Genomic DNA, 71416 nt, shown 5'->3' with positions numbered 1-71416 from the left:
GTTTGATCCCAGGAGGCGGAGGTTGCAGTGAGCCGAGATCGTGCCACTGTACTCCAGCTTGGACAATAAGAGTTAAATTCCATCTCAAAAAAAAAAAAAAAAAAAAAAGAAGAAGAAAGAAATCATGATCTAACATTTTCTTTGGGCTGCAGATACAGCATTGCCTTCAAAGAAAGTCATTTGGGTGTGTGTCACTTATCCCTCTGGGAAAGTCTCAGCACACCCTGACCCGATACTGAATTTCTTCTCTGGGGAATAGTGTGTTATCCTTCTGGAATCTTACAATGAGAAAGCTAGACAATCTCTGGAAGGTGGTGTGATTTAGAGGAAAGGAGCTGGATCTCAGAGTGAGTGCTGGGTTCATGGGCCAGGCCAGAGGCACACCAGATGTATGCGGCTTGCTATGATAGAGCACGTGGGCAAGCCGGTCTCCACGCGTTCATGACTGCAAACATCCTACACTGAGCTCAGCACAGGGGAGGGGCCTAGAAAAGATTTTCTTTCTTTTCCTTTATGTGGGGGTCTTAAAAACATGACCCTAAAATTCTTTGTTTCTTCTCCCATCGAAAGGCGGAGTCTGTGTCTCCTCCCTTGGATTCCAGGCTCTGTGACCACTTCATCGATAGAAAAGGTGGAAATGACACCACGCTCATTTCTGGGACAAGGCCTTCAGAAACGAGAAAATTGACCTACTTGCCTCTCGAAGGAGTGCTCTTAGAACCCGCCATATTGTGAGGAAGCCAACAGCACATGAAGAGGCCAGGGTAGGGTTCTGGCTGATGACCCCAGCTGAGGTCACAGGTGACAGCTAGTAACAACCACCAGAGAGCAATGATGGCTTTGGGATGACTTCAGCCCCCACCGTTGGGTTGCCCCCGCCTTTGAGCTGCCCCAGCCTGTGTCATGTGAGCAGAGATGAGCTGTCTTCCCTGGCTCTGCCCAAATTGCAGATTCAGGAGCCAAGTACATGACTGCTGCTGTTTTAAGCATCCCAGTTAAGGCGGATAGGTATGAAGTGGGAGATAACTGAAATATCTTTCTTCATGTTCCCTTCTGATGATTCAACAAATATTTTTTTAGCATCCAGAATGAGCCGGCCACAATTCTAGATGCTGTGAATAGAGTAGTGGAAAAACAGACAGGAATCCTCAGGGAGCTTACATTCTATGGGGGAAACAGACAGATAAGAGAAATAAATAAAATAGATGCCTTGGAGGTGGCAAAACATCCTAAGAAGAAAAAAAAGGCAGAGAAAGGAAGTTTATAAATAGGGTGGCCAGGGAAGGCCTTCCAAGCAGGGGGCACAGCAAAAAGACTTGAAGGCAATGAGGAGCCAGCCAAGGGCATGCCTGGAGGAACAGCTTTCTAGACAAAGGGAACAGTGAGTGCAAAGGCTCAGAGGCAGGAGAGTGCCAGGAGTATCCAGGGTGGCCCAATGCGGGGTGCAGGGCAGTCATAGGATTCGAGATTAGGATGGTGGTGGTGGGGTCAGGCAGTGAAGGGCCCCATAAGGACTTTTTGCCCTCATGGGAGGGCTTTGAGGAGAGGAGTAAATGCATTTTAACAGGATCACTATGACTGGGTGGTGGGGGTCGGCTCAAAGATGGAAGCAGGGAGACTGTTTGGGAGGCCATTGCAATAATCCAGGTGAGAGATCATAAGCCAGGTCCGTTACTTCAATCAGGATGGCAGCAATGGGGGTGCTCGAACGTGGTCAGAATCCCAATATATTTTAAAGGCAGAACTACCAGGATTTGCTGAAGGATTAGAGGGATATGGATGGAAGAAGAGTCGAGGATGTCTCCGAGGGTTTGGCCTGAGTAACTGGAAACACAGATTTACCATTTCTCACTGAGATGAGGAAGGCAGTGAAGCTGGCTTTGGCATGAAGGGAGAAGCTTCAGAAGTTCCATTTCGGGCATGTTTAGTTTAAGATCCTATGGTCACCAGCCTTCAAGATGACCCAATGACCACAGCTCTTTTTTTTTTTGAGATGGAGTCTTGCTCTGTCGCCCAGGCTGGAGTGCAGTGGCACCATCTCGGTTCACTGCAACCTTCCGCTTCCTGGGTTCAAGCGATTCTCCTGCTTCAGCTTCCTGAGTAGCTGGGATTACAGGCGTGCGCCACCAAACCCGGTGAATTTTTTTTATTTTTAGTAGAGACGGGGTTTCACCATGTTGGTCAGGCTGGTCTTGAACTCCTGACCTTGTGATCCACCCACCTCACCCTCCCAAAGTGCTGGGATTACAGGTGTGAGCCACTGTGCCTGGCCTGGACTTTTTTTTTTTTTCTTTACGAGACAGAGTCTCACTTTATCACTCAGGCTCGAGTGCAGTGGTGTGATCATGGCTCACTGCTGGGCTTAAGTGATCCTCCTACCTTAGCCTCCTGAGTAGCTGGGACTATAGGCGTGCACCACCACATCCAGAGAAATTTTTAAAAATATTTTTTGCAGGCCGGGTGTGGTGGCTCAAGCCTGTAATCCCAGCACTTTGGGAAGCCGAGGCGGGTGGATCATGAGGTCGAGAGATCAAGACCATCCTGGTCAACGTGGTGAAACCCCGTCTCTACTAAAAATACAAAACATTAGCTGGGCACAGTGGCGTGTGCCTGTAATCCCAGCTACTCAGGAGGCTGAGGCAGAAGAATTGCCTGAACCCAGGAGGCGGAGGTTGTGGTGAGCCGAGATTGCGCCATTGCACTCCAGCCTGGGTAACAAGAGTGAAACTCCGTCTCAAAACAAAAACAAAAACAAAAACAAAACAAAAAATATTTTTTGTAGAGGTGAGGTCTCACCACATTTCCCAGGCTGGCCTCCAGCTCCTGGGCTCAAGTGATCTGTCCATCTCAGCTTCCCAAAGTGCTGGGGTTACAGGCGTGAGACACTGCAACTGGCCAGACCCCACCTCTTGGTATTTACACCTGTGTGTAGTCCCCTCCCATGCTATACCTGGGTTGGTCGGTGTAACTGATCAAATATGCCAGTGTTGAGATTGGGTTGTAAAAGACTGTACCCCCTGCCTGCCTCATTCTCTGTCTCTCATTCTTTCTTGGGTTATTTGCTCTGGGGAAAGCCAGCTGTCATATGATGAGCAGCCCCATGGAGAGGGTGTGTGGGAAGAACCCAGAGTCTCCAGCCAGCAGCCATGTGAATGCATCATCTTGAAAGCAGATTGCCCAACCCCAGTCCAGCCTTCAGATGACTGCAGCCCTGGCCAACATCTCAACTGCCGTCTCATGAGAGACCCCAGACTAGAACCACCCAGCTGAGCCTCTCCTGGATTCCTGACCGTCAGAAACCATGTGAGATCATAAATGCCAGTTGTTTTAAGCTGCTAAGTTTTAGGATTGTTAGCTAGCAAAAGATACCAAATGCAGATCCGCATGAAACATGCAAGTAGAAAGAAGTAGGCAGTCACATCTACAAGTCTGAAATTCAGGGAAGCAGTTCAGGCTGGAATATAAATTTGAGAGTTATTAACATATAGGTGATATTAAAAGCCACTAGGAGCAAAGGTTTCTCTTTTCATGGAAGCTTTCTCAGCTTCCCCACTCCCTCTTCGAAGCTCTGATGTTGGCTTGCCTGTGCTGTGAGGTTGCATGGTGATGGCTTTTCTGTATCTGACTATTCGTTTTTTTTTTTTGAGATGAAGTCTTGCTCTGTCACCAGGCTGGACTGCAGTGGCATGATCTTGGCTCACTGCAACCTTCGCCTCCTGGGTTTGAGCGATTCTCCTCAGCCTCCTGAGTAGCTGGGATTACAGGTGCATGCCACCATGCCCAGCTAATTTTTGTTTTCTTCTTAGTAGAGATGGGGTTTCACCATGTTGGCCTGGCTGGTCTTGAACTCCTGACTGCGTGATTCACTCCCCTCAGCCTCCCAAAGTGCTGGGATTACAGGCGTGAGCCACTGCACCCGGCTTGACCATTAGGTTCTGAGATAACTGAGTCTTCTTTGGATCTTCTTCTAAACTTGGTACAAACTGGAGGCGCTTAATAAATGCTTCTGGGATGCGTGAATGCACATTGGAGCTCAGAGGGTGAAGCAGACACCATATCTGACTGTGTCCCTTTTTGCATGATTGGATGAACTTCCAACTGCCGGCTTTGGCCTCTCAGAGCCTTGGGAGGCCCCTCTGCCTTTATGTGCAGCAAGCCAGAAAAGCCTGGAATGAGCATCACCTAGAAGCAGCCTCAGCTGAAGATGATCATGAGTTGACATGTAAACATCTCAGCTCACCCCTTATGTAGGTTTGGGAGTGGATGGTTCCAGATCCTGCATTTTGCGTAGTTTTTCGGTTTCCCCACAGGACGCAGCCCTAGTGCCTGCTTTGGCAGTGGGCTTATGACAACCCTTCCCTGGCTGCCTTCCCTTCTCTGGGTCACTTCCTTGTTCTCCTGCTGGGGCTCCCCCCATAACCAGTACTTCTCAAATAAACGACTTGTGCGCAGATCCACTCAGGGTCTGCTTCTTAGGGAACCAAACCACGATTACGGAGAGGCAGAGCTAGGGTATGTGGAGAAGTGCCCCAGCCCAGGCCTCCGTATGGCACAGAGGACATCTGGGGAGCTGAGCCCCTGGTGATGTGACCTTGCCTGACCAGCAGGGGGGACACTGGGCCTTCCAAAGCTGGACCCAATTTTAGACCGTTGCTGAGCCACATCTCTGATCCGGGAGGGCTGTGCTTGGTTTGACACTTTCACTTTGGCAGGGCCTCTGTCTACCTTGGAAGGGGAGAGCAGGTCCAAGGGTGATGCCAGCTGCCTCAGCATACAGCCTGCAGCTGGCACCACTGGGAGGCATGGCAAGCTTTCTGCATAGAAGGCTGTTCCCAGGCAGATGGCACTTTGCTAACATGCTGGCAGTGTGACTGCATGGTTTCCAATGCTTAGGGTTTGTACCCCTCACAGGGGCTTCCCCTGAGGGGTTACAGGAGGGAGTCAGTCCGCATCTGGCTTCCAGAAAACCCCAATTTTTACCAGCCCCATCTTCTACCTGGAGCCCCTTCAGCTCTGCCTTTTGTTTTCCCGCTTCGATCCTCATCCCTTTCTTCACCTCTCCCGGTCCGGCTGCTGTATCCTGCGGGGCGTGGCTTCCACCTGACCAGTGAGAACTGGAGCCTGCTCGGTGTCTCCCTCCTTGTCCCTGTTCACCAGGGACTGCACCTTCCAGGGCAGCACCACATTTACTGTGAAAGAGCCTGAGCCCGTGGCTCCCACTCACAACCAGATTCATTCGTGACTTCCATTACCCAGGCACTGGCTGTGCTCTCAGCCGGGAGAGGCCACAGGGGGTGTAAAGACCCAGTGGGTCCACCCTCAAGAGAGGAGGCAAGATAGAACAAGAACAGAGCGGGGGAAGCCTTCAGTGCTCCAGGAAGAAGCCGGATAACTCTCGTAGGGGCCGCCTTGTGCTGGATGCCTTCATGTACAAACATTCCTGAGGTCCTTCCAGCGGGGTGGAGAGCTGCTCCTCCCCATGGCCACCCTCAGCCTTTCCCCACCGCTGCTCTGTGCTGGGAGGCAGAGCTCCGTGGACTGCTCACTAAGCTATCAACTCAGGTCACAGAGAGAGGGTGGGGATTTCCCCAGACTCTGACCCCCCCATCACAGCCCTGTTCCCATTCTGCGGCCTTCCACAGCGAAGGGACAGCTGTGCTTTCTCCAGGCCACTCACTTGTTGCACAAAAAAATGGTTTCCCTAAAGCCTGCCCACATCTTGGAATAAAGCCCCTTCCAGGGCCAGCCGTGTGGGCTTGTGACCCACGACGTCATCCTGTGCCCGGCGATTAGAAGGGTCCACGTCTGCTCTAACGCTCGGCTGTTATCGTCTTAAAATTCTTAACAGTTTTTAACCAAGGGGCCGGCATTTTCCCTTTGCTGCAAATCTGCAGGTTATGTAGCTGTTCTTGGTCCCTTGCCTAAGGCGCCCTGGTCAGCCTGTTGGCAGGTGCCATCCGCTTGCTGCCAGCTTCATTTTTCATCAGCAAGTGGAGTTTGAAGGAAGCCCAATAACTTGCCCGACACCACAGAACTAATAGGCAGCAGAGCCGGGATCTGAACGTGCGACTTCCACCTTGGTAGCCCCTGTTTCTCCTGGTTTGAGTCCCCAGGTGAAACGCCTGTGATGTCAGCCTGCAGCACTTTGCATATACACTGATTGCTCCTCCCTGATGGGAAAGTCATGAGGCTTCCGGGGGCCTCTATTTCTCTCCTCCTGATTCTGGTGGTTTTCCTGATTGCCTTGGCCCAGCCAGGCTCAAAGCCTCCTGCTGGCCTGAATCACAGATGCAGCTGCCCTGACCTCCTGGTGATGGAGAGGCCAGGCCTCTGCCTGGTCGCCTGAGCTGGGTTCCTCCATCCCTGCCAGCCTCCCCTCCTGTCTGCCACTTGCTGCTCCCAGCAGAGAGACCCTCACTCCTCAGTGCAGCCTTGAAGCTCCGGCCCGGACATGATGGATGAGAAAGGGAAATTGAGGAAGGACTTAACGCTCTTACCGGCTGCCTCTAATTTTATTTTGAAGGGAAGAAGAAGGAGAGGGGCAGTGGCAGACAGGAGACGCTTCCCCAGATGGAGATGAGCTGGGAATCAAGATAAATGAAGGCTCCTTTTGGACACTTGTTCCAACCCTCAAACTCTGTTTTCCTGGCAGACAGGCACGTGATCGCACCCTGCCCGGGGGCGGGGGTGCGGGGGGCCCTGCGTGAAGCTGCTGCTCAGATGCCCATTGGATGCTGGGGGTTTGGAAGGGTTCCACCCCCTTCAGCCTTTGATCTTGGCCTTTCTGATCAGCCCAATCCCTTTGGAGACCACTGGACCTCCAGAAAAATGGGAAGGACTCTGACTCTGGATTCAGACAAATCTGGGCCCAGCTGTGAAAGAGTTTGGATGCTGTCTCTGCCACTTCCTAGCGAGGCGACCTTGAGCAAACTCCCACTCGGAAAAAAAGAAAAATGTCTCTCACTCGATGTAGTAGAAACACCAAAGCTGTTTCAGCAGGTGGCAGAAATTGGGCATCAAGCTGGGCACAGTGGCTCATGCCTGTAATCTCAGCACTTTGGGAGGCCGAGGTGAGTGGATCGTCTGAGGTCAGGAGTTCGAGACCAGCCTGGCCAACGTGATGAAACCCCCACCTCTACTAAAAATACGAAAGAGCCGGGCGTTGAGACAGGCGCCTGTAATCTCAGAGCTTTGTTTTCCTCCTCCAGGACACAGGGGAAGGCACGCTGACTCTCAGCATAAATGTGAGCATGGAGTTTTTGCATATAAGAGCTTTGTTAGATTTGACACACTACCGACGCCATTATACTAACCACTGGCATTATTTGGCAAACGACGGTAGGCAAGACACAGCTTGGAGGGCTGTGGTCTGAGGGGAATGGTGTCTGGTGTCCCAAGTTTGTGCCCTGTTTAAAAATGCCCAGAATCCAGCCCAGCACGGGGGAAACAATTGAAAAAGATTAAAAAAAAAAAAAAAAAAGAAACCCTCCAGTGGCAGCATCCTCTTCCAGCTGCAGGTTCGTAGCTCCAGGGGGGACCCAGCCCTCCTTCCTCCCTTGTTATTTAAAGTCGAAGGGGTGTGTAAATCAACCAAAATAATTCACGCGAATCATTAGTGACTCCAAGGCGGCATCTTTTTTACCAGCAGCGTTAGATGAAAAACAGCGCAAAACTGCGGCTTTTTAAAACACATCGGCTCCGTTTCCTCCCTCCTGCCTGCTGTAATCGAAAGCTGCTGGGATCTAATGAAATGGAATTAGCATCTCCAATCCCTCTCTGGCTACTGCTTACATAAAAACATCTCTCTGGATGGAGAGCTGAAAGGAGATGTCAGAATTGCAAGGGGGTTCCACCCTTCTCTGCCAGCGCCCTCGCTCTGTGGCGGCCACCTGTCCAGTGCAGTGACCGAGCTGCAGTGACCACGTTGCCGAGGGGCCCGAAAGGAGTGGCCGTTTTGTTTGGCCATCTCTCGTTTCTGCCTCTACAGAGACCCTGCCCAGCTCAGCAGCGCTCACACCAGCTCCTTCACAGTTTCCTGTGATAACCACGCATGAAGATGGTCTCCCCCTAACCCCATTTGGGTACCTCTCGTCTGGTGTCCTCTATCGCACCCCTAAACACTCAGCCAGCTGGGCATGCAGCCTGGACACTTTGTGGTCATCCTTCTCAGTTACCTGCCTTCCACTCCTCTTCCTGGCTGAATGAGAAGTCCTGTAACCCTGCTGATGAGAAAGTCACGAGGCTTCCGGGGCCCCCCTATTTCTCTCCTCCTGATTCTGGTGGTTTTCCTGATTGCCTTGGCCCAGCCGGGCTCAGAGCCTCCTCCTGGCCTGAATCACAGATGCAGCTGCCCTGACCTCCTGGTGATGGAGAGGCCAGGCCTCTCCCTGGTCGCCTGAGCTGGGTTCCTCCATCCCTGCCGGCCCCCTCGTCTGCCACTTACTGCTCCCAGCAGAGACCCTCACTCCTCAGTGCAGCCTTGAAGCTCAGGCCTGGACGTGACGGATGAGAAGGAAAATTTGGGAAAGACTTAATGCTCTTACCAGCTGCCTCTAATTTTATTTTGAAGGGAAGAAGAAGGAGAGCCATTCCCCTGGGCTGTTTCTGAGTGTTCTTTCAGGGGTGTTCAGTAGGGGAGCTGTGGCATTTGGGTCATGAGGATAGTGACAGAGGCCCCCAGAAACCTGGTGACTTTCGCAGGTGCCTTGTAAAGGGTTGGTAAATGATCCTTTCTCCTGTGGTTAGGGTCCCAATAGGCTGTGAGTTCTATGAGAGCACGAGTGGGTGTCTCCCTCCGCTTCCTCTCTGTTACCCTGAACGCTACCGACGGCAGCAAACCCTTGCTGAATTGTTGTTGAAAAAGGAATGAATGAACACCAAGGTTGAAGTCAGGGTCTGTCTTTCATTTACCACATGTGGGGCCAAGGGAGGTGCCCCTGCCCTGAGCGGCCACCGTTGCTGCTGGGGGACTGTAGTGTGCCTCGCGGGATGCTTCTCTTGTGCCTGCTTGATTCAGGAGTGCCCTCCCCAGTCACAGCACAAAGGAAAAATGCCCAACACCTTTCAAGTGCCCTGGGAGTTTGGTGCCACCCTAGCTGACAAACACTCCCTTCCCTTTTCCCAGACACGCTCTTGTTAATTCTCTGATTTTTCTAAAATAAGATCATTTCCATATTTTCCTTAGAAACCTTAGCTGACTCCCAGGGACTTAATTCCCGGTCTCATTGTCACGGCCAGCATAAGGGTGGGTCTGCACAGCAAGCGGCGGGTGGGTGGAGGGAGAGGAGGGGGCGGGCGTTACCTCTCCATGGTGGGGGTTCTCCCTGACCTGCATCCTGCCTCCCCCAAGCGACAGACTGTAAATCTCCTGAGTTTGCTCATAGGAGGATGTCCCCACGTCCTAACTCCTTAGCGTGGGGCCGGACAGTTGCAGCTCCTGGCTGAGCCATTTCTCCTTCTCCCAGGGCCTCGTGCCCTCTTAGCACATCCCTGCTGCCCTGGCTGTGATGCTCTGCCTGTGGCTTTGCATCGTCCCCTCTCTAGAGACAATGCTGAGGCTCACACAGAGGTTATCGCAGGCAGAGAAGAGGCTGCTTTTGCACTCTCAGGTCCACACTCTGAAACTGTCTTCAAGTTACTCTCTCACTCCGTTCACTCACCCACCCGGGCTCCGATTCTGCGTGCCTCAGCCACTTCTGATTTGTCTGTCGCTGTGGGGGGCAGTCCATGCATGCTAAAACCACTCTCCAATCTCAAGTGCACCCCGAATCTCTACCTGGGACTGTCCCCAAAGTGGGAGGGAATGTCCCTGCAGGAACAGTTGGAAAAGCGAGAGAATCGAACCTCAGCCGATGGGCCGGGAGCCCATGGGGGAAAAATGCCTTAGTCTGCGGTCTTCCAGAGGACCCACTGCAAGGCCCCCCATGCCTGGCTCTGCAGATGGGCCCTAGTGGGGTTGAGTCCTATCGTCCGCAGGAGTGACAAACCCAAGAACGCACCCCTCCTTGCCTTTCTCCCTTCCAAGTCTCACTCTCCCTGCCCCCTCACTGCTGCTTCCTGGGGTTGCCTCCCAACTAAACCACTTGCACCCAAGTCTGGTCTTCAGGCTCTGCTTTCAGGGGAATCTAACTGGGACCAGCTTAGAGTCTCCAGTTTGGGGTGTGGAGAGGACTTTATGTATGCTGCAGGATGAGAAGGCCAAGCACCGTCCCCTCCAGCAGCCATTCCCTCCTCACCTCCCCCCGAGAACCCCAAATAGACAGCTGGACCACACGCCCACCTGGGGTAGACCTGCTAGTGACAGCTCAGGGAGGACGTGCAGAAGACCAGCTCCACCGACTCCCCAGCCTCCCAGTTCGGAGCCAGCTTTGCTCTGCTGTCTTGCTTTGCAGAGAAGTGGTGGGTTGTGTGGGGAGCTGGCGGTGATGGTGGGGAAGGCTAGGAAGAGAGCCGGCTCCTACAGGGAGCAGGCCGTTTCATGGTGCAGCATGGGGTCTCCAGGAGCCTGGGGGCGCTGTGCAAACTCCAGGTTGGCCCAATGGGGGCTGAGCACCAGCCTGGAGACTCACCGCCCTGGCCAGGAGTAGCTGGCAGCAAGAGCACACCCTGATGGGCAGGAGGGGCAAATGATTCTGGAGACCCCAAGTCTGGGAGCTTGACTGAGGCGGAGGGCGTCTTCAGCACCTGTTGAACTGCCACGCCACCGGAAGTGGCTTATCCACCAGGGGATTCCCTCCTTAGCCTACTCAGTGCCTTTCAGGTGACAGGTACCGAAATCAGTGCAGATAGAAATGGGAGTACCCGCCCCAGCTACTGGGGAGGCTGAGGCAGGAGAATCGCTTGAACCTAGGAGGTAGAGGTTGTGGTGAGCCAAGATGGTGCCATTGCACTCCAGCCTGGGTGACAAAGCGGGACTCCATCTCAAGAAAAGAATGGGAGGACCCCCAAATCAAAACCAGGAAATATTCCTGCCACTCAGCAGCTCTCCTTCTTCCCCCTCTCTGGAGACAGGTGGGGGACTCCTTATTATTGTCTTTGTGGCAATTGAGCCTGGGGCAGAGGAGGGACAGAGATAAAGACAGCTTGACTTGGTGTGGTAGATCAGATTCTGTCCTGATTGTAAACATCCTGACTCCTGGCCTGCCCGCTCTCCATGAGGCCCCTTTTCCCAAACAACCATCTCTTGAATCTCCTGCATTCTCCTCCCTCCGCCTCCCAAATGCCCCTGCACTCACCCCCTCCCCACCCAGTTCAGTTCCAGGCCTGGAGGCCTGGATGGCGACCATATGTTTAAGATGCTCCATCGCTGCTGCTGAGAGCCAGAAGAGCTGTTTTGGAGAAGGCACTCCATCAAAGCTGTGTTGATATACACAGGGCCACATCTTTTTATTACGCATAATTACATGCTTCTTAATGTACAGCCATTGCGGGCCATTTTTCCTTCCTCTGTGAAGTCACAGCATAGGCGGGGTGAGTCTGGCTGGTTGGGGACCAGGAGATAGCTGCTCCTCTCTTCTTAACTCGGGGGGCACCGAGCCTGGAGCACGCCGGGTCCCTCTGACAGGTAAGTGTGTGAGCTTACTCTGACCCAGAGAATGAATTCTTGCAAGGGGAACAGGGGGGCCAGGACACAGTGGCACAACGTGGAAATGTATAGATCATGACGTGAAACCCGCTGTCTCCCTCTTTGTCTTTGAGTCAAAGCACTCCTGCTCTCATCCCGAAAGGAAATGTTCGTTCCGTCCTACAAAGCATTGTTTCACATCTGTGCTCAGCGGTTCTCTTCTTTCTAAATTTCACAAACTTAGACTCTGAAAACCTGACATGGTGATGTATGGGGACCCTATCCTTAGAGTAAAAGTTAAGCTTTAAATAATCATAATAAAAGCTTTTTGTTTATCCAGCGTAGCAGTGAGGGAGATCAAGACCTGGGTTCAAATCCAAGCTTCACAGTAACTGTGTGACCTGGGTTTATCATTTCACCAATCTGCATTTCGTTTTTTTTTTTTCTTTTCTTTTTGAGATGGAGTCTTGCTCTGTCACCAGGCTGGAGTGCAATGGTGTGATCTTGGCTCACTGCAACCTCTGCCTCCCGGGTTCAAGTGATTCTTCTGCCTCAGCCTCCTAAGTAGCTAGGATTACAGGCGCACGCCATCACACCCAGCTAATTTTTGTACTTTTAGTAGAGACAGGGTTTCCCCATGTTGGCCAGGCTGGTATTGAACCCCTGACCTCAGGTAATCCGCTCACCTCGGCCTCCCAAAGTGATAGGATCACAGGCATGAGCCAGTGCGTCCGGCCTGAACTTTGTTTTTTTTTTTTTTTTCATTGATAAAATGGGAATCACATTAGTTCCTATATCATGGAAAGCACTCGGCATAGTGCCTGGTGCTGTATAAATGCTTGGAAAATGATCCCTTCCCCTATGGTTATGGTTTCAATAGACTGTGAGTTCTCTGAGAACAAGAGTGGGTGTCTCCCATCCTCCACTTCCTCAGTGATACCCTGAACTCTACTGACTGCAGCAAACACTTGCTGAATCGTTGTTGAAAAAGGAATGAATGAACACCGAGTTTGGAATCAGGGTCTGTCTTTCATTTACCAGCTGTGGAGCCAGGCAGTATGAGAGAGCCAGGCACGTCTCTGAGCTTCACAGATGTGAAGTGGTGAAGTCATGCATTTACCCCACAGGCATGTGACGATGAGATTAACTGAGAGGCGCCGAGATACAGCACATAAAACGTTTAGCGTGGTGCTCGGTGTCAGGTCACGTCCAATTTTATTAGGAGCTTATATTCCAGTCCGTAGCAGCTTGCTATTTAAAAGCATTTTTATTTCCATTACCCCATGTGATCCTCAAAACATCCCGTGGGCTGGGCAGGCCCCTGACTAGTCTTCATCCCACAAATAAGAAAGACAGTTTCAAGCTGGCCACTGGAATCCCAGCACTTTGGGAGGACGAAGCAGGTGGATTGTTTGAGCCCAGGAGTTTGAGACCAGCCTGGGTAACATAACAAGATCCTGTAACCGTAAAAATAATAAAAGCCAATTTCAGAAACATGAAGTGACTTTCCAGCTATGGTGTCAAAGCCCACTGGCTCAACCTGCCCCTACCTATCCCACCTTCCTGTTTGTCACTTTTATTCTGATACAATTTATTTGATCCTTTGAGAGTGTCCCAGACTTCTAAATGTAGGAGAGGCTGGAGCTCTGTGGTATATGTAAATATCCTTTCTCTGACGCCTGCTTCTACCAGGAAGGCCCCCTGGGATGAAAAGAGTAAGAGTCTAAAAAGTTATCAGCCCACCTGTGAGAGCCCTTCTTTTCTGGGCCCCTACTGCAGTGGGGAGCACACGTACACTGCCAGGCTGACATCCACGCGGAGTTCACCCTGGGAGGCGCAGACAGATTACTGAGTGTGGGGCAGGACACTTCCCAAGCACTTGCTTGGGGTTTGGAGTGGGGAAGGTGGCCAGAGGCCCTGTGTATACACATGTTTTATTGTTTTGTTTTGTTTTTTGAGACAGGGTCTTGCTCTGTCTCCCAGGCTGGAATGCAGTGTTGTGATCACGGCTCACTGCACCCTTGATCTCAACAAGTAGTTCTGTCACCTCAGCCTCCCAAGAAGCTGGGACCACAGGTATGTGCCACCAGGCCCGGATAATTTTTTAAAAAATTATTTTGTAGAAACGGGGATATCCCTATGATATCCTGAACTGGGCTCAAGCGATTCTCCCACCTTTGCCTCCCAAAGTGTTGGGATTACAGGCATGACCCTCCGTGCCCAGTCAACACATGACATGCTATGTGCTGACTGAGTTCTTCTAAGCTAGCAGATGTTGTCCTTGATCCAACCGACCCTGTCGGACACTCTAAATGTTCTTATTTAGCTTTTTCTCACCAAAACATTTCAAAAGTTAGGCAGTTAGAGCTATTTTTTCAGATTTACCTGGCAGTCCTGTCTTTTCTTATTTTTTTATTTAAAAAAATGTTTTTTTAAATTTTTTTGAGATGGAGTCTTGCTCTGTGACCCAGGCTAGAGTGCAGTGGTGTGATATTGGCTTACTGCAACCTCTGCCTCCCGGGTTCAAATGATTCTCCTGTCTCAGCCTCTGGAGTAGCTGGGATTACAGGTATCCACCACCATAACCGGCTGATTTTTGTATTTTTAGTAAAGACAGTGTTTCGCCATGTTGTCCAGGCTGGTCTCGAACTCCTGACCTCAGGTGATCCACTTGCCTTGGCCTCCCAAAGTGCTGGGATTATAGGTGTGAGCCACCACACCTGGTCCGTTCTTTATTTTCATCTGCTAAACCTGGCAACCCTGATGATTGGAGACTTCCCAGGGTTGGGTCAGCTGCGGCTCCTCCCGGCTCCGCTCTGCAGCGCTGGGAACCAGCCTGCTTTCTGGTTTCATGGGGAGCGAGGGAGACCCCAAGCACCTTGGATGCTGCTCTGAGAAGCCTGTGCATCCACAATGAAGGAAGCGTCCTTGGTAATGGGGAGATTTACCATCTGAAGGGCACCCCTCCCACTCCTAGGTGTGATTAGTTCCTAAGCACTTTTCTGGCAAGTGCTCTGTGTTTGTTCAGGGACGTGGGAGGAGGCCTCCATCAATTCTCTCCTCTTCCCACCGCCCCTCGTCCCCCAGAGATTTAGAGTCAGGAGGTGATCTTCCCGCTCGCTTCCATTACTTTAGCGCCTGAGTTACTGAGCCATTATCCCTTTAAGAGTTCTTCATTCGACCTCAGGCAACAAAATCCAAGGAGCTACAGAAATGGCTTCCCTCTGCTCCCGGGCAGTACCTGCCCACTGGACTCTTCATTCATTTAGCTCCTTTATGGGCTGCCTTTGCTGCTCGTGGCTAAACAACTTTGGGTGAGACCTTAACCTCTCTGAGATTTATTTTCCTAATCTGTAAAATAAGGTGGTTGAAATAGATGCTCTCTAAGGTCCCTCATTTTCTGTGATTTCTTGCAGCCAGTCTGAAGACAAAGCCCCCCATCCCAACACAATGGAGTCAAAAGGCCATGGTCCAGCTCAAGGGGCCGTCAGCTCCCTCCAGCTCACCTCCCCAAACCTTGACCTGCTTCATCATGCAAAGCCAGCAACTCAGGAGGTGGGAAATTGACAAAGTTAATAGAAGACAGTAAAGGACAGAATTGGGTTGAGCTTCTCCCGTTCAATGAACAACATGCATGAGGAATTGATTTCCCCCATCCCTGTTTACTGTGGTCTGCCCCCTCTGCTGCAGGGAAGAAAGGCTTTGCCTGGAGATCAGCTGTTCCACGGTGAGACAGCAATTTGCCCAACGTGTTTATTATTTTGGGAGCCTGAGCACTGTTCACAATAACTCGATTCCCTCTACTTTGCTTTTCTTTGGCTCGTTTCTTTTTTTCCTATAGACAAACAGAGTCTCGGGGGAAGATCAATTCCTCCTCCTTTGTAGGTTCCCGGCTCTGTGGAGGTCTCAGGGAGGGGCCGCAGGTCTCAGCAGTCCTGCTCTGGTGGGAAAGAGGCAGGCGCCTCTGTCTCTCCAGAGGGGCACGTTTTTGGCTGAGGACATGATTCCCCCCAGCCAGAAGTCCAAATGGCTGAGGGGCCCTGAGGAGCCCCAGTGACACCTTCACAGGCTGGGGTAGCAGCCGTTCCTGCTCATGTCTTGGTCTCTGAGTAATCAGGATGGCCGGTGTTGGGGAAGGGAGAGCAGGTGGCTTTGTTAAGGATGAAACAAAATGAATGTGTTTTCAAAGTTTCCCCCCAGGCCCCAGCAGGATTCTGCAAAACTCTAATCCTATTTTGTAAATAGATGAAATTGCCTTCTCTTTTTTTAACCCATTGGAGATGCAAACCCAGCTGCTCTCTCTGTGTCTTAATGCCCTGGTAAGAGGGGGAGGCTAAGCTGTCCATTTGCCCCGGCTTGTGGGTGAGGTAAGGGAGGCAGAGCGAGGTGAAGGCCCCAGAGACCTGGGCTGTTTGCCTCTGAAGCTTGGACTAGTTGATATCCAAACCAGTGGTCGGTTCATCTGATTCAGAATTAGGCTTCGCAGACCCAAAAGTGACAAGGTGACCTCAGCCAAACACCTGGCAGCAGAACCTCAGCACAGGGACTGGGCATTGCCCCGGGGCAATGGAGCTGCTGAAAGATGTGAAGGCCGGATGCGATGGCTCACACCTGTAATCTCAGCCCTTTGGGAGGCCGAGACAGGTGGGTCACTTGAGTCCAGGAGTTTCAGACCAGCCTGGGCAATATGGCAAAACCCTGTCTCTCCAAAAAAAAATTTAGCTGGGCCTGGCTGCACCCACCTGTTGTCCCAGCTACTGGGGAGGCAGAGGTGGGAGGATCACTTGAGCCCAGGAGTTCAAGACCAGCCTGGCAACATGACGAAACCCTGTCTCTACAAAAAATACAAAAATTAGCCAGGTGTGGTGGTGCATGCCTGTGGTCCTAGCTACCTGGGAGGCTGAGGCCGAAAGATCACTGGAGCCCAGAAGGTCGAGGTTGCAGTGAGCTGTGATTGTACCACTGCACTCCAGCCTGGGAGACAGAGTGAGACTGTTTCCAAAAAAGAAAAAAAGTTCAGCAAGGCACAGCTTAATGGCATGTGTGTCTTAGATGCCTTTGTAGGATGGAAGACCAGGTGTCAGCTCTGTGGGAACCCAGCTCAGAGTGATGGTGGTGGCCTTGGCAGGTGTCGCCTGAGGGCTGGGCATGGGCTCTAGGCTTGTTAAGGATGGTGGGCCGTGGCTGGGTGGTGTCTGCTTGGGCACTGGGTGGTTGAAGGTGCCATCTGCTCTCATAGGGAGTGCAGAGGAGTTGTCAGTTTGATGGGTGGAATTTGTGACGTCCAACATTTGAGGTCCCTGGAACTCAGTGGCAAGGTCTGGACACCTGTGTCTTTGCTAACACAGAAGGCATGGCACGAAGACCAGCACTTGTCCAGAGGCAGAGAAAGAGGGTCGTCGAATTGGAGGGATTTTGATGACACATTCATTAAAACCTCTTGAATTGTTCACATAAAGTGGTGAATATTGTGATGTTTAAATTAGATGCGTTAAAGTTGCTTTCTTTTTTCTTTTAAAGAAAAGACCACGAGGACGGAGCAGCCGGAGGGGTGGAACCAGGAGCACTTGGTCTTGCAAGAAGCAGGGAGACTCTGCTCCCCTCCAGAGCAGGTGAGCGGGGTCAAAAGGCTGGATGGTTCTGTTTTACTCAGCAGCATGTAGCTGCCACGAGCCTCGGCTAAGCAGTCCCAGGGAGGAGGTGAGAGCAGGAACTTGATCACGGTGGACTTGAGGGGTGTGGTAGGGGGGTCAGATTGGGTCTTTGAGATTCTTAAGTCATTTCCTAGACCTTTGCCATCTCCTGCCCTCAACGACTGAGCTCAGGAAAGCAGAATGAATTGCTGGTGTTCAATAATTCACCAATAATTAGGGACATCTACTGGCTGGGGTTAGGGAACTCTCTGGACTAACTGTGAAGGGAAGTACCAGGTGTCAAAAGCTATTTATTTATTTTTAGTTTTAGCTGTGGGGTACATGTGCAGGATGTGCAGGTTTGTTACACAGGTAAACACGTGCCATGGTGTTTGCTGCACCTGTCAACCCACCTCCTAGATTTTAAGCCTAGCATGCATTAGCTATTTTTTTTTTTTTTTTTTAGCTATTTTTCCTAATGCACTCCCTTTCCTCATCCCAGCTCCCAACAGGGTCCCCACTGTGTCCACGTGTTCAGCTCCCACCTGAGAACATGCAGTGTTTGATTTTCTGTTCCTGCATTCGTTTGTTAAGGATAACGGCTTTCAGCTTCATCCATGTCCCTGCAAAGGACATGATCTCATTCCTTTTTATGGCTGCATATTATTCCATGGCGTATATCTACCGCATTTGTCAAAAGCTATTTAAAAAAAAACAAAACGTAATTCGTAGAACAAGGGTTGACATCATACAGAGAGAGGGATGACTTGCTAGTGGGCCAAGAGCACTCCCTGGCTTGTGTGCCTCACCTCCAAGCAGCGCCCTGACAGCCCTGTGTGATCAGGCAGGAAAAGAAGGGCTGGGGACAGCTGGAGCTTTCTCGGGGGGCTGCTGCTGCAGGGAGGAGGTGTCACCATGTGGCTTAAATAGCTGCTGGGGGACAGTACTCACTGGCTCTCCTCTCAGTCTTCTGTTCCTTCCCCTCTCCATTCTTTGAGGCGCCAAAGTCTTTTCTGAACTTCTTCAGTGACTCAAGGCTGGGTGCAATCGACAGCTGGAATGAGGTCTTTTCTGGGAAGCCACAAGGTATGGGGCTGAGTGAGGAAGCCAGCACCTACCTGGCTTCCAGAATGCTGGTGGGACTTTGCCCAAGGCATCCCCTGCAGCCTGTCCCAGGCTAAGAGCCACCTGGGGCTCCATGGAGCCTGGCGGGAGGTACACTGATTTCCCAAAGGTCATTTCCTTGGAATCCAATTCACCCCATGTCTGGTCCTCCAAAGGGTCCATTTACTGAGTTTACTTGCTGCCTTCACCTCTTCTGTTTTTGTTGACTGGTTTTCATTTTGTCTTCATAACAGCATTTTAAGGGGTTGACCTACAGCCGATAAGAGGTTCTTTAGGTTGTTAGACCCAGGGGCTCACACAGGCTATTTCATGTAATGAGGTTTATGGACGGACAAGGCAATATGAAGACAGAAACCACATGGGGATCTGGGAGCAGCCAGACTGTCAGGGAAGAGCAGGAAAAGAAATGCAGCCAGCATCCTGGCACCCGGGACGAAGGCCGTTCGGGATCATGGTGGCTCTGGGAGCCAGGTGTCCTTACCACCCAACAGGGAGGACGCATCCTGGTCCTTACTGATGAGTGAACACATCTGCGGTAGCTTGACCAGGTGGCTGTTGGGTGGCATGCAACACGAGGGCAGAAACCTTGCCCCATTCGTTACTGTGTGCCCAGTGCTGGCACACAGCAGGTGCTCAAGGATGTTGGCGCGCATAAAGCTGGCCGCCTCCTCTCCTGGGCTCTTCCCCTGTATTCTGAGGTTAGTTCTGATTCAGATCTGCCTGGCCACCTGGGTTTCAGGGCAACACACCCACATTCTTCTGCAAAGCCTCCTTGCATCCTGGGAAGTGGGCAGGTAGGGACAGCCACGATTATTCTGGAGGTTCCTGTCTCCTCTTTACCAAGCCCAAGCCCCTAGAGTTTCCTGGGCACTCCCAGGATGACAGGACACTGTGGAAAGGTACTCCATGCCCACTTCCACCCCTGGGCCCCTGCCCCTGGGGTGGTCTGTCTGCAGCAGGACTGCTGGGTTTCAGTTCTTTTTCCGAGAAATAGTTGTGGCTTTGCCCCTCAGGAGGCTGGTATCTTTGGAGCCCTGATGCCCCCTACCCACCAGCCACCAGATAATGGGAAATCATTTCTGGTGGGCGGAAGCAGCGTGGGGCCTTCTGTGCACCGGAGTTGTTGCCGCGTGACTGCGACAAAGGGAAATGTAGGGCAGCAGCCCTTCCGGCTCGCCACTCCTGCTGTTGAGAACAGTTCCAGCCAGAAAATACCCACTAATGGCTTCTCCCAATCTCCTTCTAGATAATGATAAATTATGTGTATTTTTAGTTTGGAATTGAATTTCATTTCTCCATTGCTGGTGTGTTTCAGGTGTTTTTCTTCCCTTCTCCCTTGGGGTCGGAAAACTAGACGTTTGTGCATTTACTGTGTGCATTTATTCCTTGCCAAAAATTGACATATGGACTCATTAATTCCTTCACTCTTGTTCTCACCACCCCCCAAATATGCATCTGGCTGGACCAGGAAGGGAGCCGTATCCAAGAGGGCTCTTCTGAAGGAATCCCGCAGACCTGGAGAACAGGTGTGTCCTGGAAGCAGGAGACTGGCCCCTCTCAGTGACCATTGGTTCCCACACTTGAGTGTGCCTTCAAGTTCCCGATTCAGTAGGTTGAGATAGAATGCAAGAAGGCACATTTCTGATGAGCTTTCAGGTGATATGGATGCTGCCAGGTCCGGGGATTGCACTTTGAGAACCGCTGACCTAAATCCTTCCTCCTGAAAATGTGTTCCTGGAACCAGCAGCATCTGTATCACCTGGGAGCTTGTTACAGATGAAGACTCTTGGGCCTTCACCCCGGTCTAATGAGAATTTTCATTGTAACACAATCCCAGGTGATTTAAATGTATATTACAGTTTCAGAAACACTGGCCTAAATGATTTCTCGAAACGCCTTTCAGCCCAGTGGCCTCAACCTTGGCTGAAAGATTAGAATCACATGGGGTAGATGTTAGCATGTCTCTAAGCCCAGGCTGCACCCCAGACCTATTAAGCCAGCATTTCTGGGGCTGAAGCCCAGGCATCTGTGTCTTTGAAAGGCTTCCTAAGTGAGTCCATGTGCAGCCATATCTGAGAACCACTGTTCTAGCTGGAGGAATCAAATCAGAAGGATAGCTCATCCAGCCCTGACCTTGAACGCAGAAGGGAAGAGTTATTCCTCCGTGGCCACTCGTCCATACCTGCGTTCTGGTCCAGAGAGACTTCAGCCTTGCTTGCGTCATCGCTGCCCATCTTTCCAGTGTGCCTCCCGTGGGTTTTGGGAGCCAGCGGCTGTGGAAGTGCATCCTTCTCTCCTTCTCTCTGATTTTAGTTTAGCCGACTGTGGTGGGTGGGGAGCTGGAGAAACAGCCAGGGTTGGCCAAGCCAGTCTTTGCTCCCCTCATTGGCCTAATTTAGAGAAGGGCCCACTTGCTACAGCTCTGCATTTCACTATGTAAGTCCTTTTGAATGAAATCTGGAATGTCAAATACCAAGCGAATCTGCTAGGACTCTCCCCATACTGTGTCCATGGCAGACATCACCAGTTGATCAGAGCGCTCTCTCTCACTGAGCCCAGAGGTGGCTTCGGAAGGCTTTCTCCTGGTCTTCCTGGGGTGCTCTAGGCAGCCGGGGTCAGCTAGGCTTGGCATGGGAGATGGAAGCCATTTGCTTTCCTGGGTCGAAAACATCAGCCCCTTTCACAGGCAGACATATCTGGGGTGAGAGTATCATGGTCTCATTGAGTAATCCATACTTTAGTAATACACACTCTTGAACGAATTACTTATCTGCTCCTTTCCAAGGTTAATCTAGAGCAGGGTTCTAGGTGGCTGGGAAGGTGGTAGCGGGGAGGGTCTGAAAGGTGAGCTGCTGTCCTGGGAGGCAGTGCTGGGAAGCCCAAGTCAGCACCGGGTTTTGGGGAAAAAGAAGACGGTCACTTCTTCTCTGTCTTCCCCTCCTCCTGCCTCCAGTGCTAGAAGGTTTTGGCTGAGAGGACCCAGGGGTGAACTTCTCTTACCCGCTTCTCTGTCCCTGGGACTGGGGCTCAGTCTGACCATTTGAGGAAGGCTCTTGTCTCTTCTAACATGCGTTTCATTGCAGACAGTTCTTAGACTCAGCCAGGATGGTATGGATGTGCAGAAAAACAAGCAGGGGGGTTGGTGAAGGTAGAGATCCTCGGGCAGAGCCTGGGGTCCTGGGCAGGAAGCCGCCCTGGGGGCTCTCGTGGATGGCAGCGGGACACAGCAAAGGCCAGCCCGAGGCGCTGCTCTATCCAGCTGCGGGCTGGGGTGGGGCGTGTGTGGGGGAGGAAGGACCAGCAGCGCCCCTCCACCAATCCTGATCTCAGCTCCTCCCCAGAGTGGCCCCAAGGAAAAGGAAATGACACGAGAAGAAAGCAAAGAACAAATACCGGAGTGTGTCCACCGGAGCAGTGGGAGCCTGCTCAGTGGAGGGGAGTGTGGTGAGCAGGGGGAACGCAGCATCTGAGCCCGCAGGCAGGAGAGGGAATATGCCTTTCAGGAAGAGAAGAAAAGAAGAAAATAAAAGAGATGAGCCTGAAGAGGCTTCTCCTCCAGGGCCTTGATTCATCCATCCATGAATGCAACATTTCTCATCAAACACCTACTCCCGAAAAGGCTGGAAGCTGTTCAGCCCTTTCCCATATGGAGTCCACTCGGCAAGGGAGGAGATTGAGGCCATCTTGGTGCCATAGAGCCTGGGGGCAGAGGGGGTCTCACCGGCTCCATACATAAGAGGCACTTGTATAGCCTGGGATGGAGATGGAGACCCTCAGGCGACTGGTTCGGCCAAGAGCTTGGTCTTCAGAAAAGTGAGGAAGCCTGAATCCTGGTCTCCACTTGCCCCAGCCCATATGGCAGGCAGCCAGTTGGATGTGGTCAGTAGCAGACCCTCAAGGTCAAAGGATGCTAAACTAATGGAGCTTGGAGCGTCCTCCAAATAGTCTGCCAAGTCATGGGGAGCCGAAGAAGAAGGGAGGTTAGGCACACGCAGCCCTGATTGCATTTCACGACCTGATGTTCATGCCGTAGAGGATGCTGGCCACCGCCGCCTGCCCGCTTCACTTCTCACCCCTTCTGTCCCCTCTTCCTCTCCTCTCCTCTGCCTGACAGGCCCAGTGGCCTCTGAACTGCCCCTTTACCGCTGGGGAGACCAAACGCAGAAGCTGACCCTGACCTCTTTGTCTAAGAGCCTTCCTTCCTTCCATATTCTATCCGTGGGCTTTGGGGAAGGGGTTGGCAGTCTCAGGTTTCGTGAGTGTCCCCTACAAGAGTGACGGGCAGCAGCATGAACAGGCTGGGCTGTGGGTCTTGGAGAAATGATCCGAGGCAATTTAGGTGGGTGAAGAAGAGCCTTGTCTGGCTTTCTGGTTCTGTCCCTAGCATCTAACCCCCAGCTTTTCTGGCAGTTAATAGTAGAAACTAAGGGTGGGATTGTCTCGTTTCTGTGTGTGGCTGTGCAAGCGGAGCTTTGGATCTATACGTAGTTTGACAGTGTGTACATGTGTGCATGCATGTGTGTGTATGTATATACGAGCATGCACGTGTGTGCACGTGTATATATGCATAGCGGCGAGTGTGCCTACATGCCTGTGCATGTGTGTATGTGTGTGTGTTCCAGAATATCTGTTTATCTGCCATGCCTGAGAACATGTGTTGGGGTGAAGCTCTCTGCACGGACTGGGTCCCATGGATCTGGAACAGAGGAGAGGTCACCTCTGGAAGTAGAAGGTTGCAGTCCTCATGAGAGGGAACAGATTTAGCAGCTGGAGTTATTTTTCCATCCCTTAGGTGTGGAGCTCAGTGGTGCCCTGCCCCGCCCCACTGAATGACCGTTTCCCTGAGAAGAAACTGAGGATAGATATAGTGAGGTGGTCCCACTAGGAGGTGAGACAGGGGCTTGGTGACCTCCGACGAGCCCCAGCTTACCTGGACAGCCCCATCCATGTCCTGGGCCTCTGCCACATGGCCCAGGCTCCCCTCATGTCCTAGGACCATCCCAGCCACAACACTCATGGACAGAGCTCTGCTGACTTTCAGTGACCTTGACTCCTCACCCTGCCTGCTTGGAGAGAGGCTTCTGCACCACGCGGTCTGTCTTTGCCACTCCAGAGCCAGCCTTTGAAATGACCGGCTTCATCTCTGCTGCGATGGGAGTCTGAGGGGTTGAGAAGCGATGCCTTCCATTTCCACTTTTGAACGACAGTGCCAAATGCTGCGATCTGTCCACCCCTCCTCCTACCCCGCCCCATTCCATCACTCAGAGTCCCCACGTGCCCCTTCTTCCTCCTGCTCCCAGGCCTCCTGCCTGCGCTTCCTGCGCTGCCAGCAAAGCCCATCCTGCCTGGAGGGATTGCCCAGTGTGTTGGGGAGAGTACTTATTTTAAGAGACATTTCACCTCCGCTTTGCTGCACTTGGCTTATTATCCATAAATATCAACTAACAGAAAAGAGGTGCCCTCTGAAAGGAGAAGTGGATGTTTTGGAGAGAGACCAAGAACAGACAAATTGCCGGGAAAATGAGGAAACGTGGCCTCTCTAGTGCCGTCCTAAGGGGCCCCAGATGTGCCCTGCCACTGAGCCAATCCTGGCCGTAGCAGTGTGTCCACTGTGCAAGGCCTGTGCTCTCAAGGACCTGGGTCTCCTGAAGCTAGATCCTCCACCTAAAATCCAGCCAGGAGGCAATGGGGCAGGCAGGGTTGTGCGGAGGGGGTGGTTAGGAACCAGGGTTGAGGGGCTGTGGCTTGCAGGGGCTTCATGGCAAAGGTGACTGTTGGAAGGGTCTTGCTGATTGAGTGAAGAGGAAGGGCATCCCAGGAGGGGGAAGAGCCAAGGTATAGGGGCCTCACCCTCCCTGCTTGGGTAGAGAGGCTTCTGCACCACACGGTCTGTCTGTCGTGCAGACATGGGGAGGGAAGGGTGGATGAAGAGCCGAGCCTAGGAAGGAGGTAGGAAAAGCCCACAGGCAGTGCTGGGCTTTGATGTCTGGGTTTCCAAACCACGCATGGGAGTCAGAATGACTTTCCTTTTAGGACTCTTCGGGGAGTGAGCTTTGAGGGTGGGGGTGATCTGAGGTTCCCTGCCTTAGCCAGGACAGTTCATGCAACTAACAAGGCACACCCTGCCTGGAGATCACCCTTCTCTGATTTCACGTGGGAGTCCACCATCTCCCAGCTGTGGCCTCTGCAGTAGGGAAAGGGAGCAGACCTCGTCGACCCGTCCCTGAGCGGGGATCACTGCTGGGTGCCACTTGGTCTCTCCTGGTGTCCTCTGGGTGACTCTCTGAGGCAGGCATGTTGATGTCCACCCAGCAGAGGGGGAGATGGACTCAGAGAGGGTGCAGAGATGGCCTGCGGGTGCACAGCTCCAACTGCAGTCTGGGATTCCAAGGCAGGGCGGTGGGACAGGGACGCCTTCGGTGAGGATGTGCCCTTGGCTACCCGTGCAGTTCAGCGATGACACCTTCTTTCTCTTCTTGCCTTCCTTGGGAATGAACATTTCCTCTGGAGGCCTCAGAAACAAGACAGAATCTTACTGGGGTGCTCAGGCTAAGGTGAACCTGCCTGGAGGGGAGTGGAGGGGACAGTGTGAGACCTTCCCAGCCAGGAGGGAGATGCAGCCAGGCGGCCCCGTGTCCCCTGTGGAGTCAGGGTAGCAAACCCCCTGCATGCTCTCAGTAAGGCCTGTGTGGGAGGCAGTGGGGGGACCTTCAAAGGGACTATGTTATGGAGGAGTGTGTGTGTATGTATGTGTGTGAACATGTGTGTGAGTGTGAGCAGGACCATATGTGAGAGTGTGAGTGTGTGAATGTGTGTGAGTGTGCAGGTGTGAGAATGTGTAAGCATGTGTTAGCATGTGTGAGTGCGCAAACGTGAGAGAGAATATGTGAGAGTGAATGTGAATATGTGTGCAAGTCTGAGTGTGTGTGAGCATACATGAGTGTGTGAGTGTGAATGTGTGAGTTAGTGTGAGAGCGTGTGAATGTGTGAAAGTGAGTGTGTGTGTGAGTAGTCTGTGTGAGTGAGCATGAGATTGTGAAAGTGTGAGTGTTAGTACGTGTGGGTGAATTGTGAATGTATCACATTTGCGAGTGTGCATCTGCATGAATGTGTCTGTGTGTTCTGTAAATTGTGAGAGCGTGTGTTTGTGTCAGTGTGATGTGCATATTTGAAAATGTTTCTGTGTCAATGTGTGTGTGTGTCAATGTGTAAGCATATCTATAAGTGTGTCAGTGTGTGGTGAGCATGAGAGCATCTGAGTGTGTATCTGCGTCAGTGTGTCAATGTGTGTCTGTGTGTGCAAATGTGTCTAAGTACCAGTGTGTGTCTGTGAGTGTGCATTTGTGAGGGTATGAGTTGTCAGTGTGTGTGTGTCTGTGTGAGTACTCATGTCTGTGTGTGTCAGGGTGTGTCTGGTCGGTATGAGAGTATGTGATTGTGCACCTGTGTGGGTGTGAGTATGCAAGTGTGTGTGTGTTTACAGAGGCTGAACCCCACCGAGCATGATCCTCGGAGGACCAGGGCGAGCTACCTCAGCCAATCCTGCCTGGACCCTTCCATACACTGAAGGCAGAGCCGCCCACCCATGGGTCAGCAGGCCCGAGGGAGGGAGTCCCACACTGACCGTCAGCCCACGAGAACTTTCCTGGGGAAGGTGAGCAGCCCCTCCTCTTTGCCCCAAAATCCTCCTTTACCACCCTCCCACTCCCCTAATGCATCTGACCCCAGACCCCGATAGAGTTTGCTATTAAGGTCCCTCACTCTTCCCGAGCCCCTAGGGACAGGCATGGAACCCACACCTGACTAATCACAGGGTCCATTCCTCGGACAAAGGCGATCAGTCCGAGGCGAGTGGGGGGGCATGAGAGCAGGGCCAATCAGAGTCCTTCCTTGGAGACTGGGCCATGGATCCCGCCAGCAGGAAGTTTTCTCAGGGGATGCGGGAGTGGGAAGGTGTGAACGTGAGGTGTCTGGTGGCCGTCTCTGTCAGCACGGAAGACAGCCTGTCTGCAACCAGAGACAAGCACGGAGGAAAAGTGGGTATGGGTGTGTGGGAGAGGAGACAGATGGATGGAGTCATGGATGGAGTTGTAGACACAGAGAGACTTGGCTGCAAAGTCCTGGTGCCCACATTTTTTTTTTTTTTTTTTTTTTTTTTGAGGTAGAGTTTTGCTGTGTGGTGGTGCAATCTTGGCTCACTGCAACTATGACTCACAGGTTCAAGCGATTCTCCTGCCTCAGCCTCCCGAGTAGTTGTGACTACAGGCATGTTCCACCATGCCCAGCTAATTTGTGTGTGTGTGTGTGTCTGTGTGTGTGTGCATGTGTGTGTGTGTTTAGTAGAGACAGGGTTTCTCACTGTTGGTCAGGCTGGTATCAAACTCCCGATCTCAGGTGATCCGCCCACCTTGGCCTCCCAAAGTTCTGGGATTACAGGCGTGAGCCACCGCGCCTGGCCCCCCACTGTCTTGTCTTTAATTCTGCGAGCTATCCCAGAATCCTCTTAGCCACGAGAGCCAATAAATCCCCCTTTTGCTTAAGCCAGTTGAGTTCAGTTTCTGCCACTTGCTAGTTCCAGAGTTCTGAGTTCTGAGGTCTCCACGGGGCTGTGTCTCCCCCACTGCGATCCTTATCTCTCGGCCGTGGGGGCAGCGTTATCTGCATGGGCTCTTCTCTCCTTCCCCTGCAAAGTGAGAGGCAGATGTCCTCTTTCAAGCATCTCTGTCCCTCTCCCTTCCCCTGCTTGGTTGCTGATAATGGTACATGGCCTCCACCCTTGTCCCTGCTGCAGAAATACAGTGGCATACTTAGAGAAGTTTCCAAATGCCTGGGCATGAAAAAGGTGGAGAAACCCTGAGTGGAGACCTAACTCACGTTCTCCTGGGCACGCTGGCATTGAGGGCTAAGGGAGCAGCACTGAGATAGACAAGAGTGGAGCCTCCTGGACCACAACGTTACTTTTCATTCATTTTTGTGGAGATAGGGTCTCCCTCTGTTGCCCAGGCTGGTCTTGAGTTCCCAGCCTCAAGCAATCGGAGATAGGGTCTCCCTCTGTTGCCCAGGCTGGTCTTGAGTTCCCAGCCTCAAGCAATCCTCCCTCCTCAGCCTCCCAAAGTGCTGGGGTTACAGTCACAGCACCCGGCTCCAGTGCTCTACTTTTGTGTTTCACATGGAAGCGACTTCATTCACAACTTCCCTTCCTTCTCTCTCCCTGTTTATGTTCAATGACATGAATATTCATTATTGGGCTTTAGCCAGTTTGATTGATTTTATATTTTTTTCCAAAACGGAAATATCTGGGATTCCTCCCCTTTATAAAAACGATTCACAGTCATGATTATACAGTAAAATCAAACCAAGCTACAAAAAGGGGAGAATTTCCTGACTTCAGGGCTGGCCTGTGCTGTCATTAATGTTACCTGTGCCCTCCAAGATCTACCTTGAGTCTGGTTTTTCACATGAGTCCTTCCCTGAAAACTGTGTGAATCTCTTCCCTTCTGGCCCCTTGGCCCCTCTGGTATGCACGGCCTCATTTGTCCCCAGACCACGTTCTAGAATTGTAGCATCCTGGCAAGAAAAAGGCAGCTCGTCCAGCCTTCTGTCCAGTGGAACAGCCCCAGCCAGAGCAACTGACAGATGGCGAGTCGCTGATGTCTGTACACGGCCAAGCCGGGCAGCTCACTACCTTCTGCGGCAGCCCTTCTACCAAGGGGCAGCTCTAATTGCTGGAAAGTTCTTCCCTTTGTTTAGCTGAAATCGGGCACCAGGATGCCCTTGGTTGAAGGTCTGTCTTCTGGAACACCGCTAAGTCAGTCTATTCCTCTTTTACATGACAGTTTTCACACTGTTGAAGACAGGCCATCCCTTGTGGATTTGCTGTTTCCCTGGTTAAACACCCTGATTTCTGAAGAAACACATCAGAGAAGAACAGCCCGAGTGCCCTCACTGACCTGCTTTTCTCCTGGTCATGCTCTCTGTCTTAGTCCATTTTGTGTTGCTATCACAGAATACCACAGATGGGTAATTTAGAAAGGAAAGAAATTTATTTCTTACAGTTTTGGAGGCTGGGGAGTCCAAGGTCATGGGCCCCGGATCTAGTGAGAGCTTCTATGTTGCATCACCCCGTGGTGGAAGGTGAAAAGGCAAGAGAGTGTGAGGAAGCAAGAGGGCAAGTGGCAGGTGAATTCACTTTTATAACAAGTCTGCTCTCACAATAACTCACCTTTTCCTGGGATAACAACGTTAATCCATTCACAAAGGCAGAGCCCTTATGACCTAATCCACTCTATTTTTTTTTTTTTTTGAGATGGAGTTTTGCTCTTGCTGCCCGGGCTAGAGTGCAATGGCATGACTTCGGCTCGCCGCAACCTCTGCCTCCTGGGTTCAAGCAATTCTCTCACCTCAGCCTCATGAGTAGCTGGGATTATAGACATGCACCACCATGCCCGGCTAATTTTGTGTTTTTGGTAGCAACATGGTTTCTCTATGTTGGCCAGGCTGGTCTCGAACTCCCGACCTCAGGTGATCCGCCCACCTTGGCCTCCCAAAGTGCTGGGATTGCAGGCATGAGCCATAGTACCCAACTCCTAATTTACTCTTAAATGTCCCACCTCCCAACCCTGTCGTATAGGGGATTAAATTTCTAACACATAAACTTTGCGAGGGACACATTAAAACCATAGCACCCTTTAGTATTTACCTTAAAGTGTGATACCTGGCCAGAGCCAAATTTTCCAGGGGAGTTTGACTCCAGGAATCAGCCAATGGGATGTGGTGATCCCATGCAGCAAACGTGGCACTGCATGTGCAACAAAATCTCTGGTAGCATTACACAGATACCTGGGTCCCATCCCCAGAGATTCTGGATCAGTGAGTCTGGGGTTAAGCCCAGGAATGTGTACTTTTCAGAAGAGCTTCTGTCCAACAGTCATTTTTCTGCAGGAAAATAGAGATGGGCAGATTAGATGCTGGGCATGGCACTGTGAAGCCAACATAGGAATCAGGACTCACTTATTTGCAAGTGGTAGAAATCCAACTTAATCAGCTTAAGCAAATGGGGAACGTATCGGTCCCGGAGCTCCGAGGGATTCTGGGACAGCGGTAGGAACCTGGCTTCAGGCACGAGACTGAGGACCCAAAGCTCTTGCTCCTCTGCCTGTCATCTTTTGTTTGGTTTCGTTCTGGAAAATGATCTCTCCATCTGGTGAGAAACGTGGCCACAAGTAGCCCAAATTCATATTCTCCAAGATTATCAACCTCAGTTGGAATAGAAATTTTGTCTTTTAGTATCTTTAATTCTAGGGAAGGATTGTTATTGGACCAACTTGAGTCTTCTTTTAACTGATCACTGTGGAGTATTTTTATTGGATCATGGACTTACCACTTGCCTAGATTAAAGAAGGCTCAGTATTGGGTGAGGGAGAAGAAACCGTCAGGAAAATGATGCTGGGCACATGCCCCCTATAGTCAGCCTACACAAAGGGCTGGCTAGGTTTTCTCAGGGGAAGAAAGCTTTGTTGTAACTTTTAGATGGGGTACCGTTCTTCTAGTAAAAACCAGATCTTTTAAAGGCCTTAAGATCACCAGATTAGCATGATGCTACTGGGTTGAAACTAAGCAGGAATGTTGGTCCAAGTGCTAGTTCAGTCGTTTATGAAACTTGATTTATGCCTGCAGAGACTGGTGATCACATCTGTCTTGAATTAGGCTCCACTTGTTTCTCTGGCACAAACCTTGTCTCATCAGGCAGACTGAAAACAGCTCAAAGCCTGGAATTACAAGATAGACAGTTTTTATGCTTCTTCTTAAACTCAGTGTCCCGTATATTGCTGTAACCAGGCTGGGTTTGGTTTCTCACATGATTCCTTCCCAGCAAACTTGTGCGGATCTCTTTCCTTCTGGCCACTTGGCCCCTCTGGTATGCATGGGTGACCTCTTTTGTACCCAGACCAGTAAGTAGAATGAACATACTGTATTTCAGCTCTTTAATGGACACAGCTTTATGTCTGCCTCCATTCTCTAGTTTGTGGTCCCTCCCATGAAAGACCTCGGTTTGCTATGGTTTGAGTGCATTCCTTAAAGTTCATGTATCGGAAACATAATCCCCAATGTGACATCGTTGAGAGGCAGGACCTGTAAGAGGTAATTAGATCATGAGGATTCTGCTCTCGTGAATGGATTAATGGCCTTATCCCAAGAGTGGGCTCCTGGTAAAATGAAATGCTTTTCTCTGTTTCTCTCTTGCTCATGTGCACTGTCTTGCCCTCCCACCAACTACCATGGAATGATCCAGTAAGAAGGTCCTCACAAAATGCCGACATCATGCTCTTGAACTTTTTGGCCTCCAGAATCATGAGTCAAAGAAGCTATTGTTTATGAATTTCCAAGTCTGTTGTTTTCTGTTATAGCAACACAAAATGGACTAAGACAGAAAATTAGTACTGAGAAGTGAGACTGTTTTTTTTGTAACAAATACTTGAAAATGTGGAAGCAGCTTTGGAACTGGGTAATGAGTAGAGGCTGGAAACATCTAGAGAAATTGATTAGAAAAAGGCTAGATTGCCAGGAATGGAGCATTAAGAGTGATTTGCAGAGGGCTCAGAAGAGGAGAAGAAATGCAGGTAAAGTCTGAAACTTCTCAGAGATTACTGAAGTGGTTGTGACAGAATGTTGGTAGAAATACGGATGGTAGAGGCCATTCTGATGGAGTCTGAGATGGAAATGAGGAAGAAGGTATTATCGCGAACTGGAGTAAAAGCTATTCTTGTTATAAAGTTGCAAAGAACTTGGCTGAATTATGTCCATGCCTGAGGGCTTAATGGGAGGCAAAAATTAAGAGTGGTGAATTAGGATATATGGCAGAAGAAATTTTTTAAGCAAAATAGTGAAGAAGCTGTCTGCTTTTAGCTACATACAGTAAGATGCAAGAGGAAATAAATGACTTGAGTGTGGAATTTATAATTAGCAGAAAAGAAGAAGAATGAAAAGATCTTAAAAATCTTCAGCCTGGCCACGTAAAGAATGAAAAATCGTGTTTAGGAGAGCAAACTAAGGATGTGGCTAAGTGATCATTTACTAAGAAGAGATCAGTACTGAGAGAAGGAATTCACCAAGACAGTGGGAGAATGAACCTATCATGGTTTGAATGTCTCCTTCAAAAGTCACATTGAAATTTAGTTGTCAATGAAACAGTATCGGGTGGCAGGAACTTTAAGAGGTAATTAGGTAATTAAGAGGGCTTTTTCCTCATGAATAGATAAATGTCATTATTATAGGAGTGGTTTAGTTGTTGCCAGAGTGGGCTCCTGATAAAGGGATAAGTTTTGCCCATTTCTTTCTGTCTTGTGTGCCAACTTCTGCTTTCCACCCATCTACCTACCACAGGATGATCATTGCCTGATGCCAGCATCATGCTTTTGGGCTTCCCAGCCTCCAGAACTAAATAAACTTCTTTTGCTTACAATTTACATAGTCTGTGGTGTTCTGGTATAGTAACAGAAAACAGACTAAAACAGACTCCAAAGGCATTTCAGAGATATTTGAGGCTACTCCTCCCGTGACAGGCTGAGAGCTTTAGCAGGACAGAATGATTTTGAGGGATGGATCTGAGGTACCCCTCTGTGGGCTTGCTGCCCAGAGACACCTTGGGCTTCTGTTCCCCACATTCTGGTGCAGAGCTCCTCAGCCACCCCAGCCCTGGCTCAAGCAGGCCCAGATGTAGCTTGACCCACCACTCCGGAAAGTACAAGCTATGAGTCTTGGCAACATTCACATGCACAGAATACAAGAGCTATGGGGGCATGACTTTCTCTACCTAGATTTTAAAAGATGTTGTGGACAGTCTAGGGCTCTAGCCACAGACCTGTCACCAGGGGCAGAGCCACCACGAAAGCCCATACTAGGGCAATGCCAGGTGCAAATATGAAGTCAGAACTATGACAGAGAGTCCCCACTAGGGCAATGCCTATTGGAGCCATGAGAGTGGGGCCATTCCCAAGACCCAAGAACTATAGAGTAGCCAGCTTGCAGCATCAGACCAAGAAAGCTGCTGGCATGAGATGCCAACCCATGAGAGCTGCTGGGTGAGTTGAACCCAGTAAAACCACGGTTGTGGGGCTGCCCAAGGCCTTGGGGGCCCAGTCTTCATCCCAGTGTTTCCAGAAGGCAGAACATGGAGTCAAGAAAGGTTATTTAGAAGACTTAAGACTTAACGTTGTTTTCTCCATTGGCTTTTGGACTTACTTGGAGCCTACGGCTCCACTCATCTTGCCTATTTCTCCCTTTTGGAATGAGAGTAGCTATCCCGTGCCTACACCACCATTGTATTTTAGAAGTAGATAACTTGTATTGATTTCACAGCTCACAGCTGGAGGAAATTTGCTTTAAGATGAATCATGCCTTCCATCTCAACCATATCTAATTTAGGTGAGACTTTGATCTGGATGTTTGAGTTGATGCTAGAATGAATTAAGACTTTGGAGACTATTAGAATAGAGTGAATGTATTTTGCAGGAGTGGAATGTTAAAATTTGAACACAACCCTCCAAATTCATTTATTGGAAACACAATCCCCAATACAACAGTGTTGAGAGGTAGGACTTTTAAGAGGTGACTAGGTCATGAGGGCACTGCTCTTGTGAATAGGTTAATGGTATCATTGTGGGAGCAGGGTCCTGATAAAAAGGATAAGTTAGGTCCATTTCTCTCTTGCTCTTATTTGCACATACTCTCTTGCCCTTCCCCTTCTGCCATGGGATGACATGGCAAGAAGGCCCTCATCAGATGATAGCACTATGCTCTTAGACTTCCCAACCTCCAGAACTATTAGCCAAATAAATTTCTATTGTTTATACATTGCCCAGTCTGTGGCATTCTGTTATAGCAACACAAAACAGACTAAGGCAAGGTATAACATATTTCTGATATCACAACTTCAAGTTAATACCATACCTGAGGGGAAGAGAAATAGTTGGCCAACAAAAATGTGTTCCACATCCACAGTGTATCACCATTTCTGGGAAATAGGTGCTCAGTCATGCACTATATTTTCCATCCCTTTTGCATCTAAGTAGGACCATATAATTAGTTCTCACCAATGGAATTTGAATGGAAATGATCAAGGTGGTTGAGCACTGGGTGGGAGATTCTCAATGTTTTCTTCCTTTTCTCATCTTTCAGCTGGATATAGAGAATTCCTAACAGAGGACATCCAGGATATCCTAGGGACAGCAGAGCCTCAAGATCCAAAGATCCTGGATCCCTGAGTCACCACTTGGAGGAGAGTCTGCTAGAAGAACTGATTGATCAGCAACGCCTACATTCACCTTGATGTGAGTAAGAAATAAACCACTGAGCAGTTTTATTAAACCATGAAGATTTTTGGATCAGTTGCTAGCATTAATTATCCTAATTACTACACTCAGTGGGCTCGGTTGGTATTCAGTGTTGCTGCTACTCCCCCTGTCTGTGTCAAGTTACCCCAGAGAACAATTGGACCTCTCATCTCAACCATTACCAAACCAGATTGTCTTAGTGGTTTTAGCCTCTGCTAGGCTCTGTAAGAGGGTTTTAGCCTCTGCTAGGCTCTGTAAGAGGGAGGTGCCACGCCTGGGTCTGGAACAGACTGCTCCATGGTTGATCATTTTCATTGTATTCATTAATTCTTTTGCCCATTCATTCATTTACTCCGTTATTAGTTCAGCCTAGTGTGCTGATTGAGCACTAGAGGTAGCACAATTCTCTGTTGGATTTTTTGCCTAGTTCTGTGGGTCAGTGGGGCCATACTCTCCCACACAGGTGTGGCTGTGGCACCTCTCAACACACCTTTTCCAGTTTCCAGTTGGACACCGTGCAGGGGGTAGAGCAGTAAAACATCGGAAACCACACCAGTTATTTTAACAGAGAGAATTTAATAGAAGGACTTGGAGTATGGCAGAACTGCCAAAGTTCTGTGAGACTTACAGAGCAATTGCAGAGGTAGCAACTGCAAGAAGCAGCCACCATCCCTACGGCTGAGGGAACAAGGGAAGAGGTTGGGATTTCAGAAGCTTGGTGGAGAGGCCACTAGGAGCTGAAACTCAGAGCTCTTCAGAAAGGGGGCAGGTGCCAGTTGCTGCTGGGATCTCTGAGAGGGCACAATCAGGCACCTTCTGAAGTGTGGGAAAAGCACACTGCAAACTAGAAGCAACTACTGACAAAGGAACCAGCCCCACCTCCAGATTGAAGACCCATCGCCAGGGCAACCCTGAGAGGGACACGAAGCAAAGGGAAAGGAACAAGTCCTTCCCCCTCTTCTTGCCTTTCTGTTTCCCGAGTGCCTCCTACTGGCAGGAGCTAACTGGGCGCATCAGGAAAAGTACAACCGTGGTTGGCAGAGTCTGACCGGGAGGGTTGGGAGGTAAGGGTCAACAGTTTAAGAACCGGCACAGAAAGTTCTTAGCTTGGCTCTCCTGATAGGTTTGCTGTGAGGCCCCTTCTTGGAGTCTAAGATCCTAGGAACCAGCTCTAGTCCACAGCCTCCCAGTCAGTCTCAGGACTGACTTCTTGGTCACACACTGATACCCGAACCCTGGTTTCCAGGTCCTAGAGAGACTCATGTAGACAGACACCAGACTTCCCATGTGTGGTCTGTACTACAGACCCAGCAGGAGGAATTGTGCCTCATCAGCTATTCAAGGTCATCTGCAGATTGATGCTGAGGAACAGGGGTGAGATCAGCCCTGTGGGTCCTCCCTCTAAGAGGAGCAGCTGGACTGCAGCTCCTCCCGGGTCTTGTTAGGGAGGCAGCCATTGCCTCTCAGTGTTCTGGCAAAGAGGACCGCAATCCTTTCGTTTATTGCCATGTGACCTTGAGCAAGTGAATTGCCCTCTCCAAGTCTTGATTTCTTCCTCTGAAAAAATTCCCTCGGAGGGCTGTCATGCAGATTAGGGCTAATGTATATAAAATGCAGTGCCTGGAACATGGTGGATGCTCCCTAAGTGGCAGGAATTGTTATTATTTATTAGAGTGGGGATGACAGAAGCCAGCCTTTGCCCTTGAGGCCTGTGGGCTGGCATCAATTCTCCATGGTTGGTGGAGGGGTCCCAGGGAGCAGAAGCATGGGCAGAGAGAGGGTCCCTCATTGCAGGACAGTCCTGAGCCCTACCCCAGGTGTAAGCCTTGCCCCAGAAGCCCTGGAGGGGCCAGACCCACAGGGAGAAGGCTGCCTCACCCTGATGGGGCACTTGGAGGCCCAGGTCAAAGAAAACTGCCCTGCCCAGTGGGCGCCTGCCTTCCAGCCTATGAGGTCCACAGGACAGCCCCTGCAGTGGTCCAGGGGAGGCATGTGAAGATGCCCGAGCTGCATGCATGCTTTCCAGAGCCTGCTGCTGTGGAAGTGTGGATCCGAGCGAGTGGGTGTAAAGAATGTCAAGCAAGATTCGATTACAATTTTTATTTTGGAAAAACCTTCATCAAAATATGTATATCTAATTAGGACAATTACAGCACAGGAACAGAAAACTGATTAAAAATCAGACACTCCATAAATTACAAGTGTTTTCCTCCAGCTGAGGCACATCTCCGGCTGCTGAGCTGCAAGGCCAATCAGTGGAGCTGGGGTTCTGGGGGCGGGAATGGGAGGTGCTGACACCCAGGACAAGACACGGAGGGGGCTGCTGAGTGCAGGCTGCAGGGGACAGGGGGGCAGCCTAATCTGTCAGACTGCCAGAAAAAGCGGCAGTGCCCTCTTCGAGCAGGGGCCTGTCAGTGGGGTCTGGGGAGATGTGGACATGCCTATATGGGATGAGGGTGTGTGCGTGTGTGTGTGTGTGTGTGTGTGTGCACTTTGCTGTTCCTGAGTGGCAGATCATGTATGTGCACATGTGTCTGTCAGCGTATGAACATCTGTGCAAACATCTGTGGCACTGCAAGAGGATGCAAATGCCTAAGCTTAAGCAAAACACACAGCAGCATCTGGAGCTGGTGCCAGAGGCAGGCTATATACAGAGGGACAGTGGGCAGCAGGCCTGTCATATGTGGCCTGGGTGCTACATGCGTGCTGGCCTGGCTGTGATGTGTATGCAGGGGATGGGGCACAGTATGTCACAGGCAGGCGGAGCCGCCCTTCGAAGACATCACAAGATGATGTATATCTAATTAGGACAATTTCATGCCGTGTCCATGAATACGGCTGCCCTTTATCAAGTGGTTTCTGTGTACCAGGCATTATGCTCAATCCTTGACTTAAACCCGTTCGGCATCACTAAAATGTGGATGTAGTAGGCAGAATTATACTCCCTGCCCCCAAAATATAGCCACATCCTAATCCCTGGAGCCCTACATGGCAAAGGGGACTTTGGGCCAGGCGCTGTGGCTCGCACCTGTAATCCCAGCACTTTTGGAGGCTGAGGTGGGCGATCACAAGCTCAAGAGATTGAGACCATCCTGGCCAACGTGGTGAAACCCTACTAAAGACACAAAAATTAGCTCGGTATGGGTGGCTTGCGCCTGTAGTCCCAGCTAGTCTGGAGGCTGAGGCAGAAGAATTGCTTGCACCTGGGAGGCGGAGGTTGCTGTGAGCCAAGATGGCACGACTACACTCCAGCCTGGTGACAGAGCGAGACCCCAACTAAAAAAAGAAAAAAAGACTTTGAAGATGTGATTAAGGATTTGGGGCTAGGGAGTTTATTATTATTATAACTTGGGTGTGCCCAGTATGATCATGAGGGCCTTTAAGGTGGAAGAGGGGGTTCAGAGAAAGACGGGATGACAGGATGGTCCGAGAGATGCTATGCTGCTGGCCAGGCAGACCTCCAGAGGTAAGGGACCATGAGCCAAGGAATGTGAGCGGCCTCTGGAAGCTGGAGAAAGCAAGGGAAAGGATTTCCCCAAAGCCTCCAGAAGGAACGCAGCCCTGCTGATGTCTTGCCTGTAGCCCCACGAGACCTATGGCGGACTTCTAACCTACGGAATTGTGAGATCATAAATTTGTGTTGCTTCAAGCCATTAAATTTGCAACAGTGTGTTACAGCAGCAATGGAAAACTAATATAGTAGGCAATGCTACCTTGCTACTTTATAGGTGAAGAAATTGAGATCAGAGACAAAGACGTAAAGTAGTTTCCTGAGCTCACCCAGTCACTAAGTGACGGAGCCACACTCAGAGGCAGCCTCACCCCCAAATCTAAGTGTGCCTCTTCAGCCTGTCCACTGCACTGCACTGTCTCTCGCAGAGCAAATTGCAAGGGGCAGACTTCCAATCTCCAGGCAAAGTTAGAGGTGTCCTTCCTTGGTTGCCAGCTCAGGAAGACGGAATTGAGGGGCCTGTTCTGGGAAGAGAACATTGAAACGCCTGGACACGTTCTGTTTAAAGCCTTCATTGAAAGCAGCTTGTGTATTTTCCCTCTAAGGAGGGGAAGGGGGCTTATGTCTGAGCCCGGATCTGGCTTTGACATGCGGTGTTCTTGGCGTCCACAGCCAATCCCCTCAGAGCACAGCTCTGGGCCTCAGCCCCCTCCACTCCCTTTCTTCCTGCTCAACCCAAATCCGCCTTAAGTCTACACTCTTCCGGACAGAGCTTGTGCAGCTTCTGAAGCCTTTGGAAGCTCAGGGGATTACTGTGGGCTCAGAACCTCCCTGCCCCAGGCAGAAGGGCAGGGGTGGGATGGGCTTAGAGGCCTCCTGTTTGCCCTGTACCAGCCTCGTCTGTGCCCATGAGCTGGCCATGCTGTGCTGAGAGACCCAGAGGCCTGTCTGAGATAATATGGCACTGGGAGGAGGGGGATGCTGGAAGAGTGTGGGGTTAGGAGACAGGTGAGCTGGGCCCCAGCCTTGGCCCACACAGCCACTGATCCCCTTGGGGCTTTCTAGACTCACTCCCCTTGCTGGGCCTGTTTCTTTGTCTATAAACTGAAGTACCTAGCGAACACTGCTGAGATTCCCTCTAGCTCAGACCCTCTGACTCTGAGAGTGAGGATTCTCCTGCCTGCACACTGTGGTCCAGCATCCTGGGGTCCATGGGTGTTCCTGCCCTACGTGCATTTTCTATAGGGAGAAGCAGGTGTCAGAGGAGAGGAGCAGAGGACCCTGAAGTGAGTGTTGGGTTTGTGTTTTGGCCTCGGGCTGGGATGCGGGTGGTGCTTGGCAGGAGGTTGTCCTAAACTCAATGCTAAGGCTGCCCGCATACAAATCCCACATTGGGCATCGTTCCTCACTGCAGGAGGATGCTTTCTTCCAGGTCTGCTGTCTTGACGACTTCCTATAGCTTTAGGGCATGGAGGGTGTTGTGTAGCAGGAAGGATGCTGGCCTGGAGCCACTGTCACCTGATGCAAGTGAGGTCTTCAGAGAGCTTTGTCCATGTCATCTGTGGGTGCACTGGAAGGGAAGTCCTGGCTCTTCTCATTCTTTCTCCAGTGTAGCGGGGAAGGGATATTGATAAAGAAATAAAAGTGAATGTGATGCACCCAAGGTCACACGCTGGAATGATGACAGGCTGGAATCAGATTTCTAAGCTCTTGACCTTCTAACCTTAAAGATCTTTTGGAAAACATATGACCTGATCTTCCAGTTTGGGAGGCAAACATATTACAGCTCTTACCTTTTTCCAGTTGTTTGCTAGTATACCGATAATATCCAGGATGTCCTTCCCACGGCCTCCCTCACTGGATTTGTCGAAGAATCTCAGAGGCTTACTCTACACTAAGGGGTACGGTCCTATTCCATCAGAGACTTGACAACTACAGTCTCATTGGTCCATCACTGCCATTACTTCCCACTACCACTTGATGTCGCTGTTGGCGACTGGGCCTGCACAGCTCAGTGAATGATACTGACAAATTAATGGCGGGTGCTTCATGGTCTCAATCCTAGCTCAGGCTACAGCAGTGCCATCTAAATGCATAGAGGTCACAGCCCCCTACAGTTCAGATTTTCATGCTTGGCCAATAACTCCCAATGTGCAACCAAGTGATAGGATGATTTGATCTGGGGAGCTTCCAACATCAGCCTTACCTTCTAGTAAAATCTACTCTTCTGCACAAATCTTTAACCCATATCATTGAGCTGAGTCAATAGCCTAGGCTCCTCCTTTCACCTCGTAGTTTTATAAAGCAAAGAGTTCTCATTGTTATTCTCAGTCATTAAGCTTTGTGTACATCCACACTGGTCTACCTTGCTTTATCCACATACGTCTCTTTAACTTTGAATCTCAGGAACAGGAGTTGAAGTTTGTTTTCTTGTCTCTCAAGGCTTGGGCTTCTGTGTTCATTTGTCCATTGATTTACTTTATTGGGACTTTTTTATTGCAAGTAATAGAAACACAACTTGAATTAGGGAATTCATTGGCCTATGTCTCTGAAATGTCCAAGAGTTGTACTGACTTTATGCATGAGTGCTTCCAGGGGTCCAGATAATGTCATCAGGACTTTTTGTCTCTCTCCTCCTCGAACTTCAACTTGGATTCATTCTCATGACAGGGTTCTGCACAGCACAGGTAGGATAACCACTGACCGTGCAGGCTCTCATTCTTCCAGCACTAGCAACTGCAATGCAAAATAGTATTATTACAAATATGCGTATTTTATTCAGACTCAATAAAATGACTTTCTAAAAGACAGTTACAAATGGCCCTTCATATCATCTCATACCTCATACACAAAAAAAGTTCAATAGAAGCTAAGCTATTTTAGTTTTTCCTGTATCTAAATGCCCCCCAATATATAATTTCATAGACATATCTCTTAGTTTGCAAAGTGCAATTCCCAGCCCCTCTACCTCACACACATAAATATTTTTTTATTGCATTTTAGGTTTCGGGGTACATGTGAAGAACATGCAAGATTGTTGCATAGGAACACACATGGCAGTGTGATTTGCTGCCTTCCTCCCCTTCACCTATATCTGACATTTTCCCCCATGCTATCTCTCCCCAACAGAAATATTTTAATACTAAATTATGAGATTGTGTTTCTTCCTTCTCTTTCTTTCTCTCCTTTATTCTTTCTTTAAATCTGTGAACCTGCCAAAGTCTCATTTTTCCAACAGGGTCAATAGATTTGCCCCAGGACAGACTACTTGGCTGGCTTGAACTCCACGCCTATCTCTGATCCAATCACTCTGACCTGGGGCATGTGGCACCAGGACAGTTCAATCACATGATCACATGTATGATGTCACATGATCACTCTGTAACCAGGAGGGACCACTCAGGCCATTGTGTCTGAAGCTCATGTAGTGCATGAGGGGTCTCCCAAAAGAGCCCAAAGAAGGGCTAGCAATTTAAGCAGACAAAAGTACTTTCCTAAATGCCCACCATGTGCCAGGTATGGTATTAAGGTGCAGCTTTGGGCTAGCTATCCTGGGTGACCTTTGGACCATCTACTCCAAGTGACCTCTGAATCCTGGGGCTCTCAGGGCATGTCAGAGTTTACCTGCAACAGGTGATGGCCTCCTTGCTGTACACCTGCAGCTTTCAAGGGGTTCCCTCTTGGAAAAGGCCAGTTGTGGTGCCGTGAGGTCTCCTCTACTAGATGTGGAAAGGGCTAAGATTATTCTACCTGCCCCGCTTCGATGAGCATCTCATTTATTTCCTGCTTTAATAGACGTTCTGTTGCATCTTGACATGGTCTGGTCTGAGAGCCTTCCCAGGGAACTTTAACTGTGGGACATTTTGGTATGTTGTGTCTGTGTGTGTCTAGTAGGGGTGGGCGTCAGGGATTTGGACACTCAGTCTTTATAGCAAGGGAGTGGTAGGGGGAGGGGCAGCCATCTGGGCTGCTGCCACACTTCCCCTGTGTCTGTGTCTTCCTGATTATTATTCTGGGCCCAGATAGAAGCAGCTGCATGGTGGGGGGAAAGCTGATAGGCAGTGGCAGGTAACACCGGATGCTGGGGTTGGAAGCCGACCAGATCCCAGCTGTGGGGGAGGATGGGCCTGGAGGAGAGAGAGCCAACTCTCAACACCCCCAGCCCCTAGCTGCCTTTTTATCCAACCCAGCTGCGCTGTCTCTGCTGACTCTGGTGCACAGGACAGTCTTGTGTTGCCTCTCCTCCTGGATCTTCTTCCCCACCCTCCTCTTGCCAAGTCCCAGGCAAGGCCTAGGGGAGGGACGGGGACAACAGTTGGGTTGGAAGTTCTTGTGCTGGTCAGTTGCCTGCTGGGCCCATTTTCCATGCTCCTCCTGCTCTGCTTAGCACCTCGGGGGGCTGACCGTGGCAGCTGGTTCCTGACTGGTTTGGGCCATTGAGTCCTGGCAGGAATGGGAGCAAGCAGGAGGCAGAAGCTGGAGTATTTTTCCCCTGCCTTTCCAGCATTGCTGGATTTCATCATTGCTCTTGCTTTCTTTAGCTAGATCCACCAGCTTCCACGATGGACCTGGCTTTGGGGTCCAGTGATGCCTTCTCCTCCTTTCCAGCCTGGGGTGGTAGCAGTTTCCCACTGTTGCTGATTCCCACCTTGCCTCCCTATCCCCTTCTCAGTTCTTCCTTCATCTGTGCAATCAAGCCCCTGCATAAATCTCCACCTTTTAGACACTCAGAGTGGTGCCTGTTTTCTGCACGGACCCTGATGCTGCAGCCATCTGATCGGGCCTCAGGCAAACTTGAACTCAGACCTGCCTCTGCCACTAATGAGCCATGGAATCTTGGACTAGTGGCTTTGCCTCTCTGGACTCTGCTTTTCTTAATCTTGAAATGGAGAAGGGGGTAGGGAGAGCAGCCCCTTCTGAGCACTGTGCCCTCTGCCTGGGGCGCTCAGGGCTTTTCCGGTGTTCTTCTGCTGAGGCTCCTGGGCCCCCTCCAGTGGTCTCCACCTCACTTGGAAGAGAGTGAGAGACATGCCCATGGGGCGTGGCTTTGGGTCCTAATCTCCCTTCTCCATGTATGTGGGGCTCATACCCAGGCCCTGGGTAACACTTCTAGCCCCCAGGTAAGTTGGGAGGAAGACTAGATGCCTCTGAGGAAAAGCAAGGGTGCCAAGGTGGGGGCAGGGCTCCTCAGTGGCAGCACTTCCGATATTTTGGGCTGGATCATTCTTTGCTGTTGGGGTGGCCGGGCTGTCCTGTACATTGTATGATATTCAGCAGCATCCATGGCCTCTACCCACTTGATGCCAGTGCAATCCTTTCCAGTCACGATCATCTTCAAGCCTTGCCAAACATCTCTGGGGGGCAAAGTTCCCCCTGGTTCAAAACCCCTGACTTCCAGGGGTTTCAACTCCCAAACTAGGGCTGGGGAGGTGGAGTTGGGCTATACTGGGCAGTCAGAACCAGGGAAAATTTACAGAAGAATCTCTCCCTCTCCTGCCGCCAGCTGCCTCCCAAAATCACTTGGAGAGGAGGGGAGTGTGGGTGAGGAGTTTGAGGGCTGGGAGGGAGCCAGAAGGTGCCAGTTGTTTTGGGGTCCTGTGCTCAGGCCCCAGGCCCACGTGAGGGGCAAGAAGGCCATGAGATCTGGTGGAAACCCCTCAGGTCCCCTCCCCCAGGAAGCCTGCCTCTCACCCTGATCGGGCCCAGATGGTTGTCGTTGTGGGGAAGGGAAACAGTCTGGGCTGGGAGCTGGGAGGGAGAGAGGGCAAGATCAGAGCAGAGCTGAGGCCCTGTTTGGGGTTTGAAATGCCCAAGCTGTTAATTTGAGAATAATCAATGCTAATTTGCACATATCTGGTTGCTATAGCAGGTTATCTATTTCCCGTCAAGATGTCCCAGAGGCTCCTGCAGCTCTTCCCGTGGCTGCCCACCCCGTCTCCCCCTCCCCGCCCTGAGGTGCTGTGGGACCAGCCTGAGCAGGGGAACAGCAGGTCAGCACCCTCCCCACAACCTCTGAGTTCACCCCAGCTGCACGGTGGGCTGAAGAACTCCAGAGCGCAGGAGCCAGGAGCAGAGGAGCGAGGGGGGTAGGGGGGCGGCCAACCGAGCCTGGGAGGAGGAGAATTAAGCAAAAGTGCAAATTACCCAAACCCGTGATTAACATTTCTTCCAAATCTGCATGAATATTAAAGCGCAACCCACCCTGGTCCCCACACAATGAATTCTGCATGAATCTTAAGATAAATCGTTTGGATAACTTAGCGGCAGCTGTACTCCCCTGCTGCCAGCTGCCTCCCAAAATCATTTTGAGGCGGGTAAGGGGAGAGGAAGAGAGAGTGGGTGAGGGGTGGGAGGGCCAGGAGGGAGACAAGTGGTCCCTTTTGGACCCCTCTGCTCAGGCAGCGGGGCCAAGCGGGGCATCGAGCTGAGGGTGACCGGTGAGTTTCGCCAAGCCTTGGCCCCACCCAGTTGCTGGGGCGAGAATGGCACACGGAGGAGCCACCATGGAATCTCTCTCTTGCTGAGGACCCCTTTCTTGGGTTTCTGGGCTGCTTGTTCTGTGCTTCTCCTCTTCTAAGAAGCAAACCAGCTCAGCTAGCCCTCAGTTCATGCCCCACCATTTTGGCGGTCAGGATTTTCAACCCGATGGGGGGTCTCTCCCCACCAGGAGATGGTTGGCAATGTCTGGAGATGATCGTGATGGGGAAGGGGTGTTCCTGGCATCAAGTAGGTAGAGGCCACAGATGGTGCTAAATATCCTACAATATACAGGACAGCCCCAGGCACCCCAACAACAATGATCCAGCCCAAAATACCAACAGTGCTGAGGTGGAGAAGCCCTGCCCTTGGGGTGCCCACCCCACCTTGGCATTCTCACTTCTCAGAGGCATCTAGTCTTCCTCCCAACTTACCCAGGGGCTAGAAGTGAGTTACCCAGGGCTTGGGGTGGGGGCTGGGATCAGGGTTTTGAACTTCAGAGCATGGTAACATCATCATCATGAGTGTCATTGTGCCAGGCAGGGTCCTGGCAGGAAGTAGATGGCATCCTTGAAGGGTTCCAGCAAAGGCAGTTTAATGAAAAGGCCATTTATAGAGTTGTGAGAAAAGTTAAGGAAAATCAGCTTCCCTGGTGTAGGATTCAGGGGCCATCAAGAGTGGGGAGCCTTTGCCACCTTTACATCCAAAGGGACAGGGAAAATAAACGGAGCTATCAGAGCCTGGGGCTGTGGAGAAGGGGCCACCCCACAGGAACCATGACCCTAGTAGAAACAGCTGCTCTCAGAACAGCAGCAGGGAGGGAGGGAGAGGGTGGAATCAGTACCCCCATCATTCCCTCCTCCCGCCCTCTGTCTCCTGCCAGGGCCTCTGATCAGCCAAACCCAATTAGAAGGCAGGAGACAAAAGGGCCCAGCTGACACAGCCTGGAGAAGTCACCCTTCCAAGGCACAGAGAAGAGGGGAGAAGAGAGCTTGGCCTTGGCAGGGTGATGGAGGCAGGGGCCGATGGGGGAGTGAAATGGAGGGTGGCCAGCATAGTCATCCCCATCAGCACCAAGGGAAGCTGCCTACAGGGCATCCCCAGGAACTGCTCCTAGGAGCTCAATCCGTGGCACGGTAGTCGAGGAAAACCCATGGAACAACCCATGACCAGGAACATGAGTGGGTCAGCACAAATGCCTTGTAGAAAATTCTAGAGTCTTCCAGTGGTAGAGATAGTGTTAAAAATGTTAAGAGTCCCTGGGGAGCCAACCTCAGCGAGAGCTTCGTTAAGCCAATGGTGTGCTGGGGTTCAATGGACAAAAATGCCCAAGTTCAAGCCCACATTTGCAGGAGCATACCCATTGTAAAAGAGAATTTCACTTACAATAGAGTGTCTTAAGAAGTGGAAGTCAGTCCCAGCCTGTCAGAAAAGTGGTGGGATTGCTGCTCTGGAAAGGACTTGCTGATGATTGGAAGTAGGGTTGAGAAAAACAGGAGTCAAGAGTGAGCACTTGAGCTTCTGTCCTGAACAGTTGGGTGACCGTGGCGGTGCTTCCGGATATGGGAAAGATTGGGAACCCGGTTCTGTTGGACTCCAAAGCCCAGCTCGGGGTAGACAGTTACTTTTTTTGCTTGCCAGGCTTCAGTCAGTGTCCCGGGGCTGTGGCCAGCTCCTCTCCCCTTTCCAAAGATGCACTCTGTATATCTTCTCCTCTCTGGCTACAGGCGGGATGGCAGCGTTTGTGGAAACTGCTGGGGGTCATGAGGAAGAGGGGTTTGGCCCAGAAAATGTGAATGGCAAGGGGACCAGAGGGACTGTTTCCTGTTTTCTGCTTTGAAGCAGCAGCTTAACAAGAACAGACAAACAGGAGCGCTTCTCAGCTCAGCAGGATGATGGGGGGCGCAAATTAAAATCCCATTATAAGAACACCGCGGAGGCTGCTGGCAGCCCGGCTGATGATCATTTACACTAATGTACACACACAAAAGCCTTCCTCGCTGTGGCTCAGGCCCAGAGGCAGCCATGGGAAGAATTCTGAAGTCCATCTGTCTTCCTCACCTCCAAGCTTGTGTCCTTGGGCAAGTTGCATAACTTCTCTTAGTCTCAACTTCTTAGCCTCAATTGTGCTGGAAGGTGTCCATTTACTTTCCAGACCACCCTCTCTCCTCCACCTGCCTTGACTAGGAGGCCAGCCTCTGAGGACCTTAGCTCTGGCTTGCACAGATGGAGTACGAACAGAGCTCAGAGGGTAAGATGAGGGAGGTGAGGACATTTGGTCCAGTCTCCTTCCAGGCCAGGAGGTGGCTGTCAAGGTCTTCTCCCATAATCCCCTCTGTCTCCAAGCTCTTCCTTGACCCACTCAGTCCTAGGGGCATACTGGCTTCCCTCTCTAGCTGGGCCCTGGGCATGACCCCCCATTCCTTGGATCTCCTTAGCCTGTTTCACCAACATCAATGGTTCTTTCTTTAGGACTCTGTATTAGTCCATTTTCATGCTGCTGATAAAGACGCACCTGAGACTGGGTAATTTATAAAGGAAAGAAGTTTAATGGACTTACAGTTGCACATGGCTGGGGAGGCCTCACAATCATGGCGGAAGGTGAAAGGCACATCTTACATGGTGGCAGACAAGGGAGAATGAGAGCCATGTGAAAGCAGAAACCTCTTATAAAACCACTAGATCTCATGAGACTTACTCACTACCAGGAGAACAGTATGGGGGAAATTGCCCCATGAATCAACTATCTCCCACTGGGTCCCTCTCACAACTATCTCCCACTGGGTCCCTCTCACAACTATCTCCCACTGGGTCCCTCTAACATGTGGGAGTCATGGGAGCTACAATTCAAGATGAGATTTGGGTGGGGACACAGGCAAACCTTATCAGACTCCCAACACGTCTTTGAGTAGGCCAACTGCTTCCTCCCAAGACCTCAATGGCACACCTCTTGCGATGGCACACCTATTGCATAGAACTGAAGCCATCGTGGAATGCAACAAGTCATGGAAAAGCACAGAGTGCAGGGCCAGGCTCATAGGAAACATCAGAAGGCAAGGGGCCAGGTTGCACAGTGATTGGCAGCCTAGACTGCCTGGGATTTGTCCAGCTCTGGCTTAGCCGAGCTGTGACACTGTGGGCACCATGCTTGTTCTTCCTGTGTCTTGTCTACAGTTCTTCCTCCATGAAATAACTGATGATGATGGCTGATGAGAGTGAGAGCACATGCATGTTAAGGTTGCTGTGAGTTCAAATAAGTAAATTTGTGTAAAGTTTTTAAATGGCACATCGCAAAGTATCAGAAACATTAGCTGTTACTTTTTACTGTAGTAAGTCGTCACAAAATCTGTTTTCTTCTAGGCCACACAAAAGGCTTACTCAGCAGCCAATTTCTGCATCCTTGAATAATGTGATCATGGCACAGTTTCTATGGTTAGAAGGACTCTGAGGGCATCTTTGTCTTAGGTGAGATCTAGGCTTCCCAACTCCTAGATTAGGATACCCCTCCCTGAGAGCTTCAGGAAATACTTTTGAATCTAACTGCATATTTCTGGTCCCCAGTAAAACTAGAGCTTGCTGAAGGGTTTGTTTATTCACAAACGTGTATCAAGGGACTATTGTAGGCGAGGCACTGTGCCGAGCCTTGGGAGTGATATGTTAAACTCACAAGGACCCTCCATTTGCACTGGGTTTTAAACTTAGGATCAGTAATAGCCCTTGAGCCACAGTGAACCAGATTTAGAACAAACATAGGAGAGAGGGCAAGTGTCAACAGCTCTGAGGCTCTTGGCTGCTGGAGGAGTTTGGAGAAACATTATATAACCAGCTCTCTTCTAAGGATGCCATGCCCATGTCCTTTCTTTGTACTTTAGAGGAGAGGGCTTGGCATGATCTAGGGCAGTGGTCTCCCTTTTCTGCGGAGTCCATGGATTTTGACTGCCACCACCACCATCATCACTAACACCACTATCAACACTACCATGCCTGCCACCAACACCACAATCATATCCACCACCACTATCATCATTACCACTACTTCCAGCCCTGTTATTACCACCACCATCATCACCATCACTGCTAATGCCACTACTACTACCACCATCACCATGACCACATCCAACACCGCCATCACTATTACCTTCACCATCACCACTAACACCATTGCCACTATCACCACCACCACCATGACTGCTATCACCATCATCACTACTCCCTATTATTACCACAACTACCACCATCACCACCACAATGACTATCACCATCACCACTACCACCTCTTATTACCACAGTGACCATTATCACCACCACCATAACTACTATCACCATCACTACTACCACCTATTATTACCACAACTACCATCATCACCACCACCATGACTACTATCACCATCATCACTACCACCCATTATTACAAGTACCATCGTCACCACCACCATTACTATCACCATCATCACTACCACCTATTATTACCACAACTACCATCATCATCACCACCTTTACTACTATCACCATCATCACCACCACCTATTATTACCAGAACTACTATCATTACCATCACCAGCACTACCATCACCACCACTACCTCCACCACTACTATCACCACTAGCACTACCACCATTACTAGTATCACCACCATCACCACCACCATCATTACTGCCACCAACATCATCACTAATATCACCACCACCATCACTACCATCACCATCACCATTACTGCTATCATCATCATCGCCACCACCATTATTACCACAACTACCATCATTACCACCACCAGTACTACCATCACCACTACCTCTATCACTACTATCACCACCATCACTACCATCATTACTAGTGTCACCACCACCATTACCACTACCACCATGACCAAAATCATTACCACCACCATCATTACTGCCACCAACACCATCACTACCATCACCACCACCATCACTACTATCACTACTATCATCACCACTACCACCATCATTACTATCAGAACTGTCATGACCAAAATCATTACCATCATCATAACTACCATGTCCACCACTGCCACCACTACTATTACCACCACCACCACTACCACCACCATCACCACTACTACCACTACTACACCACCATCACCACCATAGCCATCACCACTACCATCACCACCACCACCATCACTATGATCACCACCATCACCATTATCACCATCATTACTCTCACTATTATTACTTCCACCACCACTCACTACCATTCACTATCATCATGACCACCTTCACCATCACCATCATGACAACAATACCAGCAAACACTTTTCATCCTCAGTTTCACATTCTCTGTATTTTACCTGTGCTCCACAGCAGACATGTCGTGATCACGGACTTTGGGGCAGAAGAACGTACTACATCATGGACTTTGGGGTCAGGAGAACCCATTCCATGGTAGCTGTGTGATCTCAGGAACATTGTTGAAACTCTCTAAATCTAAGTTACTGTTTCTATAAATGGGAATAAGAATACCAGCTTCATAAGATTGTTGTGAGAATTAAAAAACAGATCATGTCAATAAATCCCTTGGTCTAGTGTCTGTCACATAATAACTGCTCATTTGATGTCTCTCTATTACCCAATCCATCTCTTCATCCATCTGTCCATCCATTCATCCATCTATTGATCCATCTATACATCCATCCATCTATCAGTCTATCTATCTATACATCATCTTCATGATTATAGCATTTTCACTTGGTTTGGGTTGCCTGTAGGTATGTAACAAACCAACTCAAATGTAGTGGTATGAAGCAATTGTTGATATGGTTTGGGTTTCTGTCCCCACCCAAATCTCATGTTAAATTGTAATCCCATGTTGAAGGAGGGTTCTGGTAGGAGGTGACTGGATCATAGGGGCACACTTGTTCCTTGCTGTTCTTGTGACAGTGAGTGAGTTCTCAAGAGATCTGGTTGTTTGAACGTGTGTAGCACCTCCCCCTTCTCTCTCTTCCTCCTGCTCCAGCCATGTAAGACATGCCTCCTTCCTCTTCATCTTCCACCATGATTTTGAGTTTTCTGAGGCTTCCCCAGTCATGCTTTCTGCACAGCCTGCAGAACCATGAGCCAATTAAACCTCTTTTCTTTATAAATTACCCAGTCTCCGGTAGTGCTTTGTGGCAGGGCAAGAATAGACTAATACAACTATTGTTAATTATTACTATTTCTCATGATTTTTGAGATTAACTGGTCTTAACCAGTCAGTTCTCACTTGGTTTCTCTCATGTGGTTTTATTCAGATGGTGGCTGGAGTCATCTGAAAGGCTTCCTCACTCTCATGTCTAGAAGTTAATGCTGGCAATTGGCTGGGACCTTGGCTGGAGCTGTCTGGCAAGACACCTACACATAGCTTCTCCATGCAGCCTGGGTTTCCTCACAACATGGTAGCCAGGTTCCAAGAGTAAGCATCCCAAGAGACAGGCAAGTGGAAACTGTCACCTGTTATGACCTAGCCTTGGAAGTTACATAGCATTATTCCTGCCATACATTGCTGAGGGAGTCACTAAGATCTGCTTAATTCCAGGCAAGATGTTGACTTTACATTTTGATCCAGGAAGTGGCAAAGTCACATTGTGAGAAGACCATGTAGGATGAGTGATATTGTCCTAGCCATTTTTGGAACACAGTTTTTACACTTTGATAGTTTCATTAAGCATTAAGCCTTGATATCTTCTTGTCTCAGGTATTCACCCTCTCAGCCATCTAAGCTGTATTTTCTGGATCAGATACTATGCTTTCCTTGCCCTTTAGGAAATCTGATGCACTAGAAAGAGCAGTGTTCTGGAAGCCCAGATTTCCACTTCCTTGACCCAATTCTACTCTTTATAGTGCTTTCGAGCAAATTTGGAGCTAGCCACTGCTTCCTCTTTCACTTCCACGCCTTTGGGGTTCCGTAGCTTCAGAGGGAGGAAGATGACATATCACATCTGATTTTTCCACTCTGGTTATCTTACTACTTCTCCTCCATCCCAAAGAAGAAAATCAAATTATTTAATAGACTTTGGTGTTGGAATTTCTACACCCAAGACCTTTCAACATCAGCTCATCTGGGCTAAGTGTCAGTTCCCAGTAAGCTCATCCCTGACCCACCATCCTACCAGCCCAGGATCTCCCAAGAGTATCTTTTCTTCTGTGTTTACTTTATGGAAGACTGCATAAAAATTACCCCAAATGCAGTAGTTTAAACCAATGCACATACAATATCCTCTCACAGTCTAAGGGTCAAGAATCCTGGTGATCTTTGCCGGGTCCTCTGGCTCAGGGTGTCTCTTCAGGCTGTAATCAAGCTGTCAGCTAGGGATTCAGTCTAATCTGAAGTCTTGGCTGGGGAAGGATTTACTTTGGTGCTCACTCATGTGGTTGTTGGCAAGCCCCAGTCCCTAGAGGGCTGTTGGCTGGAGGCTGCCCTTAGTTCTCTGCCACATGGGCGTTTCCATAAAAAAGATTACAACATAGCAGCTTGATTCACTAGCGAAAGTAAGTCAGCAAGCAAGAGAGTGAGGGCAAGCCAGAAGCCACAGTGTGTTATAGCCTAATCTTGGAAGTGACATCCCATCACTTTTGCCATATTCTAATAATTTGAAATCAGCCATTAGGTCCATTCCATGCTCAAGGCAAGAGGATTACACAAGAGCATGAATACCAGGAGATGGGAGATCATTCAGAGCCATTCTAGAACCTGCCTGCTGTACTCATCATAACCCTGGGATTTGGGGAAGACAAATATGAAATTCTCACTATTTTGTTAATGGTAAAAGTGGTTAGGAGTTGTACATGAATTTTCACAGCAACATTATTCAGAACAGCCAAAGAAAAAGTAGATAGAACCCATATGTCTATCAACTGATGAATGGGTAAATATGATATGGTATACCTGTATTATTCAATAATCAAAAAAGATGAAATACTGATGCATACTACTACATGGATGAACCTTGAGAACATTGTGCTAAGTGAAAGAAGCCAATCAGAAAGGACTGTGTATTGTGTGGTTCCATCCATGTGAGCTATCCAGAATAGGCAAATCTATGTAGATTAGTGGTTGCCAGGGGCTGGGGAAGATGGGGGCAACAGGACAATGTAGTGGGTGGAATTGTGTTCCCCCAAGAGATATGTCTATATTCTAACCTGTAGAACATGTGAATGGGGACTTATTTTTTTTTTTTAAACGGTCATAGCAGATATAATTAAGTTAAAGTTCTCAAGATGAGTCAGGCTAGATTTAGGGAGACCCAATGACACATGTCCTTATAAGAAAAAGGCCGAGAGAGATTTGGCCCTCAGAGGCAAAGGGGAGAAGGCCATGCAGAGACAGATGCACCGGTTGGATTGATGCAGTCCCAAGCCCAGGTACGCCTGGAGCCACCAGGACCTGGAAGAGGCAATGGAGGACTCTCCCCTGGAGCCTTTGGAGGGAGCATGGTCCTGCCCATATCCTGCCTCCACAACAGACAGAACCAATTCCTGTTATTTCGAGGCACCAGGTTTTGATTAATTTGTTACAGCTGCCCCAGGAAACCAGTACAGGGGTGATGATGAAGGGTGTGGGGTTATGTATTTGGGGTAATGAAAATGTTCAAAAATTGATCCTGGTGATGTGTGTACAACTTTGTAAATATACCAAAAACCATTGGATTGCACATTTTTATTTTTATTCATTTATTTTAAAATGGAGTCTCACACTGTCACCCAGGCTGGAGTGCAGTGGCTCAATCTCTGCTCACTGCAACCTTCAGCTCCTGGGTTTAAGAGATTCTCCTGCTTCAGCCTCCCGAATAGCTAGGATTACAGGTGCCCACCACCACACCTGGCTAATTTTTGTATATTTTTAGTAGAGACAGGGTTTCACCATGTTGGCCAACTGGTCTCAAACTCCTGACCTCAAGTGATCTGCCCACCTCGGCCTCCCAAAGTGCTGGGATTACCACCATGTCCAGCCTGAATTGCACATTTTAAATGGTGAATTGTATGATATGTGAATTATATAAGACTGGCTAAAGAAAAAGGCTAGAGGATTTGCCCCTCTTCCAGGCAGGTAGGGAAAGAGGCAGGACCAGAAGGTGGGTTGGGAGGGTGGGTTGCTCCATGCTGCCAAGCCACTTCCCCTGGACAGCAGCACTATACCCCAAATAGAATGAACTTATCTTTAGGGTCCCCCCTAAATCAAAGATGGCTTCATCTTGAGATCTTTAACTTGATTAGTGCTCCCCAGGGCCATCCCCACATAGGCAGAGGTGATGCGTGCAGGTAATAGGGAGCCCCGGTCACGTGGCCTTTCCTGCCCCTTTGTCTCATGCGTGTGATCGTTCCCTCCTGCTGCTGCTTAACCTTGTCTTTCCCCACCTCTCAGTTTTCACGCCTCACTGCCTCCCCATCACCCCTTTGTGAGCTGTCTTCATCGCTGTACCTGCTTCCATCGCCCCCTCTGAATAGCAAACCTCCAGGGGCAGAATCCATTTCCAATCCCTGAGATGTCAGGGGAATTGAAAGCATGGCAAATATTTCCGAGATCTAAATTACACCGACCCCGGAAGGCTGAACTTGCAGTATAATCCAGGTTATGAATTGTAAATCAGACGCCATGCAAAGTACTTGCGAAAATTCAATAAAGCTTTCTTTGCTCCCAGCACAGCGAAGCTGGGCCTAGGGAGGCAGGAGGAGGCATGCTGGAACTTGGAGGAAAGGAGACCTGCGACTGGGGAGGAGGGGGTAGGGAGGAGGTGGGCAGGGGGTGGGGGCTCTGACCCTGCTTGGCCAAGACTTCTCAGGGGGAGGAGCTGCCCATTTTCCTGTAGGAGGAGTCAAGAGGGTCTCCATGGCCACTGGAGAACATGCCCTACAAGACTTAGTCCAGCCTTGCAAATGAGAATGATACAGTTACCAGCCCATCCAAGTGAGGGAGGCCTTGGAAGGAAAGGTGGCCTTCTAGACTACTCATGTGGCACAAATGGTCAGGCTGCCTGTACATGCACGCATGTTGTCGGGGGTGGGAGGGTTCCTGCTATTAAGATTGTTTTTATCCCTGTTTTAGTAAGAGAGAAGTCAGAGAACTCACTTTGGACCCACTGCCGGTAGGCACCCCTAGGTGAGGAGAAAGCAGCGCACACTGGAATCTCTCGAGTTCTACTTGGAAGGGAGGCTGAATAGCAAATGGCCCCACTTTATGGCTGCAAGGGGATTGCATAGAGGCTTTTATGTTTCAAAACCTGGCAATCCCTAGAGAAAGAAATGGGGTGGGACAGAAGGCAGGTGTCCACTTCCAACCATGGAGGTACACTGAGGCATGGCAGCTCTACCCTGTCTGAATTGGAAGTTGGGGATGCTGGGGGGGATCACATTTTATGTGGTTACATCTCTGGGGCACCAAGAAGGTAAATACTTACAAAAGCACTCAGCCTGCTTATCTCAGGGATCCTCCCCTCTCCCTTGGTTTTCTGGCCATTAGAGAGTTTGAAAACATCCCCCTCACCCAAAGATAGATGGGAAATCAGAAGCTGGCAAAGACTAATTTTCCCTGCTCAAACTTAGCCTCATGAGCATCCCACCACATCTCCACAGATGACTCCTGTGGGCAGCCATTGGCTCATCTCACCTACTGAGGTCCACCTGCCAGGCACTGTGCTGGCTGCCAGGGAGACAGGGATAGGAGGTGAGGCCCTTCCCTTGAGCAGGTCGGGTAGTGACAGGTTGCATCTTCTGACCATCTCATCTCCCAGATGCTCAGAAGACCCAAGTTCCAGGCACACACTGTACCAGCCTTGGGGGAAAGGCCAGGTACTGTCCTTGGTCATCGCAGGTTTATGGGGCTGATGTAAAGAGGCCTGGAGAAGACTTGAGCTGCTTGTGTTGGTGGGAGTGGGGGTTGCCAACCCTGGGCTTGAGCAGCCCTGAATGTTCCCAGCCTATTAATAGTCATGATGAGGAGGATGTGGAAAGTCTCCCCTTTAGGTGCTCAGGGCTCTGCCAGGCAATTAAAATGCAGCCCTGCTCATGCCTCTAATGAGGACTCCATTAATATCGGGGGCAGCCTTAGCTCTGGGCTGTGTCCTGCAGGAACAGCCTCATCAGTGTAGCCTGGCCAGAAAGAGCTTAGTGCATCTTTTTGTTCTGTAGAAAGATCTCTTTCTTTCTCTCTCCCTCTTTGCCTTCTCCCACATGCTGCCTACCCTTGAAGAACATGGAGAAAGTGCAGTGCAATGATATGGGCTTGAGCCTCCTCTACAAATCCAGGGCACATGTAGCTTGGCTCTCTGGCACCCACAGACCATTGGCAAGCATGGTGGGAAGACTCTGAGATGGTCCCTCTCTCTGATTCCCACCTCCTGATGCTCAGGCTCTTGTATTAGTCCCCTCCCCTAGAGTGTGGGCTGGACTTAGTGACTTGCTTCCAGTCAATAGAAGACAGGAAAGGTAGGGGATGCTCTTCCATGATAGGCTGCAACAGATGACAACCTGTCTTGTTAGAGTCTAGTGTCTTCTCGGCTTGCCACTTTCAGGAAGGAAGCTGCCATGTTGGAGAGGCTCAGGTGGCAAGAAACAGAGTGGCCTCCAGCCAGCAGCCAGTTAGGATCCAAGACACTCAGTCCCTTAAGGAACTGAATCACAACAACCACATGAGATTGGATGTGGCTCTTTCCCCAGCTGAACCTTCAGATGAGACCTCAGACCCTCAACTGCAGCCTATGAGAGACCCTGAGACAGAAGACAGGTGAGCCATGCCCAGATTCCCAGCCCACAGAAAGTATGAGATAATAACTGTGTTTTAGGCCACAGTTTAAGCTTTGGGATAACTTGTTCCTTAGCAATAGATAACTCATGTAGCAAGTTATTTAACCTTTCACTTTTCTGTTTCTCATCTTAAAACAGTTCTAATCCTACTACCTTTCAGGACTGCAGAGAAGATTAACTGAGCAGATGCACGAAGGTGTGTTGTGCAGTGTTCGGCACCCAGGAAGCAAGAAATAGCAGCTTCATTATTAATTTACATCATCCTAAATAGTAATGGCTGTTCTGGGCCACTGCATTTAGAACCCCTGTGCTGGCTTGCCCTTAATACACACGCATTTATGCAGCTCACTCCCTTCATGTCCAGCCCTGCCCTGGCTGCATTCGGAATAACAATGAGATCCTGCATAGCGTCCCAGTAATAATGTCTGCTTACATTTATAGAGAGCTTTATAGTTTATGAAGCTCACTTATACTGCGTTGATTCAAAGGCAGAGTGGGGACTCGGGGACTTTGTTTTCTTGTTTATTTGGGGTGTGTCTCTGGGGAAAACAGAATCTCATTTTCCTACTTTTGGGTGCCCTAGCTTGGTTCCTGAGCTGCCTGGATCTTAAACATTCACTGAAGGTTACAGGTGGAAGCTCCTTTAAATTTTTTTTTAGTTGAGGTAAAATTCTCCTAACGTAAAAGTAGCCATTTTAAAGTATCCAGTTCAGCAGCATTTAGTACACTCATCACCTCTATGCAGTTCTAAAATATTTTTAAGCACCCTAAAAGGGAACCCTGGACTCAGGAGGCAGTCACCCCCTGCCCTCCTTTTTCCTGGCCCCTGACAATCACGAATCTATTTTCTGTCTCTGCGGATTTGCCTACCCTGGATATTTCATACAAATGGAATTGTAAAATATTTTTGTGTCTGGCTTCTTTCACACAGCTTGTTTTCGAGGTTTTTCCATGTTGTAGCCCACATCAGTGTTTCATTCTGTTTTTTTTTTTTTTGTTGAGTAATATTCCATTAAATGGATAGACCACCTTTTGTTTATGGAAGGGGCCTTTGAAGGGAAGGAAACTGAGGCCTGGAGGAGGGACTGGCCCAGGTGAGAGGAGCCATCCATGGCAGAGTCAGGGCCAGGAACGAAAGCTGACATGGCATGGGAGTAGCTGTCTGTCATTTCCAGGGTTTCCTCCTTGCCCACTGCTGGGCCAGGTTCACCCTTTGCAGTTAAGTGGGGCCTATAGACCAAAGTGATATCAGTCACTTCCAGGCCTGGCCCCTATATCTGTCCACACTGTCCCTGAGCTCATTGGCCAGCTGGATGTGAATGATCCAGTGGAGGACCCTCAAGCTGGTGGGGGGAGCGTGGTCAGTGAACCATGAGTGGGAGGAAGCCTGGGGCCTGAATGACTGTTGGAGTGAAACCCATTGAAGAGCAAGTCTCTTCAGAGGAGCAAGCAGTAAACCTTTGTGGCGTAAAGTTACTGGTTAAAAAAGAAAACAGTCAGCTCAGTGGTTTTCATCTGGGGGTGATTTTGCCTCCCAAGGAGACATTTAGCAATGTCTGCAGACATTTTCGATTGTGATAATTGGGGGATAACTCTGGCATCTAGTGGATAGAGGCCAGGGATGCTGCTAAACATCCTTTAATGCCTGGGACAGACTCCTGCCCTTCCCCACCACGAAGAATTGTCTGACTCCAAATGTCCACAGTGCCAAGGCTGAGGAACCCCCCCTTAGCACGTGCATCTGTCTTCCACGTCTGGCTCCTGCTATGACACTTTGCTGCCTGCTGACCTCACCTGAGTTATGACCACTGGAGACTCACCTGCCAACCAGCAGATGCCTGTCCTTGCCTAAGTCCTGATCTGTCCTCTCTGCCTGTCCCATCTCCTATCCCTGAACTTACCACTAGGATCCATCTTTTTTAAGCATCTCACCTGCCCTTCTACCGCCTGAGAGCTGCTGTCTGCTGTCCCCATCTGGCACAGACTTCCTGGGCTTCGTACAGGTGGACATACTGGGGCCAGGTTCTGGACCCTTCTTGTGGAGTCTTCCCCAGCCTCCTGGACTTGTCACCTTACCAGACTTGCCCCCAAGCCTGTGGCTTCCTCTCACAGAGCCTTTCCAGCTCACAGGTCCTCTGGTTTCTCCTGGGCCCCAAGGTGATCATGTGGGCTGCGTCTAGTCCCATCCACTCCCAGTGGGAAGCTGCCCCAGGAATGTGTCAGTGGAGCGCCTGCTTCTGTGCCACACTGACAACAGCTGATCCAATTTTTCTTAATTAGTACGTTTAATTATTGGTAACGTTTTACTTAAGTAGAATTAATTACTCCATCCCCAGCTCTGGCCAACTATGTCTTCTCACCATGGTTTCCTATTGATATTCTTCTATTAAGGCCACATTTCCCCTCTCCCTCCCAGGGATGAGCTCCTGGCAAAGACTCCTAGGAATAAAATCCCCCACTCCATGCATCTGTTGAGAACTCCAGCCAGAGCATCACGTCGAGTCAGAAATTACGGGTGGGTGTGGCTGAGCCCCAGGTGGGCACAGAGGGGCAGCTGCTAAAGTGATTAGCATCTCTATTCCTCTGGGCTGAGTCTAACCACTGGAAAGATCCTTTCTGCTTCTGGCTGGGAGTTTCCAGAACTGGTGCTCAGCCAGGAGCACGATGAGGAGGAAGAGCATGGGAACATTCCTTCTTCAAGGTGGACTATGGAAGAGTGATAGAGAGAAGGAAGCACTGTTCCACATCCGGCCAGCACATTTGGATTTTTCTTCGTGGCTCCTGCCTTTGGATTCAGGCCCCCGACAGCCCAGGAGCTTCCCTGGGGAAGAAGAAAGAGGCAGGGACCAGATCAACCTGCATTTGCTCCGAGGTGTGTAGCTGAACGGAGCTCTGAGAGCTACCTGAGCCAGCCGGTCAGGAAAGCTCTTTAAAGCAGAGTTCTTAAGTATTCCACAGAACCTGAGTCTCAGGAGATGCTCTGGGACAGAACAAAGGATGAGGCAGATCCAGAATTGAGGAAGGTTCGGAAGTATTGTGCTGTCTACCTGCCTCAGAGTCGCTGCTGATTCTAGCTTTCTCATCTTGTTCCGTCGTGCAAGAACACCTGGCCTCAGCCAGGTCACTTTCTGTGTCTTGGCTTACACAGCTGTAAAATGGGGATAGCAGCGCTGGAATGAGTTAGTATTTGAATGGTGTGGGGCATACTGGGGTACAGTCCACGTGGGTTGTTCTTATTATAACCAAGATGATGGAGGTTCCAAGAAACCCTGGATCAAAATAATCTGTTTAATTTTAATTGACCCAAAGTTCTCCAAATTTACTTGACTGCAAAATCTTTTCAGATCTTCAGAGCCCTTGTTTCTTGGGACACACCATAAGAAAGGCTGGTCCAAATACTCTAGGGTCCTGCTTTCTTGGAAGGTGTCTGGAGAGACCCTGCAACTTACGGTGCAAGTGCGTTCGGGGACTTTGCTGCCCGACCCCTCTTCTTGGTTGGTGTATCAGAAATGGGAGTCTCAGGCCGGGCATGGTGGCACATGCCTGTAATCCCAGCACTTTGGGAAGCCGAGGTAGGTGGGCTACCTGAGGTCAGGAGCTCAAGACCAGTCTGGCCAACATGACAAAATCCCATCTCTACTAAAAATACAAAAAAAGAATTAGCTGAGTGTGGTGCACATGCTTGTAGTACCAGCTACTTGGGAGGCTGAGGCAGGAGGATCACTTGAACCCGGGAGGTAGAGGTTGCAGTGAGCTGAGACTGCACCACTGCACTCCAGCCTGGACAAAGGAGTAAGACTCTGTCTAAAAAAAAGAAAGAAAGAAAGAAAGAAAGAAAGAAAGAAAAGAAAAAGAGAAAAAGAGATGCAGGTCTTAGTGGACTAAGATGCTCTCTGCAATGTTTTGTGCTGCTTTCTCAGGGTTCTTCAGGATTTACCTTGTTCTGGTGTCATGCCAACTCAATAAACAGCTTCAGAGGGGTCATAGGTCAAGTCTGCAGTGTGGCATTCTGACAATTCCAGTTGTTAGTCTCAAAAAGCTACGTCTCCTTCTTTTCCATGTTAATATGTGCATTGAGAGCTATGGGGCATCTCCTTGAGTCTGTGTCCAGGCCTGGACAGAGAGTGGACTCATGATCCACAGTGTAGACAGAACCATGCAGAAGCCCAGAGGACCCCTCCGCCCCCAATCTCCAGCCCTGTCTGGATCAGAGCCACCATTTGCAGCAAAGGGCAGGTGGAGAGAAAGCGGTCTCAAATTTGAAGCTGGAAAATCAAGGTTCAAATTCTAGCTTATTAGCAGCATGATCTTGGATGAGTTGCTTAACTCTGTGGATCTAACCTGGAAAAGCAGGAATAACTCCTCCCTGATTCCCCCACGTGGTGGTGTTAAAGATCAGTTCAGATGCTGTATGGCAAAGTGCCTTGTCCTGGGTAAAATGCCATGACACGATGCCCTGGCCACTGTATTGGTCTATTTTCTGTTGCTATAGAGGAATACCTGAGGCGGGGTAATTTATGAAGAGGTTCACTTGGCTCACCATTCTGCAGGCTGGAAGCATGGCACCAGCATCGACTTGGCTTCTGATGAGGTCTCAGGAAGCATTTACTCATGGTGGAAGGCGAAGTTGGAGCAGCCATGTCTCATGGTGAGAGGGGAACAAGAGAGAGGGAGGAGCCCTTTAAACAACCAGCTCTCCTGTGAACTAATGGAAGGAGACCTCACTCATTACCGCAGAGAGGGCACCAAGTCATTCAGGAGGCGTCTGCCCCCATGACCCAAACACCTTCCATCAGGCTCCACCTTCAACATCGTGGATCACATTTCAACATGAGATTTGCAGAGGACAAACATCCAAACCACAACAACGACCCCCTCCTCTCCCTCCCACACTCCCCTGCCCTTACCCAACCCGGGACAGGCACGCTGAGCAGGGCCAAAGCCCCAGCAGTCGCAACAATGCGGGAACAAATGTGATTACACGCTTGTGACAATATTTGATGAATTCATATGCGCCTAGGGGAGCAGACTAAGTAGGTGAATAAAGTGAGAATATTCTCTGTGACAATCAATATTCCTTCAATTGAACCATCTCTGCAGATCTGACATTTTGATTTTTCTTTTTTGGACACATTAACTGGATTTATGCTTCCATACGGTGGAGATGGCAGGGAAGACGAGGTGGAGGCAGTGCAAGTAGAGAGGTATGGTGCCGCCTCCATGGCACCTGGGTAGGTGGATGGGAGCAGGTCTATTTGCATAAGACTCTGGCTCAGTGGGAGCCACCGCCCCAGAGCACTGCACTCACCTGGCCTCTGCTGTGTGGAGCTGGGAGGCCCCACCTGCCTGTGGTTCTTTCAACTCCAGGCAAGCTGGGGAAAGGAGCCAGCTCCAGCTCTGGGAGTCCTCCTAGCCTGGAAGCCTGGCCCAGGCTCCCAGAACACTTACTCAGCTCTGGACAGAAGGAGAGGGGCCAGATGGCTTCTTGAGGGCCCTCCCAGGGTCGAGGTGAAGCTGACAGGCTCTAATCACTGCCTGGTTTCAGGTTTCAATTTCTGGCTCTGCCATTTGCTGATCAATGGTGGCAGGGGAGTGATCTTGGACAAACTGGTGACTTTTTTTTTGTCCCAGTGTACCAATATGCAAAATGGAGCTGATGGTACCACTAACTTGATAACCTGGTAACAACGCTGAGCACCTTTAGCTGCCAGACATTCTTTTCAGAGCTTTGCTGAATCAATGTACCCAATTGTCACAACAATCCAGCAGGGTGGATACTAGAATGGTCCCATTTCCAGGTGAGAAAAACGGAGCAATGCAGCTATGCATTTTAGGCACATGAAGTTTTGACTCAGTTCTGTCACTTAATAGATGCATAAGTCAAGATTCTTTATGGAAAAAAAAGTACAACTCAAAGGAGCTTAAGCAATAAAAGGATGCAGGATTATTGTCGTTGGTAGCTAGAAAAGGATGCTGAGGTTGCTTGAGAATCCACGGGAGGAAGGGCGCTAGAACCTTCTAGAACCTTCTAAAGGTTCCAGAGCCATAAGGGCTAGAACTCACCCCGCTGCAACCCCATCTGCATTCTCGCTCTGTCATTGTCCATCATTATTTCACTCTGCTTTTCTTTCCAGGTTGTTCTGTAAGACAGGATGGCACAGAGCTTCAAGAGATGACTCTGGCCTCTGACTCCTGTGTTTGTATCTGGCTTTGAGTGTGACTTTGGACAAGCTCCTTGGCTGGCCTGATACTCTCATCCTCATCCATAAGATGGAACATCAACGAAGCCTTTCTCATAGGTTATTGTGAGGATTAAATGAATTAGCATGTGCCAAGTGTTTGAAGTAGTAGTGCCTGACATGTGGTAGATGCTCAGTAACATTGGGGATCTGCCCTTCTCTTTCCTCCATGTGGCTGGCAGCCTTAGCCTGACCACATCAGCAGAGATGATTTTCTCCGTGAGTTACCAGGATCACCTAGATCTGGCCAAGGACTTGCCCCGTAAGGAAATTTGGAATAAGCAAAAAAGATCACTAGGTGTCGCCAATGGAAAACTAGGTTGTTTCAAGCCTATCTTTGCATGTTATCTGATTTTAGCCTTTCAGGGTCTTTGAGCTATTTTATGGCTCTGTAAGTTGTACATAACTGATAGCAATGCAAAATAATTCTTGTCTATAGACATGCAAATAAATCCTGTCCAGTGGTTCAATTGACTGCCCTCTTCCCTAAGGAAAAAGCCAGTTTCGGTCTATTTGTAAATTCATTTCCACTTTCCTACTCCCTATAAATTTCTGCTTTTCAGACTTCTCCTTTGTAACATCTGTCTGGTTCCCTCATTAAGTCAAGTAAAATCTTCAACACGTGTTAAAATATCAGAGTCATGATCTCACCTGTTTTTGGAAAACTATCTTTTAATACTTTTGATAATAGGAAAGTTTGCTAAGCAGTCCAAAAAGTAGGTCCAGTCTCCTAGTCGCGTGACCTTAATTCAGCTATTTTTCTATCCTGGTGTCAGTTTTCACTTCTATGAAATGGGAATACCATTATACACCGAAGAGTATGCCTGAGTATTTCTAAGAAATATATGCATCCAGCCCCATCCCCTGGACACAGAGGAGATGCTCAAAGAGAGCTGGCACTGTTGCAGGGGTGGTGCTGTATTTAGTCCTGGTCATTGGTAACTCAGCAGAGGTAGCACAGGTGTTGAAACATAGGAGGAGGACAACAGGCAGGAGGTGCCCTCTAAGGCTAACGCGGATGGGAACAGAGAGGAGACCTTCCTGGGTTGAGCTGCTTGTCACCTGCCCGTGCACTCAGCACCTCTCTACCTGTCACTGGACACATCCAACCTGGAGTGCAATCGACATGGGAAAAAACTGCAAACGTGGAAGTTTCAGTGTGGTGAGAGCATGTTGGCATGGAGATGGCTGTGTTTGCCCTTATCAGGATGAAGGAGGGGACAGTCATCGAGGTGCCAGGAAAAGAAGAGAAGTGAAAATGTGGGTGTGCCAGCTTGTTTCCTGGGGAGGCGCTGCTTTGCCCTAGGCAGATGCGATCATCTGGTTCTTTGTTCAGCATCTTCTACGCTGCACCTCTTAGCTGGTCCCTAGATTATTCATAAGCTGCGCAAACACTTGTTTAGCTCGAATCTGTTCCCTCCACCTGGAGAAACCTTGGTGCACTCATAAAATGGGGTCTGCCCTGTTCAAAGGAAGAGCCTGCTGCATGCTGGTTGCCAAATCAGGAATGTAACTACTTTGAGGCAGCAGTAAAGTGCTAGACCAGCCTTCTAGACCTAATACTTAGTCCTGCAAATTTTCTCTCTAACTGTTTCTAGTTTTCTCTGCGTTGACCTGAGAAAGAGAGCAATCGTTTGAAAAGTATTAATGAGACTCTTCCCTTTGTTTTTTAGTCTGAACCAGCATCCAGCAGCCTTGAGGAAAAAGATTGAGGTTGCTACAGGGGAGAGCAGAAAGAAAAACGTTTTGATATTCAAAACGCAATTTGTTGGCAAAACAATAGGAGAGGAAAAAGATTTTCCAAGTTTCTTTAACTCCTACTTAACAGATCAAGGCTGGCTTTGATGTGTTGCTCCAGTTTCCCTACCCTCTCCTGCCTGCTCAGGCCTTGCCTCTTGGTTGCATAGAGGGAGCAGTTGTGGGGAGGAAGAGGCCACCTCTGCTGATCTACAGTCAAGGTATTACCTGGGGCTGGTGTCTCATCTGAAGGCTAAACTGGGGAAAGATCCACATCTAAGCTCATGTAATTGTAGGGGTGGAAGGGAGGAAGAAGAATGGAAAGTGAGGATTGTGCTTTCTTTCCTGAGTCTTGGGAGGTGGGAGGTCTGGAGGTGGCCTTGATATCACCCTACTAGGAAGTTATGGGATGAGAGGGGCAGGAAAAAGCTTTTGCCCAGCTATAGGTGGAGTGTGGTCACATCTCACATGCTCAGCCTGCTTGGGCTGAAGGAGGCCTGAACATTTCCATCCCTAAGCTGACCTCAGTTTATACTTGTTAGAGTAGCTGATGAATTGCTGAGAAGCTGGCTATTGGGGAGGAGAGTCATCTGGCCAGGTTTTTTTTTTTTTTTTTTTTTTTTTTTTTTTTTTTAAGAGGGTGGGGAATGTTGAGGTCATCCTACAAAGCACCTTGGGTCCTGCCATCCTAACCTTCAGCACCCCTCGAGTGTGGTGGAAGAGGGCTTTGAGTCTTGATCAGTCAGAGAAACCACATTGTGACTTGCCACAAGAGCAAATTACAAATTATGGCCAGACAAACTACCCAGGGACTTTGTCAGGCAAGATGCAGGACAGCGGAAGTCACAGGAGGTATGGGGCAGCTGTCCCTCCTGGCTCGAGAACACAGCCAGGTATGTCCCTCCCCACTCACACTCCATCCCACTGTTGCACAAAACTCAAGGTCTGCTTTAGTCCATTCATCCACTCAGGCTCCAAGACACTGAAACCCAAGTGACTGGATTGGATAGAGATTAACATATGGGGTTGTAATCAAGTACTTCCCTCCCCACCCACCTGCTTTTTCCCTGCTACTTAGCTGGTGGGATTTGGTGGAGACAGCACATCTCTTATAGACAATGAAGCACTGCTGTGAGGGATTTTGTGGGCTGCTCCATGAGGCCTGTGATCCTCCTCTTACTCTCCCTACCCCTGGTATTTTTCCTTCACTCATTGGAGCTGGCCAGGAAGGCTGCCTCTCCCGACGTCCCCAAGGCAACCATTCTGTGTCAGCAAGGACTCCCGAACCCATGGCAACCCACCAGCTGCTGCTCTGGGAAGCGAGACCTTACCAGCTTGCTGCCTCCCCAGCAATGCAGCTGCCCTGCTGGTCAGGACAACCTCTCAGGAGGGTATCAGGCCCCAGTGTACATTCCTTTCTTCCAGAAAGAGACAAACAGTACAAACACGGCAGCCTCCCACTTCTTCTTAGACAGATCTCACATTCCATTCACAGGGGATTCCTGGGAACATAATTCTGTTGAGCCTTAGAAATCAGGTAGGATTTTGACTGATTTGGGAGGTGGGTTAATTTTACCTTTATTTTGTTTTTTACAGCTGCTGCTAAGCCTGGCTTGGGGGTCCACCCTTTTTCCAGCCCCCTTTCCTTTCTTTATAACCTGGGTTTTGCACAATCTATATCTTTCTATATCTCTGCATCCAACCATCCATCCATCTAGTCGTCTCCCTCCCTTTGCCTGTTTTTCTCTTTCTTGATATAGGCTAGACTTTCCCAAAGTAATTTCAACAAAAAGTAAAGGAAAAAATCAAATAAGATGCACCCCTTTCTCTCGAAACCACAAAGAGCGCATCACATCGTCAGGTAGTCTGTCTTCTGAAAGTTCTCTGCACAAGCCTGATCTCTCCAATACCTAAGGCTCTCACTTTCAGTGTGGTTAGTGGTTAGGGAAATGGACTTGAAAGCTGGAATGCTTGGGCTCAATTCTCAGCTCGGGTACTAGTCTCATTGTCCTGGAAAAGTTTTTTTTTTTTTTTTTTTTTTGCTGTAAAATGGGAATAAAAAGAGTATCTCATGACTGTGAGAATGAAATCAGCGAGTTAATACATACAAAGAGCTTACATATGGCTTGGAACATAATAAGTGATATATGAGAGTCAGTTCTGATGACTAGTACTGGGCACATGGGCACATAGGTGGCAAGACCCCCTTACCCTCATTTTCAGTTCTTGAGCAAGTCCCTCTTTGACTCCAGATTGCCAGGTACAGCTCTGCAGGTTGCACACTGCACACCTCACCTCCACAGACTCACTCTTCTTCTCCCCCGCAGGGAGGAGTTAGGGTGGCCTTTTGGGCAGATCATTATGGCAAACGCAGTTTGCAGCAGGACCGACAGGTCACCTTCAGGCTCCTGGATGAAGTTCATTCTTTCAGGGCCACAGAAGCATAGAGGACTCTTTAGTCATAAGTTGGTGGGGTGCCAAGAGGAAAGCACAACAGAGAATGCTAAGAGCCTAAGGATGTGACTGGAGAATCTCCTGAAGTTATAGATCCTGTGGGCAGAGCTGGTTTCAGGGAAGTGTAACCTGTGAAGGCGGGGATGGTCAGTGAGGTGCCAGGAAAAGAATGGCTACATGGCCAGGAGCTGGGACCTTTATTCTAACCACTCAGCCAATTGAATCCTGCCAATAATCATGTGCGCTTGGATGTGGGTCCTTCCCTATTCAAACCTTCAGGTGAGACCCCAGCCCCAACTGATACTTTGCCTGCAGCTTTGCGAGACACCCTGAGACAGAGGACCCAGATGAGCCATGCCTGGGCTGCTGGCCCACAGAAACCGTGAGATCAAAATGATGTGTTGTTTTGAGCTGTTAAGTGTGTGCTAACTAGTTAAACAGTGTATTAGGCCATTTGTGTTGCTGGGCCCCATGCTTGGAAGAGGCCCCTCATTTCCACTTTGCACTGAGTCCTCAAGTTATGTGGTTGTTGGTCCTGCCCCATAAGGCATGGATTACAAAGACGAACAAAGAATCCACAGAGGTGATCAACTTCCAGCTGCAGCTGGAAGAAGAGGAGGATGGTGCCATCAACAGGAAAAGGTCAGCCAAAGAGCTACGTCTGGGTGGAAGAAGAGGTTAAATTTGGATGTGGTCCCATTGCATTAGCTTTCCCTAAGCTCATGGTGAGGCAGTGCCTTCTGTCTCCTGGGTGGAGGCATGTGTAAACACACATAAACCTGGGGATGGGCTCGTATCAGACGTGTCTCATACATGGCTTCAGTCCTCTGCAGACCTCTTTCTTCAGCTATGGAGGCAGCAACCAGTTCTGTGTGAGCTCTGATTGACGTTCTCAGCACCTGTCCCAGGTAGGACTCTATTTGTGTCCTGTTCCTTTCTGATAGCATGGAGTGGGCTGTCCTAGGAGCCTGCTCTAGAATCCTGCACATGCAGCCTGGAAGCATGGGGAAGTTAATACCGGGGGAACCATCCTGGACCTCAGGGGCCAGTAGCTGATTGATGGTTAAATGCTTTCCCCTTTTTGTCCCCTGGACCAAAAAATTTCCCTGAGTCTTGCAGGATGGAGCACTGGGTGCCAGTAGCCAAGGCCAATTCCAAACAGAGCACGTCTTTGAGTTGGGTTTTTCTCCTTCCCTGCTGCTCCCTGAAGGCACATCTATAAATAAACTTGTGGCAGGGAGACTCTACAATGATGCCCAATCACCCATTTCTCCTGAAATTCAGTGTGCAATCCTCTCCCCTTGGGTATGGGCTCAGCTGCTTGCCTTTAACCAAAAGAATGTGGAAAGAGTGATGGGATGGCCCTTCTGTGATTAAGTTATAAAAGAGAATGACTTCTGTCATGGCTGGCAGACTTGGATGACCCAGGCTGCCATATTGAAGATGCCCACATGGCCAAGAGCTGAGAACTTTATTCTAGCAACCCTAAAGCAACTGAATTCTGCCAATAATCATGTGGCTTAGATGTGGGTCCTTCCCTACTTGAACCTTCAGATGAGACCCCAGCCCCAGCTGATACTTTGCCTGCAGCTTTGTGCAAGACCCTGAGACAAGACCCAGATGAGCCATGCCTGGGCTTCTGGCCCACAGAAACCATGAGATCAAAATGATGTGTTGTTTTGGGCCATAGAGTGTGTCGTAACTTGTTAAACAGTGTATTAGGCCATCTGTGTTGCTACAAAGGAATACCTGAGGCTGAGTAATTTATGAAGAAAAGAGATTTAATTGGCTCATGGATCTGCAGGTGATATGAGAATCATGGTGCCAATATCTGCTTGGCTTCTGGTGTGGCCTCAAGAAGCTTACAATCACGGCAGAAGGTGACAGGGAGCCAGCATGTCACATGGCAAGGACAAGAACAACAGAGGAGAGGGTGCCAGGCTCCATTAAACAACCAGCTCTCCAGTGAACCAGCAGAGCAAGCACTCACTACCATGGGGAGGGGACCAGACCTTTCATGAGCGACCCACTCCCATGACCTAAACACCCCCCACAAGGCCCCACTTCCAACGTGGGGATTATATTTTAACATGAGACTTGGAGGAGACAAAACACCCAAACCATATTCCATAGCAACAGGTCACCAACATGCCGCATGTACCAAAGCCTTGATCCCAGGCCCTGTCTTCATAGAACCAGGCAATTGTGGGGTCTGCATGGCGCTCGCTGTCCTGGAGGCTTCCCAGAGATCTTTCCACCTCCTTCTCCTCTTGCCCACAGGACACACACCTTGCCCAGGCTTTCTGAATGCTCAGCTGGCCGAAGATGCCTTTCTTTGCTTTCCCCCTCTGTGTGGGGGCTGGAGGCAGGTGAGCCCCTTGGTGAACAGGGTCTCTCCCCTGGGTTGTGCCCAGCTGCAGTTCACAACCTCTTCCCCATGCTTCATGCCCATCTCCCAGTTGCTAGGGGGTCGGGCGGGGGGGACTCTGCAGAAAGGGCAGCTGCCTGTGCCTCCGGATGGATCCACTGAAGAACGGGCGTAAGGATAACGTCTGGGGACTTCCAGGATTGGGAAGCGGGTGCTGGAAGCAGCTAGGCAGTATGGCCCCAGGCTCCCGAAGATCACCTTCTCCTGTCTCCCTCCTCTCACCCCCAAAACAACAGACAAGCAAACCTATGCTGAAACACGGTGTCGTCACTGCACGAGGCACTGTGCCCATGCGCTGTCCCATCCAGGGCCAGCCTTGGAGGGAGGCGCCTTCATGCCCGTTTAACAGAGGGGAAAGGCAGCATGGTAAGGGGCTGCTGGGAAGTCACAGGGCAGCATTGGGCCCAGGTCCATCACACTCCAAAGTCTGCGTGCTCCTCAGACTCCACGCGGCAGGCTCCTCCCCTCGGCCTCCTGTCTCAGGCACACAGCAGCCAACCCAAGATGAGGGTCCCTGTTCGGAGAGCCCAGATCCGTGTTTCGCAACGTGTGCTCAGTCCGTGGGCCAATCGCATCAGCATCCGTGTCTCCTGGGGTCTTGCCAGTAATCACAGAGCCCCAGGCCTCACCCCAGACCTCACCCCAGACCTGCTGTCTCGGTCAGCCAGGGCTGCGGTAACAAAAGGCCACAGACTGGGGTTTAAACAACAGGCATTGATTTTCTCATTGTTCCGGAGGATAAAAGTCTGAGATCAGAGAACCAGCATGGTCAGGCGCTGTGGCTGCTCTCTTCCTAGCTTGTAGAGCAGGCGTCCCCAAACTACGGCCCGCGGGCCACATGCGGCCCCCTGAGGCCATTTATCCGGCCCCCGCCACACTTCAGGAAGGGACACCTCTTTTATTGGTGGTCAGTGAGAGGAGCACAGTATGTGGCAGCCCTCCAACGGTCTGAGGGACAGTGAACTGGCCCCCTGTGTAAAAACTTTGGGGACGCCTGCTGTAGAGGGCTGCCTTTCCAGCATGTCCTCACATGGCAGGGGAGAGAGACTGAGAGAGAGAGAGAGAGATAGAAGGAGAGAGAGAGAAAGAGAGAGGGAGAGAGGCCGGGGTGCGGTGGCTGACGCCTGTAATCCCAGCACTTTGGGAGCCTGAGGGGGACAGATGGCCTGAGCTCAGGAGTTCGAGACCAGCCTGGGTAACATGGTGAAACCCTGTTTCTGCCGGAAAAAAAAAAATTAGCTGGGCATAGTGGCACACACCTGTAATCCCAGCTACTCGGGAGACTGAGGCAGGAGAATCACCTGAACCTGGGAGGCAGAGGTTGAAGTGAGCTGAGATTGTGCCACTGCACTCCAGCCTGGGTGACAGAGTGAGACTCCTTCGCCCCACCAAAAAAAACAAAACAAAGGGAGAGAGAGAGGAAAAAAAAAAAAGAAAGAGAGAGAGAAAGAGAGAGAAGGGAGAGAAAGAGAGAAGGAGAAAGAGGGAGAGAAATAAAGAGCGAGGGAGAGAGAAAGAGAGAAGGAGAGAGAGAGAAAAGGAGAGAGAAAGAGAGAGAAGTAGAGAGAAAGAGAGAGAAAGAGAGAGAGAGCGAGAGAGCAGGTTCTCTGTTTTTCTAAGAGCACTGATCTCATTATGAGGGCCTGGCTTTCAGGACTTTAATTATCCCCCCCAAAACTCCACCTTCAAATACCAGCGCACTGGGGATCAGGACTTCAGCATATGACTCTGGGGGGACACACACATATTCAGTTTGCAACAGCCACTGAGTCAGAGTCAATGGCGAATCTGGTGAGCCCCAGCGTTTGAGAGCCACGGGGGAGTCTGTATGGAGGTCGTGGAGTCTGAGTGTTCCAGCGGTGTCCATGCATGTCCTTGGGCTGTTCCTGAAAGTTTCGTAGACAAGGAGAAAATGTCAACATGTTTACAGAGTGCTAGGAGCTGCTGGGCACCGCAGATGCCGCCTCAGCATTTCCCAGATGGCAGGCCTTGAAATCAGTGTCCCAAACCAAGTAGGGGGCTGCTTGTGACTAAGTACTGCTGGAAGAGGGATGGCTGGTAATATTCTTGTGCATCCTCAGCCCTTGCAGAGAGAATGGGAATTGATTTAGCTCGAAAAGACTGAACTGCAGCAGGAGAGACTGAAGTTAGATACCTGGAAGAACTTCCAGGCTGTTACATGTCTTACTAACTTTTGAGTCAAGAAGGAGTAGGTAAAGGCAGTCAGCTGTGGAAGCTGGGGTCACATACGTGGCGACTTCGGACCTTTTGCAGTCGCTGGCCTTGCACTTCAGCAAACTAACCTCACAAGCGCTTGTCACCTGTGTAGCCAAGATGCAAACAGCCATCACCCAGCGTCACTTTGCTCTCTGTCTTAGCAAGAAGGAAAAACAGAAAACAAATAAGAGGAGGGAAGAGATTTCTTGTTTTTCTGCTAGCACAAGGTGAGGAGTGGGGAAAAAAAGATTTCAGTCCAGCTCTTCCGGGCTGCTGTCACAGCCATCCCTCCCCTCAAGGCAACAGGAACCGCAGGGCCAAGTCCCATAAAGATGAAGAACAGCATGTCTGAGCTGCTCCGGAATGAGCCAGTCAGTCCCAGCGAGGCCCGAGGGGGGAGCAAGATGAAGGGCTCGTGGACTCCGGCCACTGCTCTGAGATGGCGCCTCTTCTGGCTCTGGAGATGGAAAGGCAGCAGCAATCAGAGGTGAAGGCTGTCGTGGAGCTGAGCCTCAGAGGAGCTCGGAGCAGCCAGGGTGTGACAGGTGTCAGTCAGGGCTGACAGCCTCCAGGCCAAGCTGCCACAACTCTGCTGCCTCGGAGTGGCAGGTGGGAGCGAGAGAGCGTGAAGGCAGGAGGAGGGGAAGCTGCTTTTCGGAGGCGTCGGGTCTTGGTCTGCTTTAGGTCTGAGCAGCTGTTTGCCCCCAGGCTGGTGGCTGCTCCTTTGCAAGCCTCAGTTTCCTTATCTGTAACAGGCAGGGGTGGGATAGACCAGTGGTTCCTCAACCTGGCAGGGCTGGGGTCCGGGCATTACTACTGTTAAAAAGCTTCCCCGAACATTCTCATGCTTTGGGCTGAGGACCACCAGCCTGGAGTCTCCACAGCTGGGCCTGGGACCTCAGTGATCGCTAAAGACTCTCCAAACTAGGAAATAAAACCGTCCTGCAAAACCCTAGCCTGTCTCCCTCCCCACCAGGGATCTCTCCACCAGGAACAACTGAGGGCACTTGGAATCCCTGTAA

General features: G+C 50.0%; 1 long non-coding RNA gene across 1 annotated transcript; it reads left to right on the top strand.

The window, feature by feature from the left end:
• Positions 1-27864: 27864 nt before the first annotated feature.
• On the top strand, positions 27865-62188 carry LOC141581733 (uncharacterized). The gene is made up of 3 exons (XR_012514478.1): positions 27865-27960; positions 33499-33650; positions 61454-62188. It is a non-coding gene; the product is annotated as an uncharacterized LOC141581733 (long non-coding RNA).
• Positions 62189-71416: the final 9228 nt, after the last annotated feature.

Source organism: Saimiri boliviensis, chromosome 17 (assembly GCF_048565385.1).
Source record: "Saimiri boliviensis isolate mSaiBol1 chromosome 17, mSaiBol1.pri, whole genome shotgun sequence".
NCBI classification, from domain to species: Eukaryota; Metazoa; Chordata; class Mammalia; order Primates; family Cebidae; genus Saimiri; species Saimiri boliviensis.
Note: the sequence above shows the minus strand (reverse complement) of the source record. Positions and strands in the feature narration are given on the sequence as shown.